Source organism: Ranitomeya variabilis, chromosome 1 (assembly GCF_051348905.1).
Source record: "Ranitomeya variabilis isolate aRanVar5 chromosome 1, aRanVar5.hap1, whole genome shotgun sequence".
In the NCBI taxonomy this organism is placed as follows: domain Eukaryota; kingdom Metazoa; phylum Chordata; class Amphibia; order Anura; family Dendrobatidae; genus Ranitomeya; species Ranitomeya variabilis.
In genome coordinates, this window is record NC_135232.1 from 691598998 (window position 1) to 691671086 (window position 72089).

Sequence of the window (72089 nt, forward strand, 5' to 3'; positions counted from 1 at the left end):
TTCATTTTGATCACTGTGATAGACTCTATCACAGTAATAAAAAAAAATAGTAAATAAAAACCCCTTTTATCACCCCCTTAGTTAGGGAAAAATAATAAAATAAAAAATATATATTTATTTCCATTAAGGTTAGAGTTGGGCTAAAGTTAGTGTTAGGGTTAGGGCTAGGGTTGGGATTATGGTTAGGGTTGGGATTAGGGTTAGGGGTGTGTTAGGGTTAGGTTTGTGGTTAGGGTTATGGTTGGGATTAGGGTTGTGTTGGGGCTCGGGTTGGAGCTAGAATTGGGGGGTTTCCACTGTTTAGGTACATCAGGGGGTCTCCAAACGTGACATGGCGCCACCATTGATTCCAGCCAATTTTGAGGTCAAAAAGTCAAACGGTGCTTCCTCCCTTCTGAGCCCTGCCATGCACCCAAACAGTGGTTTACCCCCACATATGGGGTATCAGCATACTCAGGACAAATTGCAAAACAACTTTGGGGTTCTAATTTCTCCTGTTACCCTTGGGAAAATAAAAATTTGGACGTGAAAAAATCATTTTTGTGGAATAATATGATTTTTTATTTTCACAGCTCTATGTTATAAATGTTTGTGAAGCACTTGGGGGTTCAAAGTGCTCACCACACATCTAGATAAGTTCCTTGGGGGGGTCTAGTTTCCAAAATGGTGTCACTTGTGGGGGTTTTTCAATGTTTCGGCACACCAGGGACTCTTGAAACGCAACATGGCGTCCAATTTCAATTCCAGCCAATTCTGCATTGAAAAAGTCAAACGGCACTCCTTCCCTTCCGAGCTCTGCCATGCGCCCAAACAGTGGTTTACCCCCACATATAGGGTATAAGCGTATTCAGGAGAAATTGCACAACAACTTTTGTGGTTAATTTTCTCTTTTTACACTTATGAAAGTAAAAAAAATTGGTTCTGAAGTAAAATGTTTGTGAAAAAAGTTAAATGTTCATTTTTTCCTTCCACATTGCTTCAGTTCCTGTGAAGCACGTAATGTGGTTGAATGTGGTTTTGAGCACATTGAGGGGTGCAGTTAGAATGGTGTCACTTTTGGGTATTTTCTGTCATGTATACCCCTCAAAGTGACTTCAAATGTGAGGTGATCCCTAAAAAAAATGGTTTTGTAAATTTTGTTGTAAAAATGAGAAATCACTGGTCAACTTTTCATCCTTATAACTTCCTAACAAAGAAAAAAAATTGCTTCCAAAATTGTGCTTATGTAAAGTAGACATGTGGGAAATGTTATTTTGAAGTATTTTGTGTGACATACAGTACAGACCAAAAGTTTGGACACACCTTCTCATTTAAAGAGTTTTCTGTATTTTCATGACTATGAAAATTGTACATTCTCACTGAAAGCATCAAAACTATGAATTAACACGTGGAATTATATACTTAACAAAAAAAGTGTGAAACAATTGAAATTATGTCTTATATTCTAGGTTCTTCAAAGTAGCCACTTTTTGCTTTGATGACTGCTTTGCACACTCTTGGCATTCTCTTCATGAGCTTCAGGTAGTCACCGAAAATGGTTTTCGCTTCACAGGTTTGCCCTGTCAGGTTTAATAAGTGGGATTTCTTGACTTATAAATGGGGTTGGGACCATCAGTTGTGTTGTGCAGAAGTCTGGTGGATACACAGCTGATAATCCTACTGAATAGACTGTTAGAATTTGTATTATGGCAAGAAAAAAGCAGCTAAGTAAAGAAAAATGAATGGCCATCATTACTTTAAGAAATGAAGGTCAGTCAGTCTGAAAAATTGGGAAAACTTTGAAAGTGTCCCCAAGTGCAGTGGCAAAAACCATCAAGCGCTACAAAGAAACTGGCTCACATGAGGACCGCCCCAGGAAAGGAAGACCAAGAGTCACCTCTGCTTCTGTGGATAAGTTTATCCGAGTCACCAGCCTCAGAAATCGCAGGTTAACAGCAGCTCAGATTAGAGACCAGGTCAATGTCACACAGAGTTCTAGCAGCAGACACATCTCTACAACAACAGTTAAGAGGAGACTTGTGCAGCAGGCCTTCATGGTAAAATAGCTGCTAGGAAACCACTGCTAAGGACAGGCAACAAGCAGAAGAGACTTGTTTTGGCTAAAGAACACAAGGAATGGATATTAGACCAGTGGAAATCTGTGCTTTGGTCTGATGAGTCTGATGAGTCCAAATTTGAGATCTTTGGATCCAACCAACGTGTCTTTGTGCGACGCAGAAAAGGTGAACGGATGGACTCTACCGTGAAGCATGGAGGAGGAGGTGTGATGGTGTGGGATTGCTTTGCTGGTGACACTGTTCGGGACTTATTCACAATTTAAGCCATACTGAACCAGCATGGCTACCACAGCATCTTGCAGCGGCATGCTATTCCATCCGGTTTGTATTTAGTTGGACCATAATTTATTTTTCAACAGGACAATGACCCCAAACACACCTCCAGCCTGTGTAAGGGCTATTTGACCAAGAAGGAGAGTGATGGGGTGCTACGCCAGATGACCTGGCCTCCACAGTCACCAGACCTGAACCCAATCGAGATGGTTTGGGGTGAGCTTGATCACAGAGTGAAGGCAAAAGGGCTAACAAGTGCTAAGCATCTCTGGGAACTCCTTCAAGATTGTTGGAAGACCATTCCGGGTGACTACCTCTTGAAACTCATAAAGAGAATGCCAAGAGTGTGCAAAGCAGTCATCAAAGCAAAAGGTGACTACTTTGAAGAACCTAGAATATAAGACATAATTTCAGTTGTTTCACACTTTTTTGTTAAGTATATAATTCCACATGTGTTAATTCATAGTTTTGAGGCCTTCAGTGTGAATGTACAATTTTCATAGTCATGAAATACAGAAAACTCTTTAAATGAGAAGGTGTGTCCAAACTTTTGGTCTGTACTGTATCTGTGTGATTTAAGGTCATAAAAATTCAAAGTTTGAAAATTGCCATATTTCCATTTTTTTCAGAAATAAACGCAAGTCATATCGAAGAAATTTGACTGCTAACATGAAGTACAATATGTCACAAAAATCAGTCTCAGAATCAGCGGGATCTATTGAAGTGTTCAGGAGTTATAACCTCATAAAGTGACAGTGGTCAGAATTGTAAAAAATGGCTTGGTCATTAAGCAGCAAATTGGCTCTGTCACTAAGGGGTTAAAGAAAACCGAATAAAACAAACAAGAATACGACATGAAAATGTATTTTTAACTTAAGGAAATGTTTGTTTTTTTTACTTTTCTTTGCCAAAGTAAAGTGGTGGGTGGTGGCACATTTCACTTTTCAACATACTTTACTGCATATCTCGAGTAAAATTTTAAACTTTTGGCACTGTACATGAATTTCACTGACTAGTGGAGATAAATAAATTTTCTGCAACGGATAATGAAGCTAAAGTGTCCAGAGAGAGAAGAAAAAAAAAAAAAAAGAGTTCACCAGATGACAAAGTGGAAAGTCCTATTCATCGTCTGCTATGAGCAGCCATTCAATACGCTGCTTCGCTGAGAAACTTCCTGTTGTGTTAACTGGTTTGAGACCTTAAGGAACAATACTATAAAACAGTGCAGAAAGAAAATAAGAGAAGAAGAGTGGAAATGGTACATGCTCCGAAGAAGGTATGCATTCTTACTGACTGTCTTGTATGTACTTTGTATACGTCTCTTTGCACTTGGCTTATACCGTTGTATAAGAGCATTACTTGGGGCTGCACGTAGTTGGAGACGAGTGCACTGAATTGCATGGATCTCAATGCAATCCTCTGGACTTCAGTAATCATTTAGAAGTTAAAATTGTAAAATCCCACTAAAAAAGTATCAGTGTAGCCCCAGACTAAGTCAGGGCTCTGTGATTCTCCCTGTGTAAACCAAAAGTACACACAAACTTTTTATTTTGAAAGTTTTGAATTTATTTTAAACTAGTGAATATTCCAGTCCAAGGAATAACACTAAATTTGGAGATTTCTCAGTACAATGTTTCTGTGTGTCGTCCCCAGCTCAAAATAATAAGTGAAGATATGGATGAGATCATGGGTAAGAAAGATAAGCCAAATCCACTTGTCAGATGCAGGTTTTATCTTATCACATCGATCTGAAGCACATGGTATGTAGATAGTAGATATATGGTATCGCTGCTGGAATAGAATTAATGCAGAATATAAAGAAAATGAGTTCCTTGTTTCCGTTACTAATATTACTGATATATTATAATCTTTGGGGTCTGTGAATAGCACTGGTAGGGAGATATGTTGGCTTATAATGCATGTGTTGGGGAACAGGGCAGTGCCCCTCAATGAAATTGCATTTCCCATAAGAATTACTCTCAAATGTTTCCACCAGTGTATTACTCATGCACAGAACTGATTCATAAGTGCCTAGAAGTACAAAATGAGTCTCGGCTATAAATATGCCGGGTGTTGAAACGTAAATGTGCTCCCATATCACATTTTACCAGTTAAAAACCTAAACTCCCCGCCCTCCTATTGTATTTCTCGTGTATTAAAATAGGTTCCACCCCTGACTCCTCGTAGAAACCAGAAACCGGGAACCCCCACCTAGAATTTCCCTAGCCCACCTGGTGTGTGCATAAACTCTGCACACTTTTTGTCCAGCAGTCCAAATGTGCAACCATGCAATAAATAACACAGGGCAGCAGGCTTGGACTGGCCAACAGGAGAACAGGAGAATCTTGCGGTGGGCCCTGTGCAGGAGTGGGAAACCACCCTCTTATAAGAGCAGTACTTGGCACAATCGACACAGTTCATTGCTATATAAATTTGTGATGGAGGATAATGTCACATTTGCATGTAGCTGAAAAGTGGGGCCCTGGAGTTGGTTAGCGGTGGGCTCTTGGCGCCCCAGTCCGACACTGCAGGGCGGTAATGTAGCACATCCGAGCACCATAAGCAAGCAATGCAATAATGAAGACAATCTAACTGCAAACATGTCCAAAGACATATTAATTATGAAGGAACCTTCACCATAAGGCTATGTGCACACGTTGCAGATTTGACTGTGGAATTTTCTGTGCAGATTCTGCATTTCTTGGCAGAAAACGCAGGTCAGAATCTGCACCTATTTTTGGTACCGTATTTTCTGGTGTATAAGACGACTGGGCGTATAAGACGACCCCCAACTTTTCCATATAAAATACGGAATTTGGGATATACCCGCCGTATAAGACGGGGGTCATCTTATACGCTGTCATCTTATACGGCGTGTGGTTCCCAGGGTCTGAAGGAGAGGAGACTCTCCTTCAGGCCCTGGGATCCATATTCATGTGAAAAATAAAGAATAAAAATAAAAAATATGGATATACTCACCCCTCCGACGGACCCTGGACCTCAGCGGTGCAAGCGTCTGCCTCTGTTCCTAAGAATGCAGTGAGTGAAGGACCTGCGATGACGTCGCGGTCACGCGACCGCTCATGTGACCGCGACGTCATCGAAGGTCCTTCACTCACTGCATTCTTAGGAACGGAGGCAGACGCTTGCACCGGTGAGGTCCAGGGTCCGTCGGAGGGGTGAGTATATCCATATTTTTTATTTTTATTCTTTATTTTTTACATGAATATGGATCCCAGGGCCTGAAGGAGAGTCTCCTCTCCTTCAGACTCTGGGAACCATCCAGGATCGCTCTGTGCACCCGTACCCGGCGTATAAGACGACCCCCGACTTTTGGGACAATTTTTAGGGGTTAAAAAGTCGTCTTATATGCCGGAAAATACGGTATGTGCACAAGTTGCAGATTTTTGTGCAGATTTCTTCCTTTTTACCCCTGCGGATTTCTGTTATGGAATAGGTGCAGAAACGCAGCAGATCTGCACAAAGAAGTGACATGGTCCTTTTTAGGGTATGTGTCCACGTTCAGGATTGCATCAGGATTTGGTCAGTATTTTCCATCAGTATTTGTAAGCCAAAACCAGGAGTGGGTGATAAATGCAAAAGTGGAGCATATGTTTCTATTATACTTTTCCTCTAATTGTTCCACTCCTGGTTTTGGCTTACAAATACTGATGAAAAATCCTGACCAAATCCTGATGCAATCCTGAACGTGGACACATACCCTAAATCTTATTTTTACAGATAGATCATGAAGGTGAATTCTTTAATACTATGTAAATAGGCAGTGTGAGGCGAGTAAAACATGGCTTCTTACTTCCAGAAACAGCATCTATCTGATCCACAGGCAGTATCTGGTATTGCAGCTCAGCCACATTATGCTAATATGTGTCTGGGCAGCATTAAAAGACATAGCGCCCGAATCAACAAAGCTTTTACAAGTAAAAAACTTTGAAAAGGTGCAAAATTTAGGTGCTATTTGCAGTTGTGGCAAAATTTGCAACTTTGATGTTTTCATAACAGTTCCTCCCAGCTCTGACAAAATGGGTGGAACAGGGATGTGGTGACCGCCAGTCGTCAAGTTCATGATGAACGACCTCATTCGCTATGTCACAAATCTTACTTCAGGAGGTGCTAGAGTAGTATTTGTGGTATGGCACACAGAGGTGTATGCCACTCCTGATTCAATAAGAGGCGTGCACCTCTTCATGAAGAAGGAGCGTCAGACTCTAGAACGCCCCCTTCATCAAGACAGGTTTAAACAATGCCAGTCTTGATTAAACGGGTCCATTGATTTTGGCCAAAAATGAAGCCGATTCTGGAACAAAAAAGCCATGCTTTTAAGCCTCCATTCATCAAGCCAATTTTTTGGGAATAAAACTGCTTGAAATGTAGCAACGTTTTTCTGCAAAAAGGATGACAATTTTTAAACAAGTCTTGGACAACTCTTTATTTTATTATTTTAAATTGGCCAAGCTTCGCCCGGAATGGGACATGGCCAAGCACAGCCAGCAAATTCATCATAACTTACCCCACAAAGTGGCATCAGTTATGACAAAAATATACTCCAGTACCTGACTGAATAACCTTTCTTGCGGTGGCATGTGGCAGCTGAAAGGTGTGCTAACTTTATTAAGAAGTGCATTCATATTAATTTGGTGCTTCTTACTCCACCACTCTTTTCATCAAGACTATTGTACAAAATGTCGGCCTTGATGAATCGGGAAACAGGTGGTAGAGGCATGTTACTAAGTTTTCCCTGACATGACTAATCAGACATTTACGTTTACACCCCCTATAGATGAATGCAAGCCTTCGTACATATTTCCTGCTTTGAAAGTGTTAATTCGCTTACCTTGTCTGCCCTGTGGTCAGATGCAGCATGATTTCCTATCAAACAAAAGAGAACTTCATCAAAATCTAGAACATTATTTTGCAAAATTATTATTCTCTTTCAAAATGTTAAAGGAAACCGTTCAGCAAAAGAAATGTTGGTTACCTGCAATTCTAGCGCTAATCTGCAGGTAAAATAGAATTTTAATCATATGTGGCCTTCTAATTGGAAGTGCAGCTACAGGGAGAAAATTAAGTTATATTTTCCCTGCAGCCGCTCGCTTACAGCCTTGAGGGCGGTGCAAGAAGCTGTGATCAGTCAGTGTTCACTACACAGTCAGCATCCTCTAAAGAGGACTTGTCACCATGGCAAAAGTGTCCAGTTTTTGTTCTAAATTTAATCTTCCTACTACCCTGAATATTCTGCTTTTTAATTATTTTTTTTTAAATCTGCAATATAGTTCCAAAAGATACGGTCATTTTTATTTAGTTGAAACAAATAAGCTTTTTATGGTCTTTAGTAGGGGGTGTTGCTCACATGGTAATTATGCAAAACAACCCAAATACACCCCTCACCCAGAGAATTGTGGGAGCCATACCCCATTCGTAAAGACCATAAAAATGAGTACCAAATAAAAAGGCCCATATCTCTGGAACCAAATGGCGTTTTCTTTTTTTTAAACAATACTGAGTGGAAATAAACTTATTGGATTCAAAATCTGCCAGATCTCTTTCGTATTTTTTCTGTTTATTTTGGTAAATAGCCTCCTGTAAGCTCTCAGATTTTAGATCCTGTTGTAAAGATTTCTGTAATTAGTCCATGAGCCAAGAACCAAATTTGACGATATCGGTACCAAGCGGAGTGACTAATTCTCTTTGGTATTTTTAGGTAGATGCATGTCTGTAGTTTATTTTTTGATATGATAGCCCTTACATATACGTAGCTTATTAACCCCTTCAGCCCTAGGCCTATTTGTACCCAAGTGCCTAAGCCAATCTGACCTGTGCCACTTCATGGGCTAATAACTTTGGAACGCTTTCACCTATCCAAGCCATTCTGAGATTGTTTTCTCGTGACATATTGTACTTCACGTCAGTGCTAAATGGGAGTCAATATATTTTACCTTTCTATATAAAAAAATGCTAAATATTCGGAAATTTTGGAAAAATCGGCAATTTTTTAACTTTGAAATTCTCTGCTTTTTACAAAAATACTGATACCCCCCATAATAGTTATTAATTTACACTCCCCACATGTTTACTTCATATTGGCATCATTTTGAAAATGAAACCTTATTGTTTTACGACGTAATAGGGCTTATAGTTTTATGCGCAATTTTTCACATTTACAGCAAAACCCACTTTTCAAAGGACCAAGTCACTTCTGAAGTCACTTTAAGGGGCTTACATAACAGAAACCACCCATAAATTACCCCATTTTGCAAACTACACCCCTCAAGCTGTTCAAAACTCATTTTTAAAAACTGTTAACCCTTTAGGTGTTCCACAGGAATTTTAGCATGAGCCAAGAACCAAATATGACGATATCGGTACCACCCGGAGTGACTAGATGTAGTATTTGTAACAAAATTTAATCCAAGTTATGTAAATACACACTGAACATGTCATGTGCATATATATATATATATATATATATATATATATATATATATATATATATATATATATATATATATATATATATATGTTACTCCATAATATCTTCAACATCGGACTCTGAATCTGACTGTTGTTCTACTGGCTCGTCTTCAGTACCCTTGTTCTGGCATGTCTGTAATCTGCACATGTCTGTGCACTTCAGGCCATTGCTGAGGCAAGTACACTGAGGAAGTTCACATGACCGCACACACTTGCAGGACAGTAGCTGTATAATAGCTTCTGGTGCTGGTGCCCCTTGCATCCACTTGACAACAAGCTTTCCGTCGTTATCTATCATCCAACCGCAGTCTGTTGGGTTTGCAACCCATGGCTGGCTCTGCAGACTTCTCCTCCAGATCGCAGCCTGGTAGTTTGCACGCAGTGCATGCATGAAAAGGCAGTCCTGGCAAGGAGGGAGTTGACTTGACTCTACCACTCCACGTCTGGCACAGAACAGCTGATAACGGAGCCTGTTTACCTCAGTTGTTTGGGTAGTTGGCAGGTACATGTGGCAGGTGATTTCCTGTAACTTCTCAAAAAGTTCGGTAGACACTTCCCATGAACGACCAACTTCCTGAAAGGCATCCTGGTATGTCTTGTTCATCTTCAACTGCTTGAGTGTCGTCATCTTCCCACGGCCAGCGAATGCACTGACGGTGTCACAGCCTGTAAATGCATGCATACCAATCAATGAATCACATACGCTGCCTCCCAATGTTCGGCTCAGAGTGGTGATATCCAGGAATCTTGTCCGGTTCTGTGTACCGCATTTCTGGAACAGGTGGGATGGGATTTTGTGGCACATGCCCAGACACAGGACCATGACATCAGTATCCTCCGAAGTGATGATGACCGACTTGTAACCAGATTCTGCTGCATGAAGAGCATGGAGAAGGAGGCGTGTGTCTGCTTCTTCTTGATTTGACTTAAGGTCAGCAGCCTCTTCCCACTGTTCTTTGGTGATCTTAAAGCAGAGCTGCTCACATGTGACATACAGCTCCTTCTCCTCAAGCTTCTCCCTGTGGTGTTTCGCCTTCCATTCTTCTACCAGAAACTTTATGAGACTTGCCTTGTTGGAGGAACTACTTAGAAGCTTTTTCCACTGCTGGATGTTGTGCCCATGTTGAATGTTCTTGAAATGGATCCCTGTGCCTTCATATCTGTTGACTCTTTCTGTATCTTTGATGGATGTCTCCTTGTAGACGTCAAAGACAATATCAATGCGCTTGCTCTTAGCACCCTCATGGATAGCGCGACTCATTGCTGTGCCTGCTAGCTGGCCAAATGTTGCATTGTTTCCCTTCAGTTTCTGAACCAGGCTCATCCCATCAATGATGGTTGCAGAGGGCTCGGGGATCACTTCTGCAGGACGAGCATTCCTCTCCAACTCCCTTGCGAGGGCAGCCTTGTTGGTCTTGCGGATAGACCCATCACCATTGGCAAGTGCCCATGGCAATGGACCCAGGGGATGAGTCAAGACATCACTCATTTGTAGCTTTCTGTTCTCAGCTACAAGTATCATCTGGCCAAATAGGTTTCTGTCAGCCTTCAAAATTACCTCCTTGCCAAGACCTTGTCTGCGCGTCTTCATTTGGATGTTAGAGAACGTTTTAAGTTTGTTCTTCGTCATCTTGTCATGAAACAATGTAGTTGGCTTATCGGTACCCAAACGCTCATCCTTGAATGTTTGATATGCATCCTCTCCTATACTGTATGCCCCTTGAAGGTCTTTGGCTACATCTGGTGGTGCTACAGTCGCTGTTGACAAACTGATAAGTTCACCATTATGCTCTTTGTTGAAGGGGTTCACCCAACCTGTCTCCAGCAGTTGAACGAAAGATTGGACATCGGCTTCATCTCTTCTAATCCTAGACACCTGTAGGTCTGAATGGCTGAAGTCAGTATATTGTTGGCCTACCAGGGCCCTCAGCTGCCTCAAGTACATACTGCGGTACTCTGATGTCAGGTAGAACCTGGAAACAGCTCCAACTTTGAGGCTGAAGCCTTTTGTGCCCCCTGGTGTCTGGGTGTCTTTGTTGATTGTCTCTTCAATGGTCTGGTCCACAGGAATTCGTCCAAAAGGATTCTTGCTACCGATCTGGACCGAAAAGCCACCTTGCATGAAGTATTCATGGACCTCTGGGTGTTCTATGGGCAGCCGAGACATTGTGGCATAGTAATAGGTTAGGTATCGGGCATAGTTGACCTTGTCATAGGCAAAACACCATGGTATCATCTGTCGGATTGCTCCTAGGTGAAGCATCCAGTTGCCTTCTCTTGAAGCTCGAACCAGGGCCAGCATGGTCTCGACCATGTCCAAGTATGACATCCAGAATGCTGAGAGTTGTTCATTTCTGAGGGTCTCAAGATAAACTTGAAAGAGCTTCAGGGTAAGTGTGCAAGATTCATTATCCAAGAGCTTTTCGAAGGATCCCTGCGACACACTGATGCGAAAGTTTGTGATGTTCTTCAGTGTTTCATCCAGATGGTGAAGGTCCCTTGCATGGTTTTCTTCTAGCCATGGAAGGAAGTTTTTCCATGCAAGCCTCATAAGTGCTTCATAGACCAGCTTGTGTAGTCTCACTGCTCTGTTGTACCTCCGGCCGTCCATCACTCCAGACACTGATCCTTCAGCGATTACACCGGATTCAACACACAGATCTCTAAGGCCTGCATCCTGAAATCTGTTCCCTATGATAGAGAGGAGATTACAGATTGTGTGGAAGACACCCATTCTAATTATAATGTTCTTGAACTTCTCCTGTTTCCAGATAACCTCGGCAGCTTTGGCATAGAGTGCTTGATCAAACACACACACAATTCTGTTAAGCTTCAGGGTCTGCATGATGGCATGTGTTTGCTCCAAGACTTCATTCACAGTGGACATGGCTGTTGCAGGAGCATTGATAGTGGGCAGGTAGCTTACAGTGTCCTGGGCCACTACAATGTCGCTGCGGATTTTTATGTTGAACCCAGTCCAACTGCTGGTGGTCTGATCCTCATGGTCTGACATTCTAGCCAGAAGCCAGATATGGTTTTTGGTTTTTGAATCCTGGACCTCCTTGGTAGTGTTAACATTCGAAGTCTCAATCCTGGGTGGCTCTCCCCGCTGCCCAACATTGTATATCGGTAGCATTAATTCTGTCAGAGTTATGCTTCTTTTCTTCGACTTGGTTACATCTGGCAGGACTTTCTTTGTCACAGAGCATGCAACATTGGACTGAACAGCAATGCCATTGACTCTATGAGATGTACCTGCTCCACTTAGTGTCTCCTCAAGTCTGTCAATGTTATCCCAGGCCAGGGTTGTGAACACACCTGGGTAGATACTTGCTGGCATTGGGATGTCATCCTTTGAACATTCCAACTTCTGGATACAAAGGGCTGTATCGATCTCCTCAGCCATTGAATATGACACACAGTGGCCAAGACGATTCAGAGTTCGAATCAGTTCTGTATTGCCGGTCAAAGACTTAACTGCAAAGGATAGCAGTACGTGCTTTGGTGGCTTTGTCTTTCCATTGGTAACAGCAAAAACCAAGTCACTGCCGAAGGATGTGGCAAGACGTTGAGCTCTTTCACAGGTAGTTTGGCACTCACAATCTCCTGTAAGCAGGGTTTGCAGGAATTGAGTGACTAATGCAGGAACGACATTCTGATCTGTATTGGGAGGCCATGGCTGACTCACATCTTGCTTCTTGATCTCATTCCTTAGCTGCATTGCTGCTTTGGTTACGATATCTCCAGAGTTAGCAGCTCTTGCTTCTTGCAGATCTTTTGTCATGCTGTGTACTTGCCGGACAAGGTCGTCCATTGATAGGCTACATGGATAGACTAGAAGCTTACCTTTCTCATCTGAGAGAAAGCGGAGTGATTCCCCAATCTCTGTTTCAAGTTTTCGTCGAACATGTTTCTTTGTCGATGGTTTCAGTTGGATGATACCACGGGATATCATTAATCTCTCAAGCCTAGATGTGAGGTTTATCATAGGCAGTACTTCTGGGTTTGGGAACAATTTAGTCCTTATATACAAGAAGAGTTCTTCAAGGGCCTCTTTCTCTGCCTCTTCGTAGCGTACTTCCTCGCTTTCGACCTGATTTTCAGCTGCACTAGACCTACAGGCCACTTGGGAATCATCTTTTGTGAATAGTTTGTAGCACGACTTGTGGTAGTGCCCCTCTGCAGCAACAAGGTCTCTGCTAAGTAAACCAAGTATTCTCTGTGTGCCTTTCCTTATCGCTGCTCTGCGGATCGTCTCATCTGCTCGTAGCTCAACACACTGGACAATTGGCTCCCTTGTTTGTTTTCCTTTTAGGTACTTGCTTGACTTCTCACAGAAGATACATACTTTGGCATACACCCTGCTATCACTGGGGGCACCCCTCGGTAGCTTCCTCATGGAGATTTTGCTTGCTGTTTCGACATTGACACCCTTGCCAAGGATAGAATCCAGTGACTTCTTCATTGTAAAGATACTACGACATTTACGGTGATATTGTATGTGTGGTATTTCTCCTTCTTCAAGGCCCTTAGCTGCTACCAGGACTGATTCATGCTGCCTGATCTCTGCAGCCCTAAGCAATGTTTTCCAGGAGTCCAAATCCTTAAGGGACGCCAGATCATCGCTGTCATCATTAGAGCAGTGTATGATACAGTCGATCCGTGATTTCTTCCTTGCTGGTACTTCCATCATGCCGTTAGATAGTCAGTAAACACCTGCAAACACAAAGAAAAACATTAAAATTTTATTTACCGTATTTCCTGGCGTATAAGACGACTTTTTAGCCATGAAAAACATGGCTCCAAGAGGGCGGTTGTCTTATACGCCGAATACAGCCGCCGGGGGGAAAGGCCGCCGCGCAGGGAAGGAGGAGGCAGGGGCCCACCTTCATGAGGCGCTCGTTCTTAGAGCTGGGAGCGCTGGTGCTAGGTGACTGTTCCCCCTCTCTCCACAAGTTCCTTACCAGCAGCAGCACACAGTACAGGACTACAGGACCTGTGGTGATGTCACGGCCATGTGATCAGTCACAAGCCTGGGAGGTGTCAGCCTCTACAGAGGGAGATAGGAGCTCTGCAGAGAAGACCGGAGAGTCCTGTTCAGCACAGAACGTGTATGTGTCAGTGTGTGTGCGTGTGTTGGGGCACCTCAGGGTGTCTTCAAATGTGACATAGCCCCCTAGATTTCTTCCAGTAAAATTTGCACTCCAAAAGTCATTTGGCGCTCCTTCCCTTCCGAGGCCTGCCGTTCCCCAATACTGCAGTGTACGACAACATATCGGGTGTTGTTGTGTTCGGGAGAGATTGGTGAACAAATAGTGGGGTGCATTTTTTGCTGGTACACCTCTTAAAAATAAAAAAATGAGCCTAAAATGACACCTTCATGTAAAAAATGCACTTTTTCCATTTTCTCAACCAAGTGTTTCCAACTACTGTGAAACACTGGTTGGGTCAAAGTGGTCACTATACCCCCTAAAAGATTCCTTGGGGGTGTAGTTTCCAAAATAGGGTCACTTTTTGGGGTTTCCACTGTGGGGGTACCTCAGGCAGCCTTCAAATGTGACATGGCCCCCTAGATTTCTTCCAGTGAATCCGCCACCCAAAAACCACATAGCGCTCCTTCCGTGTTGAGCTGTGCTGTGTGCCCATACTTTAGTTTACGAGTACATGTGGGGTGTTTCTATAAACTGCAGAATTAGGGTAACCAAGTTTGGGTTTGCCGTTAACCCTTGCTAGGTTGCAGGTAAAATTGGATTACAATGTAATATCTGGAAAAAAAATGAAATTTTGAAATTTCGCCTTCATTCTGCTAAAATTCCTGTGGAACACCTAAAGGGTTAACAGTTTTTAAAAATGAGTTTTGAACAGCTTGAGGGGTGTAGTTTGCAAAATGGGGTAATTTATGGGTGGTTTCTGTTATGTAAGCCCCTTAAAGTGACTTCAGAAGTGACTTGGTCCTTTGAAAAGTGGGTTTTGCTGTAAATGTGAAAAATTGCGCATAAAACTATAAGCCCTATTATGTCGTAAAACAATAAGGTTTCATTTTCAAAATGATGCCAATATGAAGTAAACATGTGGGGAGTGTAAATTAATAACTATTATGGGGGGTATCAGTATTTTTGTAAAAAGCAGAGAATTTCAAAGTTAAAAAATTGCCGATTTTTCCAAAATTTCCGAATATTTAGCATTTTTTTATATAGAAAGGTAAAATATATTGACTCCCATTTAGCACTGACGTGAAGTACAATATGTCACGAGAAAACAATCTCAGAATGGCTTGGATAGGTGAAAGCGTTCCAAAGTTATTAGCCCATGAAGTGGCACAGGTCAGATTGGCTTAGGCACTTGGGTACAAATAGGCCTAGGGCTGAAGGGGTTAATAAGCTACGTATATGTAAGGGCTATCATATCAAAAAATAAACTACAGACATGCATCTACCTAAAAATACCAAAGAAAATTAGTCACTCCGGGTGGTACCGATATCTGGCCCGGCTCATGGACTAAATGTGTCAATTTCCGTTTCAATGTTCTTAAGTGTGGCTGTATTTTTCTCTACAATGATACTGATAAATTCCAAAGAGCACGTATTGGCTGCCTTGATCCATCTGTTGACAAGGATATCATCATCCAAATCAAAAGTGGGGAATAAATGGATTCTCAATCCCCTAGGGATAATTCTCTGCATATATAATTCTCCAGAGTAACCTTAGTCCACCAAATCTTTGTCTTCTTGTGCAATGCATTCCTGTATTTTTTTTACATTCTCCTGTTGGTTGTTGGAAGTAGAAGTAGGTAAAGGACCAGCACCTTTCTTAAAAATATTAGAAGCTTTCGCCTGCCAAGAACTTTCTTTGGCCTTGAAATCCATATTTATGGGCTCTGTTTAAACAACAGTTCAAAGTATAATTTATTCACAACTGGGTGCCCCAAGTAATTGAACCCATCAACCAAAAGGGTAATATACCACTACACCAGATATGTATAACTAAAATGGTGATCAAACATGAATAAAGGATGATCCCAGAATGTGGTATTTAAAGATAAAATATCACTTTATTGAAATACAATTAAAACAAGAACAATGATCATAGAATGGTGCTAAATCCAATAAAAGAGGGTCTTAATTGCTATAGGGTATACCAATACACTGGCCAAAATGCTAATGCATATAAGCCTAATCTCAATGAGAATAGGTTACAAAATCTGATACTATGTCTTATCAGGATGTAAATGGAACTGCAGCAGTATGACAGTCAATAGTTCTTCTGCAGCGCCCCCACTGCCGCAGGGCCGAGGGGTACCCGGTACCGGGCCTCTGAGTCTCTGCTCTGGGGTTGTCACGGTGGCTAGGCCCGATCCGTGACCCTGCCGAGGGGCGCACAGTCAGTGATAGATATGATGGATGATGGTAGTGGCTGTAGCGGTGCAGTTGTGGGGTGCAGGTCGCGGTAAATAACGAGGACACCAGGTTGCAGTCTCTTTACCTCTTTACTGAAGATCTCTGGGTCCTCAGTCCGGAATAGGGTTCACCAGGCTGCGCAAGTCCGGCCGGTCCAATGGCACCTCCAGAGTTCTCTTCACAGGTGGAAATCTGTGCCTTCCTGCTTGCGCTATGTGTTGTGGTCCTTCCCTGCTGTGCTTATGGAAAGTCCCCACAACTGTTGTGTCTGTTTCTTAAGTTCCCTCACAACTCGATTAGATGATGTTCTGCTAATCCTCCGTCCCTCCCTGATGTTCTGGTTGGGACGGCACCCGTTTGACGGGTAGGCTCGGAGCTCTTCCGGGACCCTAGAGTCGCCCCTCTCCACAAGTTGCCCCCCAAGACTGCATAGGTGATTTAAGTTAGACAGCCCCCCTTAGACTGACTGTCCTGCCGCTGTTTAGAGTATTGCTTGAAGCTGGATATTATGATACTCCCTCGGCGTTCCGGCCACCGGTTATGCGCCTCAGTAGGATGTTGCCTCGGTCTTACAGCACGACTCCTACTGGTATTCTCCTGTTGCTATGATCTCGTTTCTCACTCAGCACAATCTATCTCGCTTCTGGTCCCTCCTTGGGCACTGCCGCTATGCTGAGCAGGCACGGTCCCGTTACGTTCGTTCAAGTTGCCAAGCCTCTGTCAGGATCCCACCCCTGACAGAGACCCTACTGTATCTTCCCCTGCAACACCCTCTGCCACAAGGTGTTGCCTGGTTCCAACCCAGTCAGCTTCTGATCTAACTTCCTGCCTGACCCCCAGTTTACCCACTATGGTGGGGAGTGGCCTAGTGAATAGAACCCTTAGCTCCCCCCGGAGGCCCGGCTGTGAAATGTATTGGTGTCTGTGATACCTGGTCAGACGAACTCCTTCAGTGCCATCAGACGTACCATAGCTCCCCATAGCGGCGGAGCCACAGTACTGCAACGACCAGGACTCTGGGGCGCTGCACTTCCTCACCCCTGCATTGAGTATTTGTGAGCAAACGTCTCATCTATTGACTATTCATAACATACTCAGGTAGACATAAAACTGCCTCTATGTATCTACATAATCTGAGTCAATAGGTGACATTGCTCACAAGTGATAAGTAACAGAAGAGTGTGTACCTGGTATCAGCCACGTGGAATACCCTCGTCGTCCCTCTGCCCCGACGCGTGTTTCGCAATGCTTCTTCGGGAGGCGAGGTTACTCTTGAGAATTATATAATGCAGAGAATTATCCCCAGGGGATTGAGAATCCATATATTGAGAATCCATTTATTCCCCACTTTTGATTTGGATGATGATATCCTTGTCAACAGATGGATCAAGGCAGCCAATACTTGCTCTTTGGAATTTATCAGTATCATTATAGAGACAAATACCGCCACACTTAAGAACATTGAAACGGAAATTGACACGTTACAGAAATCTTTACAACAGGATCTGAAATCTGAGAGCTTACAGGAGGTTATTGCAAATCTGGACAAGGACATTGAAAAATGGGAAGGGATCATTTGTCAGTGGAAATAAAGTACGATAACAAATTGGTGCCTCTTTATTTATGACCCCTTGCTCCATGACCAACACCCTGCTCAGCACACAAGCTGTAGAGCAGGATGTCAGTCAAGGAACAGTGTGCTCTGAAAATAAAGTGAAGGGAACACAAAGTAAAAATGAAATATAAAATGCTGCAAAAATACAATAAAATAATAAAAATTACTTCCCTTTTCCTTGTTTACGAAAAATGAAATAAAAACGTAAAAGTCCAAAATAAAAATTGAAACCCCAGAATTGCAATTTTTCAGATGTTTATTCCTCACACTGTCCCCCTTATGATAAATGGCCTCAACACTGTCCCCCCTTATGTGCTATAACCACCAACCCTCGAACATAAACTATGGCTGCCACACTGGATTTCCTTATGAACAATACCTGTCAAACCAACAACGGCTTATAGGCGCTCCATGCTATATAATGTACCTGTGATATGAACTATGGCCTCCACACTGTCCACATCTTCAGTGCGCACCCCCACGCTGCTGTCTCTCTTTTCAAACCGTACAGCCTCTATAGTGTTCCCTCACGCTGTCCCTCATATACTGCTCCACCATACTGTGTCCTTAAACTGCCATAATACTAAATAAAGATGTTTCCCAATCATATATACCCACTTTTTATTTTTCCATCAATATGGCCATGTGAGGGACAAGTTGTACTTTGGAATCACATGATTGGTTTTACCAAATAGTGTACTGGAAAATGGGAAAAAAATTCAAAGTGCGGTGAAAATGCAAATAAATTGGAATTGTTTTTTGGTCGTTTTTTACCATGTTCACCAACTGCTAAAACTGACCTGCCATCATGATTCTCCAGGTCATTTTGAGTTCGTAGGTACCTAACATGTCTAGGTTCTTTTTTACTTAAGTGGTGAAAAAAAATCCAAAGTTTGTCAAAAGAGAAAAAAAAAAAGTTGCCATTTTCTGAGACCTGTAACGTCTCCATTAGTGATGAGCGAATAAACTCGTTACTCGAGATTTCCCGAGCATGCTCAGGTGTCCTCCGAGTATTTTTTAGTGCTCGGAGATTTAGTTTTTATTGCCGCAGCTGAATGATTTACATCTGTTAGCCAGCATAAGTACATGTGGGGATTCCCTAGCAACCAGGCACTGGGCGATGCTCATAGCAGAGCAGCAATGACAAGTACAGGGGTCTGCTGCAGACCTCGGGTTGTCATGCCAACCCATCGGCGACCCACGGTCATGTGACACAGTGCTTCCGGCACGTGCATGTTAAGTGCCGCTGTCAGACATTGACAGCGGCATTTAACATGTATAGTGCAGCAGTGTCCACACGGTGCAGTGATGAGGCAGTGACCCAGGAAAGATAAAAAGTAAACGAGTTTTAATGTCCAAACTTACAAAGAAAACACATGGTTTCCTCCAGATCACAGCCGGGAAACAGGACAGTCCATAAATGCGTCCTGTTGCCGAGGGCGACTGCACCATTGTGTTATGCTGCGGGGTGCCAGGAGTTTGCTCCGCTAGACTCTGTGTTCCCTCACACAGGCTGAGCTTTTGCAGAGACATCTGCTCTGCACCTTGCAAACTCAACACTGACACACCCAACCCTCTGCTGCAGGCATTTTTACAAAGGACTTGAGGCCGTAGGGCACACGGAAAACCCGGGCCGGGAAGGAAACAGACTGCCCCACTACCTTCCTATAGTCCGGTTCAAAAATAAAAGCCCATGGCAGGTTTTTCTAAATCTGCCTTGGACAAATAGCTTGCAAAAGACCAACACTCACTTTTATTCTGCATTGCAACCACTGATATGCCTGTGACTGCAACGCATTCCCGCGGCCTCAATGGGCTTCTTAACGCATCCTGGGGGACACATAGTGACCCTTGCATATAACACCAGTCTCTGCCTCACACATGTTAACAGCCGCTGGTGGATCGCAATTCCACCCGTGTCTATTAGGGGCACATGACAGCTGATCAGATCAGCTGTCACGTGCCAGAAAAAGTGCGGGCTCATCGCCGAAACCGGCACCAAACCGGGGGAGGAATCCAATGACGGACACTGCACATCATTGGGTATTAAGGGGTTAATAAATGTAAACAGTGTATATTACAGCATATATATTCACCAATTATACACTACCAAAAATCTCTTTATTGGTATTTATTAAAAACCTATAAATTCTATAATATACTGTACATACAGTGCCTTGCGAAAGTATTCGGCTCCCTGGAACTTGGTGATGAGCTGTGTTGCCTTTAAGCCAAACATATCGTTTGGCATCGTTGCCAAAAAGTTGATTTTGGTTTCATCTGTCCAGAGCATCTTCTTCCACATGTTTGGTGTATCTCCCAGGTGGCTTGTTGCAAACTTTAAACAACACTTTTTATGGATATCTTTGAGAAATGGCTTTCTTCTTGCCACTCTTCCATAAAGGCCAGACTTGTGCAGTGTACGACCAATTGTTGTCCTATGGACAGACTGTCCCACCTCAGCTGTAGATCTCTGCAGTTCATCCAGAGTGATCATGGGCCTCTTGGCTGCATCTCTGATCAGACTTCTCCTTGTCTGAGATGAAAGTTTAGAGGGACGGCCGGGTCTTGGTAGATTTGCAGTGGTACGATACTCCTTCCATTTCAATATGATCGCTTGCAAAGTGCTCCTTGGGATGTTTAACCCCTTAAGCCCCGAGGGTGGTTTGCACGTTAATGACCGGGCCAATTTTTACAATTCTGACCACTGTCCCTTTATAAGGTTATAACTCTGGAACGCTTCAACGGATCCCGGTGATTCTGACAATGTTTTCTCATGACATATTGTACTTCATGACAGTGGTAAAATTTATTTCATATTACCTGCATTTATTTGTGAAAAAAATGAAAATTTGGCGAAAATGTTGAAAATTTCGCAAATTTCCAACTTTGAATTTTTATGCAATTAAATCACAGAGATATGTCACACAAAATACTTAATAAGTAACATTTCCCACATGTCTACTTTATATAAGCACAATTTTGAAACCAAAATTTTTTTTTGTTAGGGAGTTATAAGGGTTAAAAGTTGACCAGCAATTTCTCCAATTTCTCATTTTTACAACACCATTTTTTTTTAGGGACCACATCTCATTTGAAGTCATTTTGAGGGGTCTATATGATAGAAAATAACCAAGTGTGACACCATTCTAAAAACTGCACCCCTCAAGGTGCTCAAAACCACATTCAAGAAGTTTATTAACCCTTCAAGTGTTTCACAGGAATTTTTGGAATGTTTAAATAAAAATGAACATTTAACTTTTTTTCACCAAAAATTTAATTCAGCTCCAATTTGTTTTATTTTACCAAGAGTAACAGGAGAAAATGGACCCCAAATGTTGTTGTACAATTTGTCCTGAGTATGCTGATACCCCATATGTGGGGGTAAACCACTGTTTGAGCGCATGGGAGAGCTCGGAAGGGAAGGAGCGCTGTTTGACTTTTCAATGCAAAATTGACAGGAATTGAGATGGGACGCCATGTTGCGTTTGAAGAGCCACTGATGTGCCTAAACATTGAAACCCCCCACAAGTGACACCAATTTGGAAAGTAGACCCCCTAAGGAACTTATCTAGATGTGTGGGGAGCACTTTGACCCATTAAGTGATTCACAGAACTTTTGAATGCAGAGCCGTAAAAATAAAAAATCATATTTTTTCAAAAAAATGATTTTTTCGCCCCCAATTTTTTATTTTCCCAAGGGTAAGAGAAGAAATTGGACCCCAAAAGTTGTTGTTGTACAATTTGTCCTGAGTATGCTGATACCCCATATGTGGGGTAAACCACTGTTTGGGCGCATGGGAGAGCTCGGAAGGGAAGGAGCGCCGTTTGACTTTTCAATGCAAAATTGACAGGAATTGAGATGGAACACCATGTTGCGTTTGGAGAGCCACTGATGTGCCTAAACATTGAAACCCCCCACAAGTGACACCATTTTGGAAAGTAGACCCCCTAAGGAACTCATCTAGATGTGTTGTGAGAGCTTTGAACCCCCAAGTGTTTCACTACAGTTCATAACGCAGAGCCGTGAAAATAAAAATTATTATTTTTTCCACAAAAATTATATTTTAGCCCCCAGTTTTGTATTTTTCCAAGGGTAACAGTTGAAATTGGACCCCAAAAGTTGTTGTCCAATTTGTCCTGAGTACGCTGATACCCCATATGTGGGGGGAACCACCGTTTGAGCGCATGGCAGAGCTCGGAAGGGAAGGACTATTTGGAATGCTGACTTAAATGGATTGGTCTGCAGGCATCACATTCCATCTGCAGAGCCCCTAATGTACCTAAACAGTAGAAACCCCCCACAAGTGACCCTATATTGGAAACTAGACCCCCCCAAGGAACTTATCTAGATGTGTTGTGAGAACTTTGAACCCCCAAGTGTTTCACTACAGTTTATAACGCAGAGCCATGAAAATAAAAAATCTTTTTTTTTTCACAAAAATTATTTTTTAGCCCCCAGTTTTGTATTTTCCCAACGCTGATACCCCATATGTTGAGGTAAATCCCTGTTTGGGCGCACGGGAGAGCTCGGCATGGAAGGAGCACTGTTTTACTTTTTCAACGCAGAATTGGCTGGAATTGAGATCGGACGCCATGTCGCGTTTGGTGAGCCCCTGATGTGCCTAAACATTGAAATGAAACCCTAATCCAAACACATCCCTAACCCTAATTCCAACGGTAACCCTAACCACACCCCTAACCCTGACACACCTCTAATCCTAATCCCAACCCTATTCCCAACCGTAAATGTAATCCAAACCCTAACCCTAACTTTAGCCCCAACCCTAACCCTAACTGTAGCCTTAACCCTAGTCTCAACCCTAGCCCTAACCCTAGCCCTAACCCTAGCCCTTGCCCTAACCCTAACCCTAGCCCTAACCCTAATGGGAAAATGGAAATAAATACATTTTTTAAATTTTTTAATTTTTCGCTAACTGAGGGGGTGATGAAGGGGGATTTGATTTAGTTTTATAGCAGGCTTTTTAGTGGATTTTTATGATTGGCAGCCGTCACACACTGAAAGACGCTTTTTATTGCAAAAAATATTTTTTGCATTACCACATTTTGAAAGCTATAACTTTTCCATATTTTGGTCCACAGAGTCATGTGAGGTCTTGTTTTTTTGCGGGATGAGTTGACGTTTTTATTGGTAACATTTTCGGGCACGTGACATTTTTTGATCGCTTTTTATTCCGATTTTTGTGAGGCAGAATGACCAAAAACCAGCTATTCATGAATTTCTTTTGGGGGAGGCATTTATACCGTTCCACGTTTGGTAAAATGGATTAAACAGTTTTATTCTTCGGGTCAGTACGATTACAGCGATACCTCATTTATATCTTTTTTTATGTTTTGGTGCTTTCATACGATAAAAACTATTTTATAGAAAAAATAATTATTTTTGCATTGCTTTATTCAGAGGACTATAACTTTTTATTTTTTCATTGATGATGCTGTATGGTGGCTCGTTTTTTGCAGGACAAGATGACGTTTTCAGCGGTACCATGGTTATTTATATCCTTCTTTTTGATTGCGTGTTATTCCACTTTTTGTTTGGCGGTATGATAATAAAGCGTTGTTTCTTGCCTCGTTTTTTTTTTTTTTTTTTTACGGTGTTCACTGAAGGGGTTAACTAGTGGGACAGTTTTATAGGTCGGGTCGTTACGGACCCGGCGATACTAAATATGTGTACTTTTATTGTTTTTGTTTTATTTAGATAAAGAAATGTATTTATAGGAACAATATATATACAGTTAGGTCCATATATATTTGGACAGAGACAACATTTTTCTCATTTTGGTTATAGACATTACCACAATTAATTTTAAACAAAACAATTCAGATGCAGTTGAAGTTCAGACTTTTAGCTTTCATTTGAGGGTATCCATATTAAAATTGGATGAAGAGTTTAGGAGTTTCAGCTCCTTAACCTGTGCCACCCTGTTTTTAAAGGGACCAAAAGTAATTGGACAATTGACTCCAAGGCTATTTCATGGACAGGTGTGGGCAATCCCTTCATTATGTCATTCTCAATTAAGCAGATAAAAGGCCTGGAGTTGATTTGAGGTGTGGTGCTTGTATTTGGAAGGTTTTCCTATGAAGTAAACATGCGGTCAAAAGTGCTCTCCGTGCAGGTGAAACAAGCCATCCTTAAGCTCTGAAAACAGAAAAAACCAATCCGAGAAATTGCTACAATATTAGGAGTGGCAAAATGTACAGTTTGGTACATCCTGAGAAAGAAAGAAAACACTGGTGAACTCATCAATGCAAAAAGACCTGGGCGCCCACGGAAGACAACAGTAGTGGATGATCGCAGAATAATCTCCATGGTGAAGAGAAACCCCTTCACAACAGCCAACCAAGTGACCAACACTCTCCAGGAGGTAGGAGTATCAATATCCAAATCTACCATAAAGAGAAGACTGCATGAAAGTAAATACAGAGGGTTCACTGCACGGTGCAAGCCACTCATAAGCATCAAGAATAAAAAGGCTAGACTGGACTTTGCTATAAAACATCTAAAAAAGCCAGCACAGTTCTGGAAGAACATTCTATGGACAGATGAAACCAAGATCAACCTCTACCTGAATGATGGAAAGAGAACAGTATGTTGAAGGCGTGGTACAGCTCATGATCCAAAGCATACCACATCATATGTAAAACACAGCGGAGGTAGTGTGATGGCTTGGGCATGCATGGCTGCCAGTGGCACTGGGTCACTAGTGTTTATTGATGATGTGACACAGGACAGAAGCAGCCGAATGAATTCTGAGGTATTCAGAGCCATACTGTGTGCTCAGATCCAGCCAAATGCAGCCAAACTGATTGGTCGTCGTTTCATACTACAGATGGACAATGGCCCAAAACATAAAGCCAAAGCAACCCAGGAGTTTATTAAAGCAAAGAAGTGGAATATTATTGAATGGCCAAGTCAGTCACCTGATCTCAACCCAATTGAGCATGCATTTCACTTGTTAAGACTAAACTTCAGACAGAAAGGCCCACAAACAAACAGCAACTGAAAACCACCGCAGTCAAGGCCTGGCAGAACATCAAAAAGGAGGAAACACAGCGTCAGGTGATGTCCATGAGTTCAAGACTTCAGGCAGTCATTCCCAACGAAGGGTTTTCAGCCAAGTATTAAAAATGAACATTTTATTTTAAATTATTGAATCTGTCCAATTACTTTTGGTCCCTTTAAAAACAGGGTGGCACATATTAAGGAGCTGAAACTCCTAAACTCTTCATCCAATTTTAATGTGGATACCCTCAAATGAAAGCTGAAAGTCTGAACTTCAACTGCATGTGAATTGTTTTGTTTAAAATTCATTGTAGTAATGTCTATAACCAAAATGAGAAAAATGTTGTCTCTGTCCAAATATATATGGACCTAACTGTATATATTTTTTTAATTTTTTGGGGGAATTTTTTTTATTTTTTTTACACAAGTGAATATTTTTTTTTTACACTATGATATTGCCCTGGTGGGGGCATCATGTTATAGTGTAAGATCGCTGATCTGACACTTTGCTGTGCACTGTGTCAGATCGGTGATCTGACGTGCACAGCTCCAGGCTTCCCGGCGCCTGCTCTGAGCAGGCGCTGTGAAGCCACCTCCCTGCAGGACCCGGATGCCGCGGCCATTTTGGATCCGGGCCTGCTGCAGGGAGGAAGGAAGTAGGAGACCCTCGGAGCAACGCGATCACATCACGTTGCTCCGGGGGTCTCAGGGAATCACGCAGGGAGCCCCCGTGAGCGCGGCCGATCGCATATGACGTACTATCCCGTCACTGGGAATTAAGTCCCAGGTCACCTTGACGGGATAGTACGTCATATGGGATTAAGGGGCTAAAGTTTTGGAAATCATTTTGTATCTAAATCCAGCTTTAAACTTCTCCACAACAGTATCACGGACCTGCCTGTTGTGTTCCTTGGTCTTCATGATGCTCTCTGTGCTTCAAACAGAACCCTGAGACTATCACAGAGCAGGTGCTTTTATACGGAGACTTGATTACACACAGGTGGATTATATTTATCATCATTAGGCATTTAGGACAACATTGGATCATTCAGAGATCCACAATGAACTTCTGGAGTGAGTTTGCTGCACTGAAAGTAAAGGGGCCGAATAATATTGCACGCCCCACTTTTCAGTTTTTGAATTTCCACAAAAATTTAAAATGAGCAATAAATTTCATTCAACTTCACAATTGTGTTCCACTTGTTGTTGATTCTTCACCAAAAATTTACATTTTGTATCTCTATGTTTGAAGCATGATACGTGCGAAAAGGTTGAAAAGTTCCAGGGAGCCAAATACTTTCGCAAGGCACTGTACATCCCAAAACATGACAATTCAAAGTGATAATAGAAAAAAAATATCAAGTAGTCAAGCATAAAGGGGATCACCCTATTGGTCAACTACTCTTTTTCCTACCTGTCCTCTCCTCATCAATTAGCCCTGGTCGTCCTTGCCGCTGACTCCTCAGCCTCACCCTGTCCGACGCAGGACGCAGACTCCCCTCAGCAGCTTCCCCCTGCTGGACTTCCCTCAGCAGCCTCTCCTCACACCCGTATGCAGCCTCCCCCTGCCAGACACAGAATTCCCTCAGAAGCCTCACCTTGCCGGACACAGACTCACCTCAGTAGTCTCCCCTCAGCAGCTTCATCCTGCCAGATGCGTACTCCCCTCAGTAACCTCCCCTCTCCTCACTTCCCTCAGCAGCCTCCCCTCTCCTCACTCCTTTCAGCAGCCTCCCCTCTCCTCACTCCCCACAGCAGCCTCCCTTCTCCTCACTCCCCTCAGCAGCCTCCCATTTCCTCACTACCCTCAGCAGCCTCCCATCCTCACTTCCTTCAGCAGCCTACTTTCTCCTCACTCTCCTCAGAAGCCTCCCATCTCCTCTCTCCCCTCAGCAGCCTCCCGTTTCCTCACTATCCTCAGCAGCCTCCCATCTCCTCACTCCTCTCAGCAGCCTCTCCTCATTCCACTCAGCAGCTTCCCCGCTCCTCACTCCCCTCAGCAGCCTCCTCTCTCCTCACTCCCCTCAGCAGCCTCCCTTTTCCTGACTCTCCTCAGCAACCTCCCATCTCCTCCCTCCCCTCAGCAGCCTCCTACCTCCTTACTTCCATCAGCAGCCTCCCATCTCCTCACTTCCCTCAGCAGCCTCCCACTTCTTCACTCCCCTCAGCAGCTTCCCATCTCCTCACTGCCCTTAGCAGCCTCCTTTCTCCTCACTCCCCTCAGCAGCCTCCCATCTCCTCACTTAAGCAACCTCCTCTCCTCACTCCCCTCAGCAGTCTCCTCTCTCCTCAATCCCCTCAGCAGCTTCCTCTCCTCAGCAGCCTCCTATCTTCTCACCCCTAATAGCAGCCTCCCCTCAGCAGCCTCCCATCTCCTCACTTCCCTCAGCAGCATCACCTCTCCAATCCCCTCAGCAGCCTCCCCTCTCCTCACTCCCCTCAGCAGCCCCCCTTTCCTCACTCCCCTCAGCAGCCTCCCTTTTCCTCACTCCCCTCAGCAGCCTCCCATCTCTTCACTCCTCTCTGCAGCTTCCTCTAAGTCCTCTTACGCTGCCTGCCTTCTCTGCCTGCCCGCCCCCAACTTCAGTGTCTCCTGTCTCCCATGATCGTGGCATGCTACTCTGCTGCAGAATGAAGAAGAGCGCACAGTGTGTCACATGACCGATATCAGGACCATGATGCACTCGGGCATACTGCTGAGGCTTAAAGGTACACCACAGATTTCTGGCAGCCGGATGCATTAACAACACTGTAGGTGTATCTTTAAATGACCACAGTGTTATGTATCTGGCGTGCAGCGGCCCTGAACTATTGCACCTGGGACCCGGCGAGCAGAAGCAAGAGAGGGCCCGGGCTGCCAGCGTGTCCTGGCCCCCCTTTTTGCTACTGATCACCGGGCCCCATACAGTAGTAAGGGCAGTAATGCCCTGATGGTGGCTCTGCTGGCACTCCAGTATCTCACACACCCTCTTCTGTCACAGTCTGGACCCCTCTATCACATCCACCCTGCACTTTCTGTTCCCTTTTTATGTCTCACAAGTTTCCCTATCTCCTCCAGCTTCCAGCCAACAAAACCCCATGGCTCTTCATCCTTGAGTCACAAGATCATGACGTGACTGCAGATCCTGTACCAATTGGTGTATTTTCTTCTGTTTAGGCAGGGAGCTGATTAGTGCTCTTCTGCCCCTGTTGCACACTTGCATATCGAATTCCCCCTTCCCCCTTAATAAAAACACTGGTTTAGCTACTTGATCTGGCAAAGGGGAAGGGGGTTTAAAAATAAATAAATACATTTCCATCACAATGGCACAGCCCCCTGCAACCTGCCGCCTTAGGCACCTGCCCACCAGGGCCTAGTGGCTAATACGGTCCTGAATGTACATATAAAAGTCCAAAACTTTGGGTGTGGTGCTGTTTATAGAAAAATGCAACCATGTTTTTCAAATCCCCTGCAAATTCTTACAACTGTTCTGAAAACAAAAAAAGTCCTGAGGTTGTCAGATTGGCTCTAAACTCTACCAAATTAAAAGAGTCAAGATGGGGAAGCCTCTCTGTCAGCATAAGATATCCTAATAAGGTATATAGGAATGGATTGTCAAAATGAGAGCAGAAAACCAAATTTCAGGTTGGTATATCTATGATTCTGTTGATACACACCTAACAATATACTATACGGAAGTGTGGGAAGGCAGTGGTAAACCTACATGTGACTTCATCAGCACACTCATCTATTCTCTTATAATAGCTTATAGTATGATAGATAACATCATTATAATATAATCTATATGGACAAAAGTATTAGGACAACTGCACATTCGCCTTACAGGAGCTTTTGTGACCTCCCACTATGCATTAATATGGAGTTGGCCCCTTTGCGGCTATAAAAGCTTCTGCTCTTCTGGGAAGGTTTTCTACAAAGCTTTGGAAGCATCTGTGGGAATTTTTGTCTATTCATCCAGAAGAGCATTTGTGAGGTCAGACACTGATGTTGGGGAGAAGCCGGGTTCACAATCTCCGTTCTATTTAATCTCAAAGGTGTTTTAAGGGGTTGAGGTCAGGTCTTTGTGGGGTCAGTCATGTTAGTTTACACCAAACTCTCCCAACTATATCTTTGTGTACTAAGCACAGTCATGGGGAACAGAAAAGGGTCTTCCCCAATCTGTTCCCTCAAAGTTGGAAGCTACAATTGTCCACAATGTCATGTGCAGAAGTATTAAGATTTCCCTTCACTGGAACTAGGGGGCTGAGGATGACCCTTGAAAAACAAACTTATAATGTTATCCCTCACCTACCCAAAAAAAAACTTTACAGTGGGCACAATGCAGTCAGGTGGGTAACATTAACCTGGGATTCACAAAACTCAGACTTGTCCAAGAGATGCCAGATAGAGAAGTGTTGACACGTTCCCAGTACGCCAAAGTCCAGTGGTTGCAGCTTTACAGCACTGCATCCATCGCTCTGCATTGTGCTTGGTGATGTAAGGCTGTATGCAGCTGCTTTGCCAAGGATACCCACGCCATAAAGCTCTCAGAGGGAACACAGGGACTCTGCAGTTATGGATAGTGTTTAGGATTCTTCTGTTTTCTGCTCCTCAGCCTCCGGTTCTGTAACGTTACAGGGTCTCCACTTTATGGCTAAGTTTCTGCAGTTCCTAGCACTTCTCAATATCACTCACAGGTCATGGGGGGAAGATTTAGAATGAAAGAAATGTCATGAACTGACTTGTTACTCCAATGACCAGGGGTGGATTTTATACCTGAAGAAGTGTGGACGAAACGCGCGTCGGGGTAGAGGGACTGGGCACTCTTCTCACACATTGTAAGTACAGCGGCTATTTGCTTTCCCCATTTCTGGCAACATAGGACAGTTTACCTCCGACTGCTGAAGGTTAATATGGAAGTCCAAGGTATTTAATGCTGCGGTAGTAGGGATTCATTTTAAGCTGGCTAGGTTTTTTTTTGCATACCCCTCTATGTATTCATTGATTGTGGCTTTGATACCACGTGTATTAAGGGGTTATGGTATATCCCATTGTTCAGCTAATGATATTGTTAATACTTTCTGTATCAATTGAACATACTCTGTGTTTAAAGAGATCAGTAGCTGGTCAGTCCCTCACATCTGAGGTATATCGTTTATGATTTATTATTGAAATGGTGCCTAGATTTTAAAATTATTTAATAAAAAATGATTTTATTGGTTAATAAGAGTTTTGTGCTTTTTCTGTTTCGCTGCCTCTGTTGGCAATAAGTGATACAGACGGATTTTCATTGTGTTGGTAGCACATATTACTGTTGGATCATCAGGTTGATAAAAAATACCTGTGGTAATGGGACTGAGAAGAAAACCTGAATGCCCAAGAGGCATGTCCCAATACTTGTTTTCATGTAGTGTAATATAATATGATAGAAAATGAAATAACGGGAAATTTAAGAATTCCTTAGCACAATATTATTGTTATAGAAAAATTCGCCAATGCAAATATTTTGTGAAACATCGCAGTTTGTTTTTCAAAGATGACCTTATGTGAATATGATATCTGCAATACAAATATAACAAACTTACTGCTGGCTAAACAGAATACGGACCTCCCAAGAATATGACATTCTTATTTATAACCTTGTCTTTCTAGGGCTTTTCTGACACAGTTAACAATGTGGATGAGGTTAGTAAAATTCTCAAATTCAAGGGTCTATGGTGCTCTGAAAAAAACATAACCTCATAACCAGTTTCAGATTTCTAATCCTGACACATCACTCCACAGGGAAAGATCTATAGTTCTCCTGGGCATAGTCTATCTGGCTACGTGTAGTTTTCTGCTGGCAGCCTTCTGGGGGTTGAGCTGCTGATCAGAACTGTGCACCAGAGGACTGCAGGGGCACTGATGCTAGCTGGATCCAGCTGTGCTTGTGAACTATATTGCTCTCAGTGGGAAAAAAATACAAAACAAAATAATAATCTTGTAGTTATGATACCTTTTAATGGCTAACAAAAATAAAAAAAAATTGTTACAAAGCAATCTTTCGAAACTTCTTCGGTTTCTTCATCAGGCATGGTATAACAAAGTATCTGAAGAAACACAAATATATGCACAAAAAGAACAGAGGTGTAAGGGGGTGTCACGCCTCTACCCCCTTAAAGGTTGTATAGCAAGTCATGCTGCTATGTATATAGTATTTTGTTATGTGTTAGATGTGTACATATTACATGTTGCTGTATGTATGTCAGTAGTGATAGGGTGTGTAGTACCCTAAATCTGACACTAGATGGGGCACAATATTAAACATAGCTATGTAGGAGGGGCTGGCTGTGTTAAGAGGAAAGTGTCTTCCTTTATTTTCAGTAGGGGCTAGTGATGGGCAGTCCGGCTCTTTTTGGTGATCCAGCTCTCATGGCTCCGCTCACCAAAAAGAGCCGGCTCCTTTGGCTCACAAAACAGCTCTTTTTGGATCCTAAATGGATCCCCATTGAATGTGTGTTCAGACGCCCGAAACCACGCCCACCTACCACAGAAACTCCGCCCATTTGCTAGGAACCAATTAAATCGATGAGTGGGTGGAGTTTTGCTCAGGTGGGCGGGGTTACGCCTGCCGAAGTCCGGGATTTTATGCCCAGTGAGAGCCATTCAGGGATTTTAGTGGCTCTCACTGGCATGCCGGCTCCCATCGTTCACAGCAGGGAGCTGGCTCTTTGTGTCAGATCGTTCGGGAATTACACATCACTAGTAGGGGCCTAGTGCCCAAGTTGGGCGGACAGCTCTGCAACGTTAAGCAAGTACCCAGCCATTCAGAATCCGGATGGACAGAAGCGCAGCTGAAACAGCAGTGTTACCGCAGCTTGGGGCAGGAGCTTGAGAAGCGGTCCAGTACAGGGACACAGGTCGCAATCCATTGTGGCAGATCATCGCATGGGCTCACGTCCTCAGTTCCGGTGCGAAACGGACGAGGGAATCCTCAGGTGTAGTGAGCACGCACAGGGAGGACGCTGTGTTATCGCAAGAGGCGATACGACCCTGTAATGTACTGAAGGATGTAGGAGAAAGCGTAAGGAGAGCAGAGAACATGGACTGTAAGGAACCTAATGCTGATGTTGTAACTTACAAGAATGTGCTGCGACAAGCAAAGAGTAAAGTTCCTCATTGTAAGTTTGAAATGGACTCTCTTATTGTACAACTATGGAAGCAGCGGAACTTCAGCCAGCCCGATGGGACCCTGACGGTGCAGAAGGTGAAGCAGAAGGTACGCTGCAGAAGGGACATTATGTTCATGTGATGGGAGGCCAGGGTGTGCCTGAGCCCCAAGTCTCAGCTATGACTGACTGGCCCTCCCTCACAGAGTCATGGACATTTGTGGTGTGAAAGTTTTTATCGCCCCAATACCCATGCAAGATCAGAGACCTGGTGCCCTCACGGTCTCTGGAACAGATTCCTCAGATTTTGTAGTGATTCATAAATCCTCCTGACAGGTTTAGTCCTGTGTGGAGGGCAACAAAGACTCTAAGGCCATGTTCACACGCTGCGGGTTCCTCTGCGGGTTAATCCCGCAGCGGAATTGAAAATCTGCAGGGCAAAACCGCTGTGGTTATCCCTGCAGATTTATCGCGGTTTGTTCCGCGGTTTCCGCTGCGGGATTACTGCTGTACTATTGATGCTGCATATGCAGCAATATGCAGCATCAATAGTAATGTAAAAAATAATAAAAATTGGTTATACTCACCCTCTGACGTCGCGATCTCCCCGGCGCTGCAAGCGGCTGTGCCGACAAGGACCTTCGTGACGTCACGGTCATGTGACCGCGGCGTCATCACGGTCATGTGACCGACGTCACCACAGGTCCTGTTCGGCACAGCAACTGAGACCGGACGCCGCGGGCAGCGCAGAGAGGTGATTATAGCATCATTTTTTATTTTAATTCTTTTTTTTACACTATTTTATGGTTCCCAGGGCCTGGAGGAGAGTCTCCTCTCCTCCACCCCGGGTACCACCCGCACATTATCCGCTTACTTCCCGCAACGTGGGCACAGCCCCATGCGGGAAGTAAGCGGTTCAATGCATTCCTATGGGTGCAGAATCGCAGCGATTCTGCACAAAGAAGTGACATGCTGCGGGTTGTAAACCGCTGCGTTTCTGCGCGGTTTTTCCCGCAGCATGTGCACTGCGGTTTGCGGTTTCCATAGGGTTTACATGTTAATGTAAACGCTATGGAAACTGCTGCGGACCCGCAGCATCAAAATCGCGGCGGTTCCGCGGTAAAAACCGCAGCGTGTGAACATGGCCTAATAAGTTTGTATCCCCATACCCTTCAATGTTTTTGTGATTTGAAGTTGTCTGTTGATATGACAACTTTCTGTGCTCGCCTATATATCCGGCATCTCCTCAAAAGATAAGTAGAATAGGTTGTACAAGACAAAAAGTGTCTACTACAGATGAAAAGCTATGTTCCTCACCTCATTCTTGTGGTTGCGTTATCATAAGTTGTAACCTGTTTCTCACACTAAAAGCTAAAAAAAAGAGAAAAGTATAACAGTAGGTTCACGTTTTATCAGAATTACATTTCTAAAGTGAACCTGTCACAGGATTTTGCTCAGTAAACTACAGATACCGTCAGGTCGGCGCCGTTATGCTGATTAAAATTATACCTGGGTGATGAAATCCATCTTGTGGTTGTTGTTTAATCTGTATTTCTACTTTTCAGTTAATGAGATTCTCGTGCTTTGGGGCGGTCTATGAGCAGGGCTTTATGTGGTGCTCTGCTTACATATGCATCAGTATGGGCTTATGACTAGTCACTGATCCCTCACTGACCTGCCTTCTATTTTACATACTGCATATCATATTGTGTGATAAAAAAAAATAACATTCAACAAAATGGCGCTGGTGCTGTAGCATGATGAAATGGCTAACATGCATACACGCATTTATGCTTTAGTCCTACAGTTGTGGCCAAAAGTATTGACACCCCTGTAATTCTGTCAGATAATACTCAGTTTCTTCCTGAAAATGATTGCAATCACAAATTCTTTGGTATTATTATCTTCATTTAATTTGTCTTAAATGAAAAAACACAAAAGAGAATGAAGCAAAAAGCAAAACATTGATCATTTCACACAAAACTCCAAAAATGGGCCAGACAAAAGTATTGGCACCCTCAGCCTAATACTTGTTTGCATAACCTTTAGCCAAAATAACTGTGACCAACCGCTTCCGGTAACCATCAATGAGTTTCTTACAATGCTCAGCTGGAATTTTAGACCATTCTTCTTTGGCAAACTGCTCCAGGTCCCTGATATTTGAAGGGTGCCTTCTCCAAACTGCCATTTTTAGATCTCTCCACAGGTGTTCTATGGGATTCAGGTCTGGACTCATTGCTGGCCACCTTAGAAGTCTCCAGTGCTTTCTCTCAAACCATTTTCTAGTGCTTTTTGAAGTGTGTTTTGGGTCATTGTCCTGCTGGAAGACCCATGACCTCTGAGGGAGACCCAGCTTTCTCACACTGGGCCCTACATTATGCTGCAAAATTTGTCGGTAGTCTTCAGACTTCATAATGCCATGCACACGGTCAAGCAGTCCAGTGCCAGAGGCAGCAAAGCAACCCCAAAACATCAGGGAACCTCTGCTATGTTTGACTGTAGGGACCGTGTTCTTTTCTTTGAATGCCTCTTTTTTTCTCCTGTAAACTCTATGTTGATGCCTTTGCCCAAAAAGCTCTACTTTTGTCTCATCTGACCAGAGATCATTCTTCCAAAACGTTTTAGGCTTTTTCAGGTAAGTTTTGGCAAACTCCAGCCTGGCTTTTTTATGTCTCGGGGTAAGAAGTGGGGTATTCCTGGGTTTCCTACCATACAGTCCCTTTTCATTCAGACGCCGACGGATAGTACGGGTTGACACTGTTGTACCCTCGGACTGCAGGGCAGCTTGAACTTGTTTGGATGTTAGTCGAGGTTCTTTATCCAACATCCGTACAATCTTGCGTTGAAATCTCTTGTCAATTTTTCTTTTCCGTCCACATCTAGGGAGGTTAGCCACAGTGCCATGGGCTTTAAACTTCTTGATGACACTGCGCACAGTAGACACAGGAACATTCAGGTCTTTGGAGATGGACTTGTAGCCTTGAGATTACTCATGCTTCCTCACAATTTGGTTTCTCAAGTCCTCAGACAGTTCTTTGGTCTTCTTTCTTTTCTCCATGCTCAATGTGGTACACACAAGGACACAGGACAGAGGTTGAGTCAACTTTAATCCATGTCAACTGGCTGCAAGTGTGATTTAGTTATTGCCAACACCTGTTAGGTGCCACAGGTAAGTTACAGGTGCTGTTAATTACACAAATTAGAGAAGCAGCACAGGATTTTTCTAACAGTGCCAATACTTTTGTCCACCCCCTTTTTATGTTTGGTGTGGAATTATATCCAATTTGGCTTTAGGACAATTCTTTTTGTGTTTTTTCATTTAAGACAAATTAAAGATAATAATACCAAAGAATTTGTGTTTGCAATCATTTTCAGGAAGAAACTGAGTATTATCTGACAGAATTGCAGGGGTGTCAATACTTTTGGCCACAACTGTATAGTAATGTGGGGAGATTACTGCAATGGCGCAGTAGCATCTGTCCTGTTCTGATAGATGTTACTGCGCAGGCCCCACCACTTTGTTACAGAAAAAAAAATTGGGTTCCACCAAGATGGCACTGGCGGCACCAGCATCTATCGCGTTCTGATACACAATACTGCGCAGGTGCCGCCGGCGCCAACTTGATGGAGCCAATATTTTTTTCTTCTAGCAAAATGGCGCCTGCGCAGTAGCATCTATCTCATTCCCATAGATGCTACTGCGCAGGCGCCGCCGGTGCCATCTTGATCGATACAATTTTTTTTTCTTCTGCAAAATGGCGCTGGCTGCTCTTGTGTAGTAGCATCTATTGGAATGCGATAGATGCTACTGTGCAGGTACCACCACTATGAAGATTTTTTTTTTCTCCCCACAATACTATATGACTAAATCATAACTGCATGTATGCATATTAGCCATTGTATCATGCTACAGCGCAGGCACCATTTTAATGAATGTTAATTTTTTTCCCCACACAATATGATATTCATTATATAAAATAGGGGACAGGACAATGAAGGATCAGTGACCAGTCATAAGCCCATACAGATGAATATGTAAGCAGTAGTGTTGAGTGATACCGTCCGATACTTGAAAGTATCGGTATCGGAAAGTATCGGCCGATACCGGCAAAGTATCGGATCCAATCCGATACCGATACCCGATACCAATACAAGTCAATGGGACTCATGTATCGGACGGTATCCCTGATGGTTCCCAGGGTCTGAAGGAGAGGAAACTCTCCTTCAGGCCCTGGGATCCATATTAATGTGTAAAATAAAGAATTAAAATAAAAAATATTGCTATACTCACCTCTCCGACGCAGCCTGCACCTTACCGAGGGAAGCGGCAGCGTTCTTTGTTTAAAATTCGCGCTTTTCTTTCCTTTACGTGAAGTCCCGGCTTGTGATTGGTCGCGTGCCGCCCATGTGGCCGGGACGCAACCAATCACAGCAAGCCGTGACGTAATTTCAGGTCCTTCAGGATTTTAAAATTACGTTCCGGCGTTGTGATTGGTTGCGTCGCAGTCACATGGGCGACGCAACCAATCACAGCAAGCCGTGACGTAATTTCAGGTCCTTCAGGATTTTAAAATTACGTCCCGGCTTTGTGATTGGTTGCGTCGCGGTCAACCAATCACAAGCCGGGAGGCTGGACACGCGCGCATTTTAAAATGCGCGCTTGTCCAACCTCCCGTGACGTCCCGGCTTGTGATTGGTTGCTTCGCGGTCAACCAATCACAAGCCGGGAGGCTGGACACGCGCGCATTTTAAAATGCGCGCTTGTCCAGCCTCCCGGCTTGTGATTGGTTGATCGCGACGCAACCAATCACAAGACGGGACGTCACGGGAGGCTGGACAGGCGTGCATTTTAAAATGCGCGCGTGTCCAGCCTCCCGGCTTGTGATTGGTTGATCGCGACGCAACCAATCACAAGCCGGGACGTCACGGGAGGCTGGACAAGCGCGCATTTTAAAATGCGCGCGTGTCCAGCCTCCCGTGAAGTCCCGGCTTTGTGATTGGTTGCGTCGCCCATGTGACTGCGACGCAACCAATCACAAAGCCGGGACGTAATTTTAAAATCCTTAAGGACCTGAAATTACGTCACGGCTTGCTGTGATTGGTTGCGTCGCCCATGTGACTGCGACGCAACCAATCACAAAGCCGGGACTTCACGTAAGGAAAGAAAAGCGCGAATTTTAAACAAAGAACGCTGCCGCTTCCCTCGGTAAGGTGCAGGCTGCGTCGGAGAGGTGAGTATAGCAATATTTTTTTATTTTAATTCTCTCTTTTACACATTTTTACATTAATGTTGTTTCGATACCGATACCCGATACCACAAAAGTATCGGATCTCGGTATCGGAATTCCGATACAGCAAATATCGGCCGATACCCGATACTTGCGGTATCGGAATGCTCAACACTAGTAAGCAGAGCACCACATAAAGCCCCGCCCCGGAACAGGACAATCTCATTAACTGAAAACTACAAATACAGATTAAACAACCACAAGACGGATTTCATCACCAGGTATCATTTTAATCAGTATAACATCACCAACCTGACAATGTCTGTAGTTTACTGAACAAAATGCTGCTGACAGCTTCACTTTAAGGTTATGTGCACACATTGCAGATTTTGTTGCGGATCCACAGCATTTTTGGATGCGCGGAATTTCACCAAATCCACAGTGTAGTGCACAACCAATGTTAACCCCTTCCCGGCCTGTGACACAGCGTATGCGTCATGAAAGTCGGTGCCAATCCGACCTGTGACGCATATGTTGTGTCACAGAATGATCGCGTCCTTGCAGGTCGGGTGAAAGGGTTAACCGTAATTTCACCTGACCTACAGGGACAGAAAGAGTGGTACTTCAGCCCGGAGGTGGCTTCGCCCCCCCCCCCCCCGTGGCTGCGATTGGCTGTTGAAAGTGAAACAGCCAATCAGAGCAATTTGTAATATTTCACCTATGAAACGTGGTGAAATATTACAATCCAGCCATGGCCGATGCTGCAATATCATCGGCCATGGCTGGAAGCCCTGATCTGCCCCCGCCACCGATCTCCTCCCCAGTCTTCCGTCCTGTCCTGTAAAGTGCTCCGCTCCCCCCGTCCTCCTGTCCGCTCCCCCACAATCCGATCTCACCCCCCCGCTGTCCAATCCCACCCCTGCATACTTACCGACCTCCAGTGTCCCTACCGGTGTCTGTCCGTCTTCTCCATGGGCGCCACCATCTTCCAAAATGGCGGGCGCATGCGCAGTGCGCTCGCCAAATCTGCCGGCCTGCAGATTCATTCCAGGTACATTTTGATCGCTGTGATATAACCTATCACAGCGATCAAAATAAAAAAAATAGTAAATGAACCCCCCCCTTTATCACCCCCATAGGTAGGGACAATAATAAAATAAAGAAAATATATTTACTTTTATTTTTCCACTAGGGTTAGGGTTAGAGTTAGGGCTAGGGTTAGAACTAGGGTTAGAATTAGGCTATGTGCACATGGTGCGGATTTGGCTGCGGATCCGCAGCGGATTGGCCGCTGCGGATTAGTAGCAGTTTTCCGTCAGGTTTACAGTTCCATGTAAACCTATCGAAAACCAAATCCGCTGTGCCCATGGTGCAGAAAATACCGCGCAGAAATGCTGAGTTGTATTTTCGGCAGCATGTCAATTCTTTGTGTGGATTCCGCAGCATTTTATACCTGTTCCTCAATAGAAATCCGCAGGTGAAATCCGCACAAAAAACACTGGAAATCCGTGGTAAATCCGCAGGTAAAACGCATTGCCTTTTACCTGTGGATTTTTCAAAAACGGTGCGGAAAAATCTCACACGAATCCGCAACATGGGCACATAGCCTTAAGGTTGGAATTAGGGTTAGGGTTGGAAATAGGGTTAAGATTAGGCTTGTGGTTAGGGTTATGGTTAGGATTAGGGGTGTGTTGGGGTTAGGGTTGTGGTTAGGGTTGGAATTAGGGTTAGGATTAGGGTTAGGGGTGTTTTGCGGTTAGGGTTGTGGTTAGGGGTGTTGGAATTAGCGTTGTGATTAGGGTTATGGCTAGAGTTGGGATTAGGGTTAGGGGTGTGTTGGGCATAGTGTTGGAGTTAGAATTGAGGGGTTTCCACTGTTTAGGCACATCAGGGGGTCTCCAATCACGACATGGCGCCACCATTGATTCCAGCCAATCTTGCGTTCAAAAAGTCAAATGGTGCTCCCTCCCTTCCGAGCCCCGAAGTGCGCCCAAACAGTAATTTAACCAAACATATGGGGTATCAGCGTACTCAGGAAAACTTGCACAACAACTTTGGGGGTCTAATTTCTCCTGTTACCCTTGGGAAAATAACAAAATGGGGCTAAATATTTTTGTGGAAAAAAATGATTTTTTATTTTCATGGCTCTGCGTTATAAAATTCTGTGAAGCACTTGGTGGTTCAAAGTGCTCACCACACATCTAGATAAGTTTCTTGGGGGGTCTAGTTTCCAAAATGGGGTCACTTGTGGGGGGTTTCCACTGTTTAGGCACATCAGGGGCTCTGCAAACGTAACATGACGCCCGCAGACCAATCCATCTAAGTCTGCATTTCAAAACATCACTGCTTCCCTTCCGAGCCCCGACGTGTGCCCAAACAGTGGTTTACCCCCACATATGGGGTATCAGCATACTCAAGACAAACTGGGCAACAACTATTGGGGTCCAATTTCTCCTGTTACCCTTGTGAAAAGAAAAAATTGCTTGCTAAAACATAATTTTTGAGGAAAGAAAAATGATTTTTTATTTTCACTGCTCAGCGTTGTAAACTTCTGTGAAGCACTTGGGGGTTCAAAGTGCTCACCACATCCAGATAAGTTCCTTGGGGGGTCTAGTTTCCAAAATGGGGTCACTTGTGGGGCATCTCCAATGTTTAGGCACACAGGGGCTCTCCAAACGCGACATGGTGTCCGCTAACGATTGGAGCAAATCTTTCATTCAAAAGTCAAATGGCGCTCCTTCCCTTCCGAGCCTTGCCATGTGCACAAACAGTGGTTTGTGACCACATATGAGGTATCGATGTACTCAGGAGAAATTGCCCAACACATTTTAGCATCCATTTTATCCTGTTGCCCATTTGAAAATGAAAAAATTGAGGCTAATAGAAATTTTTTGTGAAAAAAAAAGTACTTTTTCATTTTTACGGATCAATTTGTGAAGCACCTGGGGGTTTAAAGTGCTGACTATGCATCTAGATAAGCTCCTTGGGGGGGGTCTAGTTTCCAAAATGGGGTCACTTGTGGGGGAGCTCCAATGTTTAGGCACACAGGGGCTCTCCAAAGGCGACATGGTATCCGCTAAAGATTGGAGCCAATTTTTCATTGAAAAAGTCAAATGGCGCTCCTTCCCTTCCGAGCCCTGTCGTGCGCCCAAACAGTGGTTCCCCCCACATATGGGGTATCGGCGTACTCAGGACAAATTGTACAATAACTTTTGGGGTCCAGTTTCTCCTTTTACCCTTGGGAAAATTAAAAAATTGTTGCTAAAAGATCATTTTTGTGACTAAAAAGTTAAATGTTCATTTTTCCTTCCATGTTGCTTCTGCTGCTGTGAAGCACCTGAAGGGTTAATAAACTTCTTGAATGTGGATTTGAGCACCTTGAGGGGTGCAGTTTTTAGAATGGTGTCACTTTTGGGTATTTTCAGCCATATAGACCCCTCAAACTGACTTCAAATGTGAGGTGTTCCCTAAAAAAAATGGTTTTGTAAATTTCGTTGTAAAAATGAGAAATTGCTGGTCAAATTTTAACCCTTATAACTTCCTAGCAAAAAAAATTTTGTTTCCAAAATTGTGCGGATGTAAAGTAGACATGTGGGTAATGTTATTTATTAACTATTTTGTGTCACATAACTCTCTTGTTTAATAGAATAAAAATTCCAAATTTGAAAATTGCAAAATTTTCTAAATTTTAGCCAAATTTCCATTTTTTTCACAAATAAACGCAAAAATTATCGACCTAAATTTACCACTAACATGAAGCCCAATATGTCACGAAAAAAACAGTTTCAGAACCGCTAGGATCTGTTGATGCGTTCCTGATTTATTACCTCATAAAGGGACACTGGTCAGAATTGCAAAAATTGCCAGGTCATAAGGTCAAAATAGGCTGGGTCATGAAGGGCTTAATCAATGAGAATCCAGAATTGTTGTGCACATGCTGTGGAAAAATCAGCACATATTCGCAGCGTTTTAAGTTCCACAGCATGTCGATTCCTTTTGCAGATCTGCAGCATTTCTGCACCCACTGATTTCCATTGAGTCAGTCAAATCCGCAACAAAACCGCAGTTGTAAAAAGATTTGCGGATTTGTGTGCAGAAAGAAAGGAGGAAGAGTGTGTGGGCGGTGACTGTGTGAGCGGAGAAAATATGTGTGTGTCTGCGGGTGTGTGTATCTTGTGTGTATCTGTGTGTGTCTGTGTGTATCTTGTGTGTGTCTGCTGGTGTCTGTGTGTATCTTGTGTGTGTCTGCGGGTATCTGTGGGTGTGTGTGCGCGGCTGTGTGCAGGTCTGTGTGTGTGTGCAGGTGTCTGTGTGTAGGCAGGCATCTTCCGATGGGCATACTGGTCCCATCCGGCTATGTCTGCTGTCACATATAACAGTGACAGCATTAGCTGATGATGGGATAGTAGTCCCATCATCCGGCTACTGTGTTCAGTAGTAAAAAAAAAACACTCATTCTCACCAAACAGCTAATCCCCAACGCCCTCGATCTCCTGCAAAAAATAATAATAAACAAACCAACATAAATACTCTCTGTTCCGATGTAGTCCATTTAATAACGAGTGTCCCACGACAATCTCCCGTGTAGAACAGTCACATCGGGAGATGTGACCACTCTACATGGCTCCGGTGATACAGTGACAGGAGATAATCCTCCTGCCGTGTATCACTCCGCCGCCTAGAGTTCAACGGAGTTCATGCTGTCACTTGCGGCACCGTTGCATGAGAAAATTCGAGAAAAAGATCGAGGGTGTCGCAGGAATTAGGCGTACAATAAAGATGGCAAACTGTGTGGTTTTATTTCATTAAAATACTTTATTCTGGCTGTGTCTTTATTTAATGTGTAACAACTAAAGTATTAGTAATGGACAGGTGTCTTATTGACACCTCTCCATTTCTAACCCGGGCTTGACGTCACTTTACAATACAAAGGTGACATAAACCCCCCCAACTATTACCCCACTTGCCACCGCTACAGGGCAATTGGGAAGAGTGAGGCTAAGTGCCGGAATTGGCGCATCTTACAGATGTGCCTTTTCTGGGGTGGCTGAGTGCTGATGTTTTTAGCCTGGGGGGGCCAATATCCATGGCCCCTTCCTAGGCTAAATATCAGCCCGCAGCTGTCTGCATAGCCTTTGCTGGTTATTAATTATAGGGGACCCCACGTAATTTTTGGGGGGCTCCCCTAAGTATACAGTGGTGAGCTGATATTAATAGATTTGGAGGCTCCATGTGTATTACCCCCTTCCCAGGCTATAAACATCGCCCCCCCCCCCAGTCACTGGCTTTCCCTCTGCTGGTTTTGAAAATTGCGGGGGAGCCCATGCAAATTTATTTTTCCACTTTTTTTAATGAAACAGATATTGCGTTTAAGGCCGGGGTCACACTTGCAAGAAACTTGCATGAGTCTCGCACCTCAATACCCGGCACGGCCGCCAGCACTCGGGACCGGAGTGTGCGGCTGCATGCATTTCTATGCAGCTGAACGCTCCGGTACGAGTGCCGGCGGCAGTGCCGGTATTGAGGTGCACGACTCGTGCGAGTTTCTTGCAAGTGTAACCCTGGCTTTAAGGTATGTTTCCACGGTCAGAAAACGCTGCGGATTGGTCGCTGCATACAGCCGCAGCATCCAGGTGTTAGCATAGTGGAGGGGATTTTATGAAATCCCATCTCCACTGTGCATTCAAAGAATGTATACGAACATGCGGCGCATCTTTCTAGACCGCAGCATGCCTATTTATCTTGCAAAGACGCTCAGTCTCCGCAAGATAAATTACACAGTCTATGTATAGGATATGATGATTCCGCATGGTTCAATGAGCACATGCGGAATCACCATGCGTACAAAAGCCGGCAGCCCTTTGGACGGGGCGGGTGTCCGCTGTGTCCAAAGCGCTTGGAATACACCATGTGGAAACATACCCTAAGGCCGGTTTCACACGTCAGTGGCTCCGGTACGTGAGGTGACAGTTTCCTCACGTACCGGAGACACTGACACACGTAGACCCATAAAAATCAATGCATCTGTGCAGATGTCATTGATTTTTTGCGGACCGTGTCTCTGTGTGCCAAACACGGAGACATGTCAGTGTTCGTGGGAGCGCACGTATTACACGGACCCATTAAAGTCAATGGGTCCGTGTAAAACACGGACCACACACGGACGGTCTCCGTGTGCAATCCCTGTGGCGTGCAGGAGACAGCGCTACAGTAAGCGCTGTCCCCCCCACATGGTGCTGAAGCCGCGATTCATATCTTCTGTGCAGCAGCGTTTGCTGCATAGAAGATATGAATAATAGTGTTTAAATGAAAGATCTACCTGTCCGCCGCCCCCCCACCCCCTGTGCGCCCCCCCGCTGTTCAGAAAATACTCACCCGCTCCCACGTTGGCTGTCGCTGCTTCCTGGTCTGGCCGCGGCTTCTACTGTATGCGGTCACGTGGGGCCCCTCATTTACAATCATGAATAGTCGGCTCCGCCCCTATGGGACACATAGATCTTTCATTTAAACACTAATATTCATATCTTCTATGCAGCAAACGCTGCTGCACAGAAGATATGAATCGCGGCTTCAGCACGATGCAGGGGACAGCGCTAAACTTTAGCGCTGTCTCCTGCACGCTCCGTGTGGTACCCACTCGCCACACGGGCGGCACACGTGTGCCGCACGTATGGCCTACGTGAGCTCACGGGCACACGGACACGGATAACTCCGGTACCGATTTTTTTTCCGGTACCGGAATTATCTGGACGTGTGGGACAGCCCTAATGCAGACTTTGTGTGTATGTGTGTGTCTTTACTAAACATCGGGCTTGGTATTATCTATCTATTATCTATCTACAGTATCTATCTATTATCTATCTACAGTATCTATCTATCCATCCACCTATCATCTATCTCAAATCTATCTATCTATCTATTGTCTATCTTTGTTTTGTGTGTATAAACATTATATTTCAACATGTTATGTGATGATATTATGGTCTTCATTGGAGTATGTAAATTAAGAGGTTGGACAAGAAATGACATCACAATTTTATTTTTTGTTAAATAATATATGTTTATTTAGCTTACAAAAACGCATACAAATCTGCATGAAAAAAAGCATGAAAATCAGCATCAAAAACGTATCAAATCAACGTGGATTTTCAACTGCGTTTTCTGCTAAGAGAGGAAGAATCCGAGCAGAAAATTCCACAGGCAAATCTGCAACATGTGCACATACCCTCAATGATCAGATTATTTATCACTACTTATTGCACCACATTCAGCACGTTCACAGCATATGACATTTTAAGTCTCAAGCACATTTCAGTGGCATGTGTACAATGTGTCGGCATCAAGAGCACACAGACTAGAGCCATAGACACTCCATGTGCTGCCATACAGTGAGTTAGTATTACAGAGATAGTTTCCTCTGAAGCAATGCTTTCTACCTAAAATGCTCCTGAAGGAGCATATTACTTTATTTTAAAAAAAAATTAAACTAAATACCCTTACTCCTAAAAAATAGTATAGCTGCAGAATTTTACCATCTTATACCTATGTACAAATTGTAGGCTGTATAGAGCTGTAATACACCTGTTTGCATGAGCTCTTAAAGTGATGGTCTAGTTTGACAGTAAAATGTTCTAAAGGCTCAAAATGAAAATAGCAAAACTAGCATAACTGACACCCCTCTTCTGCTTCCTCTCAGTCATTGCCGACACACTACTGTGGTGGTCATGTTTACAGCATATGACCCGCTGCAGCCAATCACTGGCGCAGTGGAATTGTGCCATGTATCTCAGCATGTTGAAGGATAAGACGTGCACTCTCGCTAGTGCTGGTGCAGACTGAACATGGAGGGATACTCCAAACTATAATCCTGTACAACAACAGTCGCACTCAATAAAGGAATTTTTAGAATTTCTCGTTAATCAAAAAAACGTGATTTCTTTATTGTGAACAAACACCAAAATCAGGGTATCACCGCAGTGTTTCAAGGTAGGTAACGTTTCGACCCACAGGGTCTTTCTCAAACCTTACTTTCAGAGGTAGATACCGAGAAGAGGGCATAGATCCCTGTAGAGATGCAAAAGTCCCGTTAGGGGCTGTAGTATGAGGAAATCCGGTGTCTGCGGTGGTGGTGTGTGTTGGGCAATATTTTGCTGAATCTCACCTCTATTGTGTTTCTCTGGACAGTCCTGACAAATTCAAGACTGTTGGCCAATAAGAATGTTGTGCCACAGACAACCTGTAATATAGTAACCACTTCCTAATGTTTCATTCAAGGGGGTACAAAGTCGTGCTCACTCCTCTATGACCATACGCCCTGACAAATTGTTATTACAGTTATTAATTGACCTTGAGCTGTAATTCCAGACGCAACCCATGGAAACGGATGGCGCTGTTCTGTAGAAAGCAGATATATTATTAATCCTGTACAGCCTAGGACTACGACTGCTTTCATCACTGAACTTGTGCTTATTTTGCTCTGGTATATCTAACTTGATTTTTCTGTGTATTCATTTCCAGTAGCCAAAGATGAAGCCAGAATGTACAGGAGGCAATGTTTCCTTGAACCTGAATACTTCAATAGTAACAACGAACAACTCCTCGACTGATTTCCAACGGTGCCAACCTCCCTATGACGATAGTGCCCTATTTGTCATCATACTCTATAGCATCGTCCTCGTCATTGGAATTCCGGCTAACATTTTGACCTTATGGCTGACTTTTTTACAAATATGGCGGAAGAACGTGCTGGCTGTGTACCTGTTCAGCTTGTCTCTGAGTGAACTTATGTACCTTGGGACAATTCCCCTTTGGATCCTGTATGTGAAAAATGACCATAACTGGCATTGGGGACCAATGGCGTGCAAAATTACTGGATATATTTTTTTCAATAATATATATATTAGTATTTTGCTTCTTTGTTGTATTTCTGTGGATCGTTACTTGGCGGTGGAATACGCCTTGGAGTCCAGAGGGGTCCGGAGGCAAAAAATTGCCATTATGGTCACTGTGGTTCTTTTCATCTTGGTGGTACTTATTCATTCCCCAGTCTTCATCATCAGTGATGGCAACCAAACAGACAATCAAAGTACTTGTTTTGAAACTTTGCCTATACCGTCACATATAGCTCATTTTTATGTTGCTAGGTTCATCATTGGATTTCTGATTCCTCTGTTGACTCTGATGTATACCAACTTTGTAATAAAAAAGAGGATCGAGACCAGTCGCAGCTTCACGGATCAGCAGAAGACCAAAGTGAAGTATCTAGCTATCACCATAATAATCATATTCATGATCTGCTTCGCTCCCTACCACTTTGTGTTGCTCATCCGGGGTATTGCTTACTACGTAAATGAGAATTCGGACTTTTGTGAATTCGAAGAGGAGATTTACACCGCTTATTCTATATTTCTTTGCCTGGTCACCGTAAATAGTGTGGCAGACCCTTTCATCTACGTATTGGTCAGCGAAAATGTACGGAAAGATATCTGTAGGGGAATGAGGGGCTGGAGAAGACAATTCTCTATCAATACCAGGAGTGACAGTACCAATCCCCACATTCACAATTCTAGAGATCAACATTTGGAGAAAGAGTATTCAACACACAGTGGACTTGGGATAACAGATATACTGCAGAGGAATTGATCCAAACGGCGATCTGTCCCCATTAGTGATGAGTGAATATACTCATTACTTCAGATTTCCTGAGCACGCTCGGGGGTCCTCCGAGTATTTTTTAGTGCTCGGAGATTTCGTTTTCCTCACCTCAGCTGAATGATTTACATCTGTTAGCCAGCTTGATTACATGTGGGGATTCCCTAGCAACCAGGCAACCCCCACATGTACTTATACTGGCTAACAGATGTAAATCATTCAGCTGCAGCGATGAAAACTAAATCTCCGAGCACTAAAAAATACTCGGAGGTCACCTGAGCGTGCTAGGGAAATCTCCAGTAACGAGTATATTCGCTCATCACTAGTCCCCATACTATGCATTTCTGATCTTTGGAATTCTTTTTATCTTATTTATGTAATTTATTTTCATGACAAATATGTAAATGTCTATTACTGCTCTGTTTTCTCACACAAACCAACAATGAGCAAATTTCAACTAATTTCAAGTAATACCCAGGCCTCATAAGCTACTGTGTCACTGTCGTGTTAACAAACTTGGCATGAATCAATAATACTGGCAAATATAAGAAACTTTGTAATATTTCTTATCAGAGAAGTCTGCTCCTTCCTTCACTTATCGGTCATTCAGTCTTAAAAACCGCTATAAACCTGTCTTAGTTAAAACAAGACCAGCTCACTGAAGAGTCAGATTACCGTTTTCTTATAAAGTTTATGAAGAGTGGAGGAGCAGAATGAGTGAACAGGTAGATCTGGCTGAAATGTTCTATTTTTTTTATTGTAGCCCCAGAACTAGATTCACAGCTACAATGTTCAGTACTTCTGTATAATGTCCTCCATGCTTATGCAGCTCCTGAACATTTGTTACATAGAGATGGGAGAGCAGGAATCCCTGGTGCCTGTGTGTGCTGTGTCTCTACCCACCAGTGCAGAGACAACTGAAAATTAAAGATGGAGCCTTTAGTGGTGAAAACTGGTAAAAAATGGAGGATACAAGTCCTATAATGGCCAGAATCATATTGCTAATGCTCATGTACAGCTGGTTCTGAAAAGTCATCTGAAATGACAGGTACGCATTAAAGAAGTTTCCATGGTATGTGCACACGATGCAGATTTAGTGCAGAATTGGTGCAGAAACGCTGCAGAACTGCACTGTGATTTACAGTACAATGTAAATCAATGTGAAAAAAAAAGCTGTGCACATGGTGCAGAAAAATCTGCGCAGAAACGCTGCAGATTTCAAAGAAGTGCACGTCGCTTCTTTTGTGCAGTTCTGCAGCGTTTCTGCGCAGATTTTTCTGCACCATGTGCACAGCTTTTTTTTTTCACATTGATTTACATTGTACTGCACAGAAACTGCACAGAAACTGCACAGAAACTGCATCAAATCTGCACATTTCCTACGTGTGCACATAGCTTAGCCTACTTTGCGACTTAGTGGCCAGAGTGAAAATTGCAAGTTTTCAAGATTTTTTTATAAGGCTATGTTCACACGCTGCGGGTTTTGCTGCGGACCCGCAGCTGTTTTGCAGCTGCGGGTCCGCATCCTTTTTCCATGTAGGTTACAGTACAATGTAACCTAATGGAAAACAAAACCCGCTGTGCCGACGATCCTTTTTTTCTGTGGAAAATCTGCGCGGATTTTCTCCAGAAAAAAAGAAGGACCATGTCACTTCTTGGTGCAGAATCGCAGCGATTCTGCACACATAGGAATGCATTGAACCGCTTACTTCCCGCATGGGGCTGTGCCCACGTTGCGGGAAGTTAAGCGGATAATGTGCCGATGGTACCCGGGGTGGAGGAGAGGAGACTCTCCTCCAGGCCCTGGGAACCATATTTGGGTGTAAAAAAAAGAATTAAAATAAAAAATAATGCTATACTCACCTCTCTGCGCTGCCCGCAGCGTCCGGTCTCAGTTGCTGTGCCGAACAGGACCTGTGGTGACGTCGCGGTCACATGACCGTGATGACGCCGCGGTCACATGACCGTGATGTCACGAAGGTCCTTGTCGGCACAGCCGCTTGCGTCAGAGGGTGAGTATAGCCAATTTTTATTATTTTTTACATTACTATTGATGCTGCATATGCAGCATCAATAGTACAGCAGTAATCCCGCAGCGGAAACCGCGGAACAAACCGCGATAAATCTGCAGGGATAACCGCAGCGGTTTTGCCCTGCAGATTTTCAATTCCGCTGCGGGATTAACCCGCAGAGGAACCCGCAGCGTGTGAACGTGGCCTAAATATATTTAATGATGTAAATATTAATTGTGGGAAAGTCATGAAAAATATTTACTGCACAGACAATTTCTTATTATTATCACAAGCATACTGGCTATGTGCACACGTAGGTCGGGTCCTCTGCGGGTTCTCCCGCAGCGGATTTGATAAATCTGCAGGGCAAAACCGCTGCGGTTATCCCTGCAGATTTATCGCGGTTTATTTTGCGGTTTCCGCTGCGGGTTTACTCCTATACTATTGATGCTGCATATGCAGCAATATGCAGCATCAATAGTAATGCTAAAAATAATTAAAAAAATGGTTTATACTCACCTTCTGACGTCCCGATCTCGTCGGCGCTGCACGTGCGAGAAGGACCTTCGTGATGTCACGGTCATGTGACCGCGACGTCATGGTCATGTGACCGCGACGTCACCGCAGGTCCTGCTCGCACAGCAACCCTGCGACCGGACGGCCGCGTGCAGCGCTGAGAGGTGAGTATATCATTTTTTATTTTTTATTTTTTTTTACACAAATATGGTTCCCAGGGCCTGGAGGAGAGTCTCCTCTCCTCCACCCAGGGTACCATCTGCACATGATCCGCTTACTTCCGGCATCGTGGGCACAGCCCCATGCGGGAAGTTAGCGGATCAATGCATTCCTATGTGTGCAGAATCGCAGCGATTCTGCACAAAGAAGTGACATGCTGCGGAATGTAAACCGCTGCGTTTCTGCACGGTTTTTCCCGCAGCTTGTGCACAGCGGATTGCGGTTTCCATAGGGTTTACATGTAAATGCAATGGAAACTGCTGCGGACCCGCAGCTGCAGAAACGCTGCGGATCCGCGGTAAAACCCGCAAAGTGTGAACATGGCCTAACAATACAAAAAATATAGTTCTTACCGATAACGGTATTTCTCTGAGCCCATGACGGCACCACGGAGAGAGGGGATCCGCCCACCAAGGACAGGAAACCTACAGATAAAAAGGTGGTACCACTCTCCCGCATCAGTTGTTTACAAGAGAACGATGGGAGACTATGGAATAGCTTATTAGTTTCAACATTACTTTAAATTAACTTAATCGAGATACTGCGTGACCTATCATAAATAACCTATGGCTTATATTAACGTGCACACCCAAAAGTGAAGGGAGGGAATGTACGGGTGTCGTCATGGGCTCAGAGAAATACCGTTATCGGTAAGAACTATATTTTTCCCTGTCGCCCATGACGGCACCACGGAGAGATTTCATAGACTGTACATTCAGGGGGGGACCACCGCTTCCAGAACCCTTTTACCGAAGGTAAGGTCTGAAGAGGAGATAAGGTCCAATCTATAGTGCCTATAGAATGTGGAAGGTGATGATCAAGTAGCAGCTCTACATATCTGGTCAAAAGAAGCTCCGGCCTTCTCCGCCCAAGAAGCTGCCACTGCCCTCGTTGAGTGAGCTTTGACCTCCCCCAGAACGGACATTCCACTTGATGAATATGACAAGCTGATAGCGTCCATGATCCATCTCGCCAGAGTGGCTTTGGAGGCTTTTTTCCCCTTTCGGGGACCGTGAAAGCACACAAAAACAGAGGCATCCTCCCTACTCTCTCTGGTGGCTTCTAAGTACTGCATGAGGCATCTCCTTACATCTACTCTCTCTGGTGGCTTCTAAGTACTGCATGAGGCATCTCCTTACATCTAGTGTATGTAACGCTTCCTCCTCCTTATTTTTAGGGTTAGGACAAAAGGAGGGAAGAGAAATCTCTTGAGTTCTGTGGAACCGGGATGCCACTTTCGGGAGGTATGCAGGGTCTATTTTGAGAATAACTCTATCCTCTAAAACCTGTGTGTATAGAGGGTTAGCAGATAATGCCTGTATGTCGCTAATTCTACGAGCAGATGTGAGGGCGACTAGCAGGGATGTTTTGAGGGATAGGAGTTTTAACGGGACATCCTCCAAGGGTTCGAAGGGTGGTTTAGTCAGGGCTTTAAGGACCAAATTTAAATCCCATTGAGGGGCAGTTTTTATTGGAAGTGGCCTCGATCTACCTGCTGCCCTGATGAACCTTGAAACCCACCGATTACCTGCCAAATCATAATTAAACAGAGCTCCCAATGCTGCCACATGGACTTTCAGGGTACTCGTGGCTAAACCGATCTCAAAGCCATATTAGAATTTTTACAAAACGGGTTGAAGGGGAACCTTTTCCCCTATTTTGGTGCCCGATGATGACAGGAATTTTTTCCATATCTTCCCATATTGCTTTGTTGTAACCGGTTTCCTACTTTGTAAAAGAGTGGATACTAACCCTGGCGAAAACCCTCTATCCTCTAGTAGCTTCCTCTCAAATGCCAGGCTGTCAAGTGTAAGCTCGTAACTTGTGGATGGTTGACCGGGCCTTGGGAGAGTAAGCCTGGGAGGTCTGGGAGTTCCCACGGGTCGGATATCGACATTCTCCCCATCCAAGAGAACCAAGGTCTCTTCGGCCAGAACAGGGCTATTAAGATTACATGAGCCCCGTCCTCCCGAATCTTCCTCAGCACTGCCGGAATCAGAGCAAAAGGGGGAAATGCGTAGGCCAGATGATGCCGCCATGGAATCAGGAACGCATCCAGTGCCACTGGGTTCTCCCGAGGAGTTATGGAGCAAAAAGAGGTTACTTTTTTGCTTGTGTTGTTGGCAAAGAGGTCTATGTCGGGAACCCCCCATTTTTCTGTAATCTGGGTGAATACTGTCTGATTTAGCTCCCATTCCCCTTGCTTTAGACTGGAGCGGCTCAGAAAGTCCGCTTTGTAGTTGTCCACTACCCTTATGTGCAGACTTGTCAGGGATAGAAGGTTGTCCTCGGCTATCTGAAAGATTTCCTCGGTTACTTCCATCAGATTTTTGGAGCGAGTCCCCCCCCTGGTGATTCAGGTATGCTACTACCACCCTGTTGTCTGACATGACTGACGTGGTGGGAGTGAAGGGCCCCCAAGAATTCCTGCAGGGAGAACTTGACCGCTAGGAGCTCTTTCATATTGGAAGATTCCTTCCGCAGGGATGTCGACCAGGTGCCTTGAGCTACTAGGTCGCCCAAATGAGCCCCCCACCCGCTGGGGCTTGCATCTGTTGTCAGTATTTTTGAGACTGGGATTACCCACAGGACTGGGTAAGATTCTTTTGCGATGCCCACCAGGTTAATGACTGAGTTGTGTTTGGAGATAATCTCAACTGACTTTCTAAACGCCTTCATAGAGAGATCTCCTCTGACAAAATCTGCCATTGAAGGTGTCTCGAATGGAGCTGAGCCCATTGGACTGCCGGTATGCAAGAAGTCATGGACCCCAAGAGGGACATAGCCTGACGTAGAGTTATAGAAGGGAGAGCTTGTATTTTGGACACTAGTCTTATTATTCTCTGTATTTTTTCCCCGGGAAGCCGGCATTCTTCCTTTATAGAGTCCAGTGTGAGACCTAGGTATTCCTGGACCTGGGAAGGCACCAATCTGGACTTTTTTAAGATTATTAGCCAGCCCAGATCCTCTAGAGACCTCGTTACTGATTCCAGCTGATTGCTGCAGTGTTGTGGAGAGGAGCCTATCACCAAAAAGTCATCCAGATATGGTACAATCAAGGTGTCTTGCTCTCTGAGATGAGCCATCACCTCCGCAATTATTTTTGTGAATATTCTCGGGGCTATTGCTAGTCCGAAAGGTAGGGCTGAAAATTGAAAGTGACGTAATATCCCCCTGATATGAACTGCTATCCTGAGAAACCTCTGGTGATCTATGTGGATAGGGTCGTGATAGTAGGCATCCTTCAGGTCCAGGACTACCATAAAACACAGAGGAAACAGCATTTTTATAGATGACTTTATTGTCTCCATTTTGAACGTTTGAACCTCTAGGTATTTGTTTAGGCTTTTCAGGTTTATGATAGTCTTGTACGACCCATCTGGTTTTTTTCTCAGAAATAGAGGGGAATAGTAACCTTGCCCTCTTTCTTGAGGGGGAACTTCCAGAAGAACTCCCTTGTCCACTAGTCCCATGACCTCGTTTTCCAATGCCAATTGCTCTTTCACTGAAGACCTTGGGGATGTTATCGAAAAGGAGGGGCGAGGTTTTTTTTTAGAAATGTTAGTTTCAGCCCTGATTTTATTATGCCCAGGATCCATTGGCTGCAGGTAATCTTTTCTCAGGCCGGGAGAAAGAGTGACAATCTCCCCCCCACCTGGGGCCAACCTTCATTGAGGTTTCTTGTTGTCGCTGGGGTTTTTGTTAAACAGGTATCCTTTATTTCTGCTTTTCTTATCTTCCCATTTTCCCTTGTTTCTCCCTGGCTTTTTACGGAAAAACCTCTTGCTCCGAAAGGGCTGTCCATAAGCGGGGAAGCCCAGGGAGGGAAAAGATTTATTTTTATCTCCCGCCTTCTCCAGGATGTCATCCAGGGTGGGACCAAACAAAAACTCCCCCTCACAAGGAATGGTACATAACTTAGATTTTGTCTCTAAGTCCCCCGGCCAGCACTTAAGCCAGAGGGCGCGCCTAGCCGCGTTAGAGAAGACCGCTGACCTGGCAGCTAATCTAATAGAATCAGCAGAAGCATCTGCTAAAAACGCGGTCGCCCCTCTTAATACAGGCAAGGTGCTCAGTACAGAGTCACGGGATGTTTTTCCCTTTAGCTGGCTCTCCAGTTGGTCTAATCAAATCATTAACGAACGGGACGTGCATGTGGCGGTGACTGCCGGCTTTAGACCCCCCCAGCTGCTTCCCAGGAACTTTTGAGAAAGGCATCCGCCTTTTTGTCCATAGGATCTTTCAAGACCCCCATGTCCTCAAAAAGGAGGGCGAATTTCTTAGATGCCTTAGATATGGCTACATCTAGTTTGGGGGCTTTTTCCGAAAAGGAGCAGGATTCATCTTCAAAAGGGTACTTCCTCTTTGGCGTTAATAACGCCTTCCTTATGGGTTTTTTTCCACTCTTTTTTGATTAGTGCGGAAATAGTCTCATTAAGTGGAAAAGCCCTCTTCTTCTTTTGCTCAAGACCCCCGAACATGATGTTCTGAACCGACCTTTTGGGGTGCGAGTCTACTAACCCCATAGTACTCCTCACTGCTTTTATGAGGCCATCGGTGTCTTCTAAGGGGAAACAGCTGTGAGCCCCAGAGGAAGAAGACGATGATGAAGAAGAAGAGGAGGAATTAGAGGAATCTGAGTCCGCATAATCACTGTCTGTATTAGACACTGGAGCCGGGGACCTGTGTCTAGTCTTCCTCCGTTTTTTCCCCCTCTTAAGAGATTTAAAGGTGTCTTCTACCTGATTTTTAATCAGGGTTTTAAGATTGGCTGCAAACTCGGGAAGCCCCTTGGATACTGTTTGCTGTATACATATATTACAGAGTCTCTTCTCCCAGGTAATTGGAAGATCTTCTCTACACAGGGCACAAATCCTATGCTTAGTTTTCCCTAAGCTTTTCTTCCCCTAGAGAAAAAAAAGAGACAAAATAATACCCTTACTGTCTCTAACTTTCACGAAGATCACTTACCACCTCAAGGACCCATAAATACCGGTTGAGGATGCTCTACGTCAGTCTTTTTCCCCCGACGCCGTACTGGACTCCTTGCTATGCTGGGACCTTTGGCGTTCTTTACCGGTGATATCCTGGTGTCCTTTTTGTTGTCGCCGTTTTTGCTGCTGCTGCGGCAATGATGGTGGTGGTGGTGACTCAGGTAAGGGTGATGCCATGTCGCTCATATCTGACTGTAGGCTATGGCCTTACGTAGGCTGCCGTCAGGCTATGCTCTTACTGCAGCCGGCTAGTGCTACGTCTGGCTGCTGCGACTGATGCTGCGCTGGTGATGTGCTGGAGCTGCTCTGGTATTGAGGCTCGTGCTGCTGCTTGTGCTGCGGTCTTTTGCCCACTGATAGCTGGAGCAGCCCCCTTTTTATGCGGCGGTGATTCCCGCCGTTTGATTCAAATATGCGCTTGCACAGGAGTTTCCCGGCGCCTGCGTAGAAGCGCCTCTTCCTGCGCCCGTATAGAAGCGCCCTCTAGCGCCTGCGCCTCTTCCGGCGCCTGCGCAGAAGCGCCCCTCCGGCGCCTGCGCTGAATCGCCTCCTGCCGGCGCCTGCGCAGGAGCGGCCGCAGTGGGTTTGCTATCACGTGCCTTCCCCACATCTCGCGCACGCGCGGGTGGCTCAAGAAGGTGCCGCGCATGAGACGCTGCCCCACCGGAGCTCCCGGTCTCTTTCAGCCTGCAGCCTCTTAATGCGCGGGTCCCTGCATGCCGGCTGGCAATGCAGTGTGCAGACTGACGCTTTCAAGGGGAGAGCCGCGCTGCTTCTCCCGCAACCACAGAGGGACGCCCCTGGATGTTGCTGCTGCTGCATCTTACCTGGGGAGGTGACCGCGAACTCCATGTCATCTCCCCCGCACACCCTAGAGGCCCACTAGCCCCAGCGGTGGCGCCTCGGGTCACCACACCAGCCGAGGCAGGGGGACCCCCGCTGCCTGAGTCGGACTGATTGGCCCCGGAATCCCACGGCGATCTTCTTCTGGTAAGTCTGTAGGTCTCCCATCAAGGACATGAAACCAACTGATGCGGGAGAGTGGTACCGCCTTTTTATCTGTAGGTTTCCTGTCCTCGGTGGGCGGATCCCCTCTCTCCGTGGTGCCGTCATGGGCGACAGAGAAATAAGCTTTTTAAACAGATAACACAGGATTCACTATTTTCAATAGGTGATGGTAACGGTTTGCTTCCTTCCCCTCTCTGCACAATGACCTCTGCACAGGTCACAGAGAAAGCCCAAAGAACTCTCTCAGACATCAATAAACATATCTAATATACTGTTCCTATGCCCTATGGCTGCTAGTAAGCATATATCTATGCTGATAACTGTTGTTCCAAAAATACATTTAGCTGACAAACCGTCAAGTGATACTCAAACATTTTTTAACAAATTACTTTCCATAAAGGACAGTAGGGTATAAAACAACTGTAGGATGGTGTTGCCTTCTCCTAGATGGGGCATATGAAGATGCATCTTACCCATCTTGAGATTTTGCGATAGATCACTGTGATGGTCTCTATTCTGCGGTATTATATAGACATTATGGGATGGTATTGTATATGGGTATTGAGACTGGTATAATTAAAGGGTTATTCTCAAAATAGAGTTTTCCCCCTATCCAAAGAATTGGTGAAAGTATGAGCACTGCGTCCTCCAGTAATAGAGAACAGGGCTCTAGAACCTGGGGACTTTACTCTGCAGAGCCCAGTCTTGAAAGGAGCGTCTCAACCTGCACTCAATTCATTGCCTATGGCGAATTCCTTTGCTCTGCTAATTTTAGCCATCATGGTACTGGATGAGGCCTACCTTTTTAAGAGCTTTTCTAGCTCTCAGATTTGACTTTTCTTTTTTCCCCCTAAGAGTATTTTTACATTGTGGTTGGTTGCAGACTCAATTTTGCAAGGGAAGGGGTGTCGGACGTATGCCATGACTAAAGGCAATGTTAAAATACCCTTAGGCTATGTGCACATGTTGCGGATTTGGCTGCAGATCCGCAGCGGATTGGCCAATGCGGATTCGCAGCTGTTTTCCATGCGGTTTACAGTACCATGTAAACCTATGGAAAACCAAATCTGCTGTGCCCAGGGTGCGGAAAATAAAGCTGTGTTGTATTTTCCGCAGCATGTCAATTCTTTGTGCAGATTCTGCAGCGTTTTACACCTGTTCCTCAATAGGAATCCGCAGGTGTAAAACCGCAAGTGGAATCTGCACAAAAACCGCAGGAAATCCGCGGTAAATGCACAGGTAAAACGCAGTGCGTTTTACCTGTGGATTTTGCAAAAGCGGTGCGGAAAAATCCGCCCACAAATCCGCAACGTGGGCACATAGCCTCAAAAAGAAAGAAGAGGAACCTTCCCCAGGGTATCAAGAGAATTAAATCTCCCAAAAACAAAATATGTTGTGTAACACCAGGGGGAAACAAACAAGTTATTCAGCCCACTGAAAAAAAAGGTTTCCACTAGGGATGAGCGCACGTGCTCGGTGATACTCGCCTATCACGGTGCTTGGATGTGCTCTTTACTCAGCGAGTAATGGGCGGTGCTTGATGTAAAGTTCAAAGCCCAGCCCTACATCTTTGGCGCCTGTTATGCATCCAGTAAGCATGAGGGGATTGCTTGAGTCGCTGTGATTACTAGCCGTGTCACATCATCAGAGGTTATAAAAGGGCAAGCGCCGCCCGGGGCGGCACACAGCTCTGTGACACTTCATTATGGAGGGAGAGAGTGCTTTTTTAGGCCTGTGTGCACAGTAGAATGAATCACATACAATCTGCATTTAGTCTATGGAGGGAGAGAGAGTCGAAGGAGTATGGAGAATGACAGAATCCAGTCTATAGACAGGGATTAGGCCTGTGCAGTCCGTTCGCCAATATATAGCTGCAGTTTTTTTTCGTGGGAGCTGAAAAAATTAAATATGTTTTGATCCATCACGTATTATGTGCTTTGAGGTCCTTTTTAGTGTTAGTGGTAACATTTTCCTGGGCTACAATTCTCAGCAGTACCTGAGTACATTTCTTAGGAGTACATTTTCTATGATCTTTAAAACTCAGAAAAAGCTTTTAAAAATGTCCATTTCTCAGATGGTGTTACATGGTCTGTGAACATTTCTGTGATCTGTTAAACTGTTAAAAAGCTTTTAAAAATTTTGTAGGCTTTCATTTCTCAGCAATACTGTGTTACGTGGTCTTTGAACATTTCTGTGATCTCTAAAACTGAAAAAATAAGCACTGAAACATTTTTCTTGATTGAATTTGATACACGTTTGCATTCTTTCTGTTACATTACGGTGGAGTAAGCTCACAAAAACCGCTTTGATTGCTGCAGTTGATCAAGTTTTTTCTTTTATTAATCCCTTTCTGCCATCGGACGGAATAGTACGTCCGATGGCAGAACCCCTGCTTTGATGCGGATTCCGGCGGTGAGCCCGCATCAAAGCTGGGACATGTCAGCTGTTTTGAACAGCTGACATGTGCCCGCAATAGGCATTTAACAAGCGCTTCCTGCCATCTGGCCAGAAATGCGATCACCGCTGACCCCCGTCATGTATTCGGGGGCCAGCGGTGCATCAGCATAACAACCAGGGGTCTCCTGCAGACCTCTATGGTTGTTGATGCCAGATTGCTGAGCGCCACCCTGTGGTCGGCGCTCATAGAAATGCTGTAATTCAGCTACATAGCAGCGATCTGAGCATCGTCCCTATGTAGCAGAGCCGATCAGGCTATGCCAGCTTCTAGTCTCCCATGGAGGATATTGAAGCATGGCAAAAGTTAAAAAAAAATGTTTTTAAAAATATGGAAAACAAAAAAAAAAAAGTTCAAATCACCCCCCTTTCGCCCCATTCAAAATAAAACAGTAAAAAAAAATCAAACCTACACGTTTGGTATCGTCGCATTCAGAATCGCCAGATCTATCAATAAAAAAAAAAGAATTAACCTGATTGCTAAGCGGATCTCGGAAAATTGCGCTTTTTGTTTTGTTTTTTTCAAGCTAAGTTTGGATTTTTTCTTTACCACTTAGATAAAAAATAACCTAGACATATTTGGTATCTATGAACTCGTAATGACCTGGAGAATCAGAATGGCAGGTCAGTTTTAGCATTTAGTGAACCTAGCAAAAAAAGCCAAGTGTGGGATTGCACTTTTTTTGCAATTTCTCCGCACTTGGAATTATTTTCCCGTTTTCTAGTACACGACATGATAAGACCAATGGTGACATTCAAAAGTACAACTCATTCCGCAAAAAATAAGCCCTCAGCCATATTGATGGAAAAATAAAAAAGTTATGGCTCTGAGAAGCAGGGGAGCGAAAAACTAAAACGCAAAACCAAAAAAAGCTCCGGAGGTTAAGGGGTTAAAAATAAACTTAGTTTCAAGAGACCTACCAACTACAAAATGGTTAAGGCGTGTGTTAAGGGACGGGCAAGTGGAAGCGCTGATGATGGTGCACAGATGCCGATAACATGGGGCAGGTGTGACTACTAGGGTTGAGCGACTTTCATTTTTTTAAGATCGAGTCGGGTTTTGCGAAACCCGACTTTGTCCAAAGTCGAGTCGAGTGCAGTCGGCCGATTATCGCTAAAAGTCGGGGATCGACCGAAACATAATGCAAGTCAATGGGGAAGCATAGTCGGCAGTGAGTGGAGGCCAGGAAAACACCTACAGTGCCCATTTTAATGCCAAAAACATCCATTCTTGTTTCTGAAGCTTGTCAATCTTAATTAACTTTATAATTATAGTTGGGCATTGGAAATTGGGGGTCATTTGGCAAAAGTTGTGGGGTGTAGGGCTGGTTCAAGGTTTTAGTGGGCCCAGGAAACGTGGACTACGTCACGGCGGTGGAGCAGGGAGAGGTAAGTATGTCAAGTTTGCAAGTGCTGTGATCCTAAGCAAGCAGGGTGGGCCCACTCATTGGCATTGGCACTGGGCCCCTCAAAGTACAGCGGTGTGTTTGCACGGCGGGGGCGCCTCCCACCAGCAGCGACACTTTTGCGTACTCTGAGGGGCCCTGTGCCAATGACGTCGCCAACGAGTATGCCCCCCCACCTGATGAAGGAACCTGCACTTTCATCTGCACCTTCCTCTTTGTCCCTGTGTAAGGTGGTATAACATGCGGGAAGGGGAACCTTACTTTCAGCAGGGTCAGATTCTGGCTGTGTAGAGTGCAAGGGGAATGTAGTGGTCTAGGTCAATGTACCAGCAGACTCATCTAGCAGTGGCTGGGCAATGGGCAGGATGAGGAGGAAACACAGATATAGGGCCAAAGAATAAAGTAGGCTAAATGCAGTTAAAAATTGGTAACAGGACTAAACAGGCGGCATTGCTTTGTTCAGTGGAGTAGCAAACCCAGGAGCAGCAGACACTGTTTTAATGGCCCAACCACACTAGTAGGCCAAATGCAGTTTAATATCTGCTACTATAGGCCAAAAGCCTAAAGACTGAAGCTCAGCTTTATACAGTGGAGGACAACACCATGGAGCGGCAGACACCGTTAGTAGGCCGTAACCACCAATTTTTGTTAAAAAAGCACTTAATGAGAGCCAGAAGGTTGAAGCTCAGACAAGGCAACCTGGAGGAGAACACCAAGGAGGAGGAGAACACTCAGGAGGAGGACAACACCAGGGAGCGGCAAATAGAGTTATTAGGCCCCAACCACTAATTTTTTTAAAAAAAGCACTTAATGAGAGCCAGAAGGTTGAAGCTCAGATTTATTCAGTTGAGGACAGCACCAGGGAGCGGCAGACACCGTTAGTAGGCCCCAACCACCAATTTTTTTTAAAAAAAGCACTTAATGAGAGCCAGAAGGTTGAAGCTCAGCTTTATACAGTTGAGGACAACACCAGGGAGCGGCAGACACCGTTAGTAGGCCGTAACCAAAGTTGAAGGCCAAATGCAGTTTAATATCTGATACTGCTAGGCCGAAAGCCTAAAGACTGAAGCTCAGCTTTATACAGTGGAGGACAACACCAGGGAGCGGCAGACACTGTTAGTAGGCCCCAACCACCAATTTTTTTTAAAAAAAGCACTTAATGAGAGCCAGAAGGTTGAAGCTCAGCTTTATACAGTTGAGGACAAAACCAGGGAGCAGCAGACACCGTTAGTAGGCCGTAACCACCATTTTTTTTAAAAAAAAGCACTTAATGAGAGCCAGAAGGTTGAAGCTCAGATTTATTCAGTTGAGGACAACACCATGGAGCAGCAGACACCGTTAGTAGGCCGTAACCACCAATTTTTTGTTAAAAAAGCACTTAATGAGAGCCAGAAGGTTGAAGCTCAGACAAGGCAACTTGGAGGAGAACACCAAGGAGGAGGAGAACACTCAGGAGGAGGACAACACCAGGGAGCGGCAGACACCGTTAGTAGGCCGTAACCACCAATTTTTTAAAAAACAGCACTTAATGAGAGCCAGAAGGTTGAAGCTCAGATTTATTCAGTTGAGGACAACACCAGGGAGCGGCAGACACCGTTAGTAGGCCCCAACCACCAAATTTTTTTTAAAAAGCACTAAATGAGAGCCAGAAGGTTGAAGCTCAGCTTTATACAGTTGAGGACAACACCAGGGAGCGGCAGACACCGTTAGTAGGCCGTAACCACCAATTTTTTAAAAACAGCACTTAATGAGAGCCAGAAGGTTGAAGCTCAGACAAGGCAACCTGGAGGAGAACACCAAGGAGGAGGAGAACACTCAGGAGGAGGACAACACCAGGGAGCGGCAAATAGAGTTATTAGGCCCCAACCACCAATTTTTTTAAAAAAAGCACTTAATGAGAGCCAGAAGGTTGAAGCTCAGATTTATTCAGTTGAGGAAAACACCAGGGAGCGGCAGACACCGTTAGTAGGCCGTAACCAAAGTTGAAGGCCAAATGCAGTTTAATATCTGATACTGATAGGCCGAAAGCCTAAAGACTGAAGCTCAGCTTTATACAGTTGAGGACAACACCAGGGAGCGGCAGACACCGTTAGTAGGCCGTAACCAAAGTTGAAGGACAAATGCAGTTTAATATCTGATACTGATAGGCCGAAAGCCTAAAGACTGAAGCTCAGCTTTATACAGTGGAGGACAACACCAGGGAGCGGCAGACACCGTTAGTAGGCCCCAACCACCAATTTTTTTTTTAAAAGCACTTAATGAGAGCCAGAAGGTTGAAGCTCAGCTTTATACAGTTGAGGACAAAACCAGGGAGCAGCAGACACCGTTAGTAGGCCGTAACCACCATTTTTTTTTTAAAAAAAAAGCACTTAATGAGAGCCAGAAGGTTGAAGCTCAGATTTATTCAGTTGAGGACAACACCAGGGAGCGGCAGACACCGTTAGTAGGCCGTAACCACCAATTTTTTTTTAAAAAGCACTTAATGAGAGCCAGAAGGTTGAAGCTCAGCTTTATACAGTTGAGGACAACACCAGGGAGCGGCAGACACCGTTAGTAGGCCGTAACCACCAATTTTTTAAAAAACAGCACTTAATGAGAGCCAGAAGGTTGAAGCTCAGATTTATTCAGTTGAGGACAACACCAGGGAGCGGCAGACACCGTTAGTAGGCCCCAACCACCAATTTTTTTTTAAAAAGCACTTAATGAGAGCCAGAAGGTTGAAGCTCAGCTTTATACAGTTGAGGACAAAACCAGGGAGCGGCAGACACCGTTAGTAGGCCGTAACCATCATTTTTTTTAAAAAAAAGCACTTAATGAGAGCCAGAAGGTTGAAGCTCAGATTTATTCAGTTGAGGAAAACACCAGGGAGCGGCAGACACCGTTAGTAGGCCGTAACCACTAATTTTTAAAAAAAAATCACTTAATGAGAGCCAGAAGGTTGAAGCTCAGCTTTATACAGTTGAGGACAACACCAGGGAGCGGCAGACACCGTTAGTAGGCCGTAACCACCAATTTTTTAAAAAACAGCACTTAATGAGAGCCAGAAGGTTGAAGCTCAGATTTAGACAGTGGAGGACAATTTGAATTAGGGACTGCAGACAGACTTAGTAGGCTGTCCCCTGTGGACCATGCATCCACCACATTAACCCATTGCGCCGTAATGGACACGTAACCTTCCGTGGCCATGCCTACAGGTCCATGCGTCTGTTGTCAGGTGCACCTTTGTACTCACAGATTGCCAGAGTGCATGGACAATGCGGTCTTTTACATGCTGGTGGAGGGTTGGGATGGCTTTTCTCGCAAAAGAAGTGTCGACTGGTTAGCTTGTAGCGTGGTACAACGTAGTCCATCATGGCTTTATTAATATTAAATAAAATATATAAATAGGCTCAATGCAGTTTTAAATCGGTTACATGGATACCCAGGCAGCATTGTGGGCAGTGGAGGAGGATTGCAAGGAGGGACCGCAGACAGGCTTACTAGGCCTAAAATAACTAAAAATAGGCTCAAGGCAGTTTTAAATCGGTTACATGGATACACAGGCAGCATTGTGGTCAGCGGAGGAGGATTGCAAGGAGGGACCGCAGACAGGCTTACTAGGCCTAAAATAACTAAAAATAGGCTCCAGGCAGTTTTAAATCGGTTACATGGATACCCAGGCAGCATTGTGGGCAGTGGAGGAGGATTGCAAGGAGGGACCGCAGACAGGCTTACTAGGCCTAAAATAACTAAAAATAGGCTCAAGGCAGTTTTAAATCGGTTACATGGATACACAGGCAGCATTGTGGTCAGCGGAGGAGGATTGCAAGGAGGGACCGCAGACAGGCTTACTAGGCCTAAAATAACTAAAAATAGGCTCAAGGCAGTTAGAGTTATCTCGCAGGGGTACACAGGCAGCAGTGTTGTGGTCAGTGGAGGAGGATTACAAGGAGTGTCTGACACAGTTAGTACTCACAAAAAATAAATAGATGTCAATGTCTCGCAAAACAACAACAAAAAAAAGTGTGGCATACTTAGGTACAGGGGTGGGCTCATCTGCTGAGTTTCTGACATAGTAATTTGGCAGTAAGTATTTACTGTTGTCAATATAGGACACTGACCCAGACTACTTTAACTAGCATCATACATGTCAACAAATTGGTATTGTCAGTGCCAGGCATTGAATGATGTCAGCGCATAGACTAAACATTGGTGGAGCTGTGAGAGATAATTTTGCACGTGGTAGAGCACAGTTTGAGCTGGGGGGGGGGGGGGAACTCTCTTGTGGCCGGCGGTACCGTCCCAGGGCCCCTCATGTTACAACGGTGTGTCTGACGTTGGGTGCGCGCCACCACCGCCAGAGACACTTTATTGTACTATGAGGGACCCAGGGGCAGTGCCGTCGACCAAAAGCGGGCACACCCACCTCTTCAGACAAACACCACTCTAACGGGTGCTTGCGCCAAGTGGCGAGACAACGGCCCCGTGGGGGGAGTTTTCCCATTGAGGGAGGTGTAATCATGTCGTATGCTGGACAAACAGCTGCTGCAAATTAAGAGATTGGAACACTCAGTAAGACCAGTCCACAAGCAAGACCTTTTTATAGGAAAGCTAGGTGTCAGCCGGGAAAGGTGGGGCAAAATAATTTGAAATCCAGGAGTGGTTCATTTTAATGAAGGTGAGATCATCCACATTTTGGGTAGCCAGACGAGTCCTTTTTTCGGTTAATATTGAACCAGCAGCACTGAATACTCTTTCTGATAGCACACTAGCTCCTGCAATGCATATTCTGCCAATTCAGGTCAGGTGTCTAATTTGGATGCCCAGTAATCAAATGGGAATGACGGTTGAGGGAGAACATCGATAAGGGCTGAAAAATAGTTAGTAACCATACTGGACAAATGTTGTCTCCTGTCACTTTGAATAGATGCTGCAGTACCTGTCTGCGGTCATTGCGAAATCACTCCACAACCTGGTCAGAAAACCCCTCTGTCCAATGCCACTTCTGATTTGTGCACCTCTAACACCTCTGCCCTGTAGCCCCCTGCAGCTCGTGTGAGAACCATCACCGGCGCTGTGTGCTGGGAATGCCTGAATCAAACAGTCTACAAGAGTAGCTTGTTTGGTTGCTAATATTTGTTCGAGGTTCTCATGTGGCATAATATTTTGCAATTTGCCTTTATAGCGAGGGTCAAGGATGCAGGCCAACCAGTAATCGTCATTGCTCATCATTTTAATAATGCGTGGGTCCCTTTTGAGGATACGTAAGGCATAATCCGCCATGTGGGCCAAAGTTCCAGTTGTCAAATCTGCGGTTGTGCTGGTTTGAGGGGCAGTTACAGGCAAATCTACGTCAATTGTCTCCCTTAAAAAAACAGAACCCAGCCTTGCAACGCCACTAATTTCGGTTGGCCCAGGAGAAGCTTCCTCATTCAAAAAGTACTCATCCCCATCATCCTCCTCCTCCTCTTCGCCCGCTACCGCGTCCTCTACACGGCCCTGACCAGACAATGGCTGACTGTCATCAAGGCTTTCCTCTTCCTCGGCTGCAGACGCCTGCTCCTTTATGTGCGTAAAACTTTGCATCAGCAGACGCATTAGGGGGATGCTCATGCTTATTATGGCGTTGTCTGCACTAACCAGCCGTGTGCATTCCGCAAAACACTGAAGGACTTGACACAGGTCTTGTAGCTTCGACCACTGCACACCTGACAACTCCATGTCTGCCATCCAACTGCCTGCCCGTGTATGCGTATCCTCCCACAAAAACATAACAGCGCGCCTCTGTTCGCACAGTCTCTGAAGCATGTGCAGTGTGGAGTTCCACCTTGTTGCAACATCGATGATTAAGCGATGCTGGGGAAGGTTAAAAGACCGCTGATAGTTCTGCATACGGCTGGAGTGTACGGGCGAACGGCGGATATGCGAGCAAAGTCTGCGCACTTTGAGGAGCAGGTCGGGTAACCCCGGATAACTTTTCAGGAAGCACTGCACCACCAGGTTTAAGGTGTGAGCCAGGCAAAGAATGTGTTTCAGTTGGGAAAGGGCTATGGCAGCCATGAAATTCCTTCCGTTATCACTCACTACCTTGCCTGCCTCAAGGTGTACAGTGCCCAGCCATGACTGAGTTTCTTTCTGCAAGAACTCGGACAGAACTTCCGCGGTGTGTCTGTTGTCGCCCAAACACTTCATTGCCAATACAGCCTGCTGACGCTTGCCACTAGCTGTCCCATAATGGCACACCTGGTGTGCAACAGTGGCAGCTGCGGATGGAGTGGATGTGCAACTGCGGTCTGTGGACGAGCTCTCGCTTCTGCAGGAGGAGGAGGAAGAGGAGGAGGGGGGGTGAACGCCTACAGCCATCTCTTTCCTTGACCGTGGGCTAGGCAGAACTGTCCCAATATTGCTGTCCCCTGTGGACCCTGCATCCACCACATTCACCCAGTGTGCCGTGATGGACACGTAACGTCCCTGGCCATGCCTACTGGTCCATGCATCTGTTGTCAGGTGCACCTTTGTAGTCACAGACTGCCTGAGTGCATGGACGATGCGGTCTTTAACATGCTGTTGGAGGGCTGGGATGGCTTTTCTAGAAAAGAAGTGTCGACTGGGTAGCTCGTAGCGTGGTACAGCGTAGTCCATCAGCGCTTTGAAAGCTTCGCTTTCAACTAACCGGTAGGGCATCATCTCTAATGAGATTAGTCTAGCAATGTGGGCGTTCAAACCCTGTGTACGCGGATGCAAGGATGAGTACTTCCTTTTCCTAACAAGAGTCTCATGTAGGGTGAGCTGGACTGGAGAGCTGGAGATCGTGGAACTAGCGGTGGTGCCGGTGGACATGGCAGACTGAGAGAGGGTTGGAGATGGTATTCTTGCTGGTGCCCTACATGCAGTGTTTCCTACTACGAACCTGGTGATTCCCTGACTGCTTTGGCCTGGAGACAAAAGCTGCACAGATACTGCAGGTGTTGCGGGAAATGGTGGGGTTACAGTGAGGGAAGGGATGTAGCGTTGCTGACTAGCTTCATTGGCCGAGGGTGCTGCAACCTTTAGGGACGTTTGGTAGTTAGTCCAGGCTTGCAAATGCATGGTGGATAAATGTCTATGCATGCAACTTGTATTTAGACTTTTAAGATTCTGACCTCTGCTTAAGGTAGTTGAACATTTTTGACAGATGACTTTGCGCTGATCATTTGGATGTTGTTTAAAAAAATGCCAGACTGCACTCTTTCCACTATCGGATACCTTTTCAGGCATTGCAGACTGAGCTTCTTTAACCGGATGGCCACGCTGTCCTCCAACTGGATTTGGTTTTGCCAAGCGTTTTTGGCCAGATACGGGCCCGGCAGATGGAACCTGTTGTGATGTTGATGCCTGCTGTGGCTCCTCCTCCTCCGCTTCTGAACTACTGCCGCCTGCACCCTGTTCCCCCAATGGCTGCCAATCGGGTTCAACAACTGGGTCATCTATGACCTCCTCTTCTATGTCGTGTGCAACTTCGTCTGTGTCACCGTGTAAGCCGGTGGTATAGCGTTCGTGACGGGGCACCATAGTCTCCGCTGGGTTTGATTCTGCCTCAGTACACTGCGAGGGCAATGTTCTGGTCTGAGTCAAAGGAACAGCATAGTAATCTGGCTGTGGCTGTGCATCTGTGCACTCCATGTCCGATTCAACTTCTAATGGGCATGGCCTGTTAACTGTTTCACTGTCTAATCCAGGAACGGTATGTGTAAAGAGCTCCATGGAGTAACCTGTTGTGTCGACTGACGCATCCTTCACTGTTGTTCTGGGTGAAGGACACAAGGAAGCGACTTGTTCCTGACCGGGAGCATCCACTGACGATGCACTGCTCTGACATTTGGCACTTTCCGAGGAGGAGGCGAAAGAGCTAGAGGCAGAGTCAGCAATGAAAGCCAATACTTGTTCCTCCTGCTCCGGCTTCAAAAGTGGTTTTTCTACTCCCAGAAAAGAGAGCGTTCGAGGCCTTGTGTAGCCAGACGACGAACCTGGCTCAACATCTCGAGACTTAGGTGCTGTACTGCTTTTACCACGACCACCTGATGCTCCACCACCACTACCATCATTACCAGCTGACAATGACCGCCCACGGCCACGACCTCTTCCACTAGACTTCCTCATTGTTTGCAAAACGTAACCAAAGTAACGGTATTTGTTACTGTAAAACAACTTATAAGGTGAACTCAAACTTATTTAGGATTTATATATACCTTTATAGGTGCCTGACACTGAAAGGAAAATCAGGCCCAATGTTACACACTAGGTTTTCTGTGCCCCAATAATTTGAGACAGATGGCACACACAGGACCGGCACTCAAGCAGAAATGCCAATCTTAATCTCCCACTATTTTTTTTTTTCAGGGAGAATTTAAAAAAAAAAAAAAAAGGCCCAGTATTACACACTGGTTTTCGGTGGCACACAATGAGAGACAGATGCCACACACAGCAATGGCACAGAGGCAGACTTGCCAATCTTTATCTCCCACTATTTATTTATTTTTTTACAGGGAGAATTTCCCCCCCCCCAAAAAAAATGGCCCAGTATTACACACTGGTTTTCGGTGGCACACAATGAGAGACAGATGCCACACACAGCAATGGCACAGAGGCAGACTTGCCAATCTTTATCTCCCACTATTTATTTTTTTTTTACAGGGAGAATTTACCAAAAAAAAAAAAAATGGCCCAGTATTACACACTGGTTTTTGGTGGCACACAATGAGAGACAGATGCCACACACAGCAATGGCACAGAGGCAGACTTGCCAATCTTTATCTCCCACTATTAATTTATTTTTTTACAGGGAGAATTTACCAAAAAAAAAAAATGGCCCAGTATTACACACTGGTTTTCGGTGGCACACAATGAGAGACAGATGCCACACACAGCAATGGCACAGAGGCAGACTTGCCAATCTTTATCTCCCACTATTTATTTATTTTTTTACAGGGAGAATTTACCCCCCCCAAAAAAAATGGCCCAGTATTACACACTGGTTTTCGGTGGCACACAATGAGAGACAGATGCCACACACAGGACTGGCACAGAGGCAGACTTGCCAATCTTTATCTCCCACTATTTATTTATTTTTTTACAGGGAGAATTTACCAAAAAAAAAAAAATGGCCCAGTATTACACACTGGTTTTCGGTGGCACACAATGAGACAGATGCCACACACAGCAATGGCACAGAGGCAGACTTGCCAATCTTTATCTCCCACTATTTATTTATTTTTTTACAGGGAGAATTTACCAAAAAAAAAAAATGGCCCAGTATTACACACTGGTTTTCGGTGGCACACAATGAGAGACAGATGCCACACACAGCAATGGCACAGAGGCAGACTTGCCAATCTTTATCTCCCACTATTTAATTTTTTTTTTTTTTAAGGAACAATAAAAAAAATAAAAATAAATAAAGGACCAGTATTACACACTGGTTTTCGGTGGCACACAATGAGAGACAGATGCCACACACAGCACTGGCACAGAGGCAGACTTGCCAATCTTTATCTCCCTGCAGTAATCTCAGAAAAGTATGGCAGGCAGCTATAAAAAGTACTGCTGCACACAAAAGTGTGGACAAACAAACAAGAAAGCTGTGCAGAAAGGAAGGAACAACAGGATTTGTGCTTTGAAAAAAGCAGTTGGTTTGCACAGCGGCGTACACACACAGCAACGCAGCTATAAGGGAGCCTTCTAGGGCAGCCCAATGAGCTACAGCGCTAAGGAAAAAAAAATGTAGCTTCCACTGTCCCTGCAAACAAAAGGTGGTGTTGGACAGTGGAAATCGCTACAGCACAAGCGGTTTGGGGGTGAATGTACCCTGCAAAACACTATCCCTGCTTCTGACGAAGCGGCACCTCTCCCTACGCTCAGATCAGCAGCAGTAAGATGGCGGTCGGCGGGAACGCCCCTTTATAGCCCCTGTGACGCGGCGGAAAGCAAGCCAATCACTGCAATGCCCTTCTCTAAGATGGTGGGGACTGAGATCTATGTCATCACGCTGCCCACACTCTGCGTCCACCTTCATTGGCTGAGAAATGGCGCTTTTAGCGTAATTGAAACGCGACTTTGGCGCGAAAGTCGCGTACCGCATGGCCGACCCCACACAGGGATCGGGTCGGGTTTCATGAGACGCCGACTTTGCCAAAAGTCGGCGACCTATCAAAGGGTCATTCCATGTCAAGTGAACCAATGATTTTTACCACTATATTTTTAATTCTTTTGAGATTTTGTTATTTGGTAATAGTGTGTCAGAGAATGCAAAATGTGAAGGAAAAATAATTCTAGATTATTTTTTTTAATTTTTAATTGATTTTCAAAGTTCGGAAAAAGTGCGAATTTCGGTGTTGCCTGCCTTTACATTTCTCCCCATAACTCAGGCTAGAAAAGAGATAGAAAAACAAAATAAACACCATTCTACTCAGAACTGTACAGGCTTTCACCAGATATTTCACAAGAGTATCTTTGATAATATTTTACCTATGCGAACGCAAGCGCAAAACTTTAAAACGCATTTCTGAAAAAAATGTTTAATTTAAAAATTTCAAAAACTGCACATGTGCCTGCTATGCTCCTATTCACATCTGTACCAAAATACAAGATGGGATCATGATGGGATCATATTTTAAAAAATAAAACTATTACAGTGTCAGTTCAAAAATCTTGATTTCAGATCTGCTCAGCTTGTGGTCTAACAGTGTGGGGTCTATATATTTACCAAATAATCCATGATTGATAGATATTACGGTATTATTATGTTACAGAGTATTAGAAGCAGGAGAGGACAGAGGAGAAGCTTTGTTAGGGCTGAGAATGACCAGGGGTAGACGGTGACTGCAGAGCAGATGACCGGCCGGCAGCTCCACAGACCGTATTCACACCAAATCTTATCACCGATGCAACTCCTCAAATGGAGGGAGAAAAATACTCTTAACATCCAGTGCATGTATTGTACAAACCAGGACTACGGGGAGGAGGAGAGTTTGTTATAACATCGGTTACAGGAAGCAGAACCCATCACAGGGACTCGGCAATACCGGACTGTCATCCCATGTAGTGGAAATAAAGACAGTGACGTCCATGACGTGGTAGAAGGCGGCACAAGATCGGCAATGGATGACACAACTGGTTACGTGACCTGTGAATATGATCAGCGCTGACGGCTACTGGACTCTCCAAAGATTGTGAAAATGAAGACGTAGAAGTGACTTTTCTGCACCTTCTGGTCCAGCGCCGTCCTTTGTGTATCCAAGAAAATCAGACATTGTAAAAGTGAACAAAAATCAGATATAACTCAGGTGGAGCCGAGCACCATGACAGCCGCACATACTGACACAGAAGGAAACGGCCATTGCTAGTTAGCGCTTATGGGCAAGATGACATTTCACCCACTAGAAGGGACACATTGATGATAACAGGCCAGTGTAAAAACCTACTATTAATTGTTTGATTAGTTCATATTTTATAGAACGAGGATTTAACTACTGGACTATTCTTCTTAAACACTTCAGAAATGACATGTTAAGAGATATAGTAGAAAAAAAATTGTTCCATGTATAAATAGGTGGTAGAAATATTGGTTCTTTTAATCTTGTTTTTAACATATAATTAGGATCAGACTGTATTTAGAAAACCACACTTGAGGATGCGATCACCTTTTATCTTTTGGCTTGTTCAATGAATTCAGGTTGAAAATGCTGAGCAAGTTGTTATGATGATTAAGATGCATTTATTCTGGCACTTCGGTAGTTGTTTTGTGTTTCTTTATTGTTACATATAAATGTTGAATGCAATAAGTTGTAATTTGAAAAGAAAAAAGGAAGAAACTCACACAAACATAAAATCAGATGATTCAAGGCTTAAAAAAAAATACAAATGTGATAGATCCCAAGTTGAATCTCTGTACAAATATAAACAAGGACACAAGTAACACACATGCATGTTTTCACAATTTTAAAACATACGTTTTTTTCAGAATTGCGCATCAAAATTTTTAATTTGATTTCTCCAAAACAAAATATAAAGAAACATAGTCTTGTGACATATCACATGAAAGCCGGTACCGTTCTGAGAAAAATGATGCCTCTCCCACCTCTATATCTTAATTCTAGCCCGAGATATGATACAAAATGTAAAGCCATACCAGGCCAAAATCCATGCTTTTTCAAAACTTTAAAAATCTGTGAAAAATTAACTGATGAAGAAAAAATTTCTAAACTTTTAATTTGTAATTAACTAAAGTTGTACTTCATAAAAACAAAAAATAAAAAAAATCTAAAGATGTAAGGTAAAAAAAATATTCATATTTGGATCACTTGATATGGAATGACCCGAAAATGAACGATCCGTTTTGCTCAACCCTAGTGACTACGCCTGTTCTGGAGCACAAGAAACACGCCCATAGTTCACGTCCCACTTTGCAGGAAGGCACCGTACACCACTTCTGAAGCCAGAGCAGTGTGAACAGGTGGTCAGTTAGATAGCAGATAATGCTTCTGGCAGGCTTGACAGCACCACGCAGTCTTTCACACGGTCCAGTATCACCAGCCTAAAGTTTGGATCACTTAATCCTCACCATGATCCTCCTTCCTCCCACCACGTTGAGTCCCAGGAAAC

At 44.5% G+C, this 72089-nt stretch overlaps 1 protein-coding gene across 1 annotated transcript; it reads left to right on the plus strand.

Annotated features, from left to right (window-relative positions):
- Window positions 1-3158: 3158 nt before the first annotated feature.
- Window positions 3159-46922, plus strand: GPR132 (G protein-coupled receptor 132). Its single transcript, XM_077298802.1, has 2 exons — window positions 3159-3606; window positions 45729-46922. The coding sequence occupies exon 2, from the start codon at window positions 45738-45740 to the stop codon at window positions 46851-46853; it is 1116 nt and encodes a 371-aa protein (XP_077154917.1). The 5' UTR covers window positions 3159-3606; window positions 45729-45737; the 3' UTR covers window positions 46854-46922.
- Window positions 46923-72089: the final 25167 nt, after the last annotated feature.

Excerpts from the sequence above, each read along its gene's own strand:
- GPR132 (XM_077298802.1), top strand. The coding sequence starts at position 45,738 with ATGAAGCCAGAATGTACAGGAGGCAATGTTTCCTTGAACCTGAATACT.